Here is a 72,089-nt window from a genome sequence, read left to right as displayed (position 1 = left end):
GATCTTTAAAGTGCACTGACATCGCACAGCACACGGGCGCCTTAGCGTTTTGCCTCCATAAAAACGCAGCCGCCGCGGTCGGGTTCGAACCCGGGAACTCCGGATCAGTAGCCGAGCGCCGCCCCAACAAAAAAACCAGTTTTTGTCGCCGCTTGCGAGCCTGTAGCATGCATGCCATTTTGACGCTCATGTAAGCTGTAAGCAATCTCCGACGTTTCTAGACAGTGAAGCAACACATCTGGCCATGTAATTGTTGATTTACAACTGAATGCCCCGTTTCAACAAGCAGCAAACCAGAATTGGATCCCCTCTAGCTGGGACCAGCAGACCCCAGCTCAAAACCAGAAGGCTTCCTTTTGGGACCAGTAGGTTCAAGCAAAACACCACTGGATGCTCTACAGTGATCATTTCAACCAGCAGCAAACCATATCTACGGCTTCCTTCTGGAACCAGATGAAACCATTAGAAAGCAAATTTTCACCTGGGGGGGGGGGGGGGGGGGGGGACTTTTGCAGAATTTGATCTACAGCACACAAGGTTTCAGTGCTTTCCGTTTCTTAATTCTCGCTATCCTCATACCCTCAAGCAAGAACTGAATCCTTGTGAGACAATAAAAACGTACACCTGATGCTGTCAGCGCAACAGAATGCTCAGAACAACCAATTTTTGGCACATCTCTGCCGCAGCTTCGGCATGCAAGAGCGTTCGGCTGAACGCAAGTTTGTTTTCCAGGACGTTGACAAGATCGTAAAATGAGACTGACGAATGTAAATGGCCCCCAAGGTCCAACTCGTTATAATTGTCTCAGTTGGAAGTTTTTTGGGTATGTTGCCTTTATCACGGAGACATGCTGTTCTGCTGGGACTCCAGAAGTTTTCGAGTGGTGGGCAGGTCTTCGAGTTTTTTAGTTGTTTTCCTGTTTATTCCATTTCTTATTTAAATGTATAATTATTTTATTTCGTTTTTGTTAACATTATCATATTTCGCTGTTCAAAAGTACATTTGTAATGCATATAAAACCTGAATTGAAATGGGCAACTTTACATATATATAAAAATGTAGAGATGAGGAGTGATCGACTGCATTAAAAAAGTTTTTTCATACTTTTTCAAAGCTAGTAATCATGCTCATAAACAGAGCTCAGTCAATTAACCATTTCTGCTGGGACATGATTGGTTTAGGTTGCTGATATTAAACGTTTTCAGGCTGGGTATGAAGCGAACGAGCTCAGCCTCACTGTGCTTTACATTTATAACGTCCTGAAATTGAAGTGTTTGTCAGGAATCTGATCTGAGTGCAAGAAGTTGGAGACTTGGGGGAGGGGGGAGAAACGCTGGAGAGCAACCGCCCCCCCCCCCCCCTCCTGTTCCGGAGTCTTTGGAGCTTGTGCAGGCTTCACAATGAGTTCTCAAAGCACCCTTCTTAGCCACATAGCCTGCAATGTAATATATATGCCGCGCATCGCTGTGTCGGTCAGCATAGCTGTGATGGCCTACAGCCACTTCCACTTTTCCCGCAGCCACTTTTGCTGTTGAAGGCATCTCGCCCTTGCATAAAAAAAACGCTGCTATAGACAGTCCAATACAGGCGACGAAACCAACTGAACTCACTAAAACTGCAACGGCGTGAAAAAAGGCCGACGCGGCTGAGCGGCTGAGCTTCCCGCGCCGCTAGCTGCGGCGCCGCATCGCCCCTGGCGGCATCAGTGCGCAGAGGGGTCACGCGCGGCCGAGGGAAAGCGCCGCGATCTCCACACCTCTCCAGTGTAGCCACCCTAACAAGGGGTTGCTGAGGCTTCGGGAATGCACGAGATACGGCTGAGTATTAGCCGAGTGACCTGAAACCCACTATTCCTGTAACCGTCTTCTTCTCTTTCGGTGTGTTCTGTAAACAACTTTAGTGATCGTCTCGTCGGCATATTTGTCGCGTGTACGAAAGAGAAAACATAAGTTAGGAAAGTGGTAAAGGCTGGGCCGTGGGTGCCGTGGGACAGGGTGGTCGCGTTTGTGCTGTTTGTGTATTTGATTGGCACCTCTCCTTTCCGAAATGTTTAAACAGCGCTCTGTCGCCAATCTGTGATTAGTTGGCGGAAACCTTATCTTCCTTTCTCTGACCACTGATTGGTGAGGTGTGTCGCTTGTAATCTTATTGGTGGCTGTCCCCGCTAAGGGCGGAGACAGAGGGTTTAAAAACAAGCGCGCTGGGTTGAACGAGGGCTGAATTTGTCTGATCAGCGGTGTAGTCATGTAAATAGTTTTCTCCTTGCTTTGTTTCTTCTTGTTTTATTTATGTTGTAAATAAATAGTTAACGTTCTCCTTGCGTCGAGTAACGTGAATGTTTGCGGGTTAGAACCACCGGGTCATCAAGAAACCCCGATTTCGTCATCAGCAAGGCGTTTCCTCTCATCACCGCGTTAAAGGAGGAAACTCGGCTCCGTCCGTGCTGCTTGGTATGTCGTCGGCGTGCTCTCGGGATCATGAATAAAAAAATGAGCACGTAGAGTACATGCCACAGGGACCGGCGGTAGCAGACTGCCGGGCATAAAAGGAGCAGCGGTTGTGTCTCTGTGCTGATGGTGCATAAGGAGCACGCGATCAGTTTGCTACCGGTTTTGGGAATGAAGGTGACCCTGTGGATCACCGGTGCACGACGACGAAGAAATAGTCGAGAGCGCAAGCGTGGGCCTGAAACAGCGAATGGAGGCACTGTGTTGTGGCTGCTGCCACTGTGAAGTATCAGTAAATCACTTCTTAAACTCTCTTTAAACCACGCTACGGCAAAAAGAAAGAAAACGACCTCTTATTCGACTGCCAACTTGCCCGAAGTTGTTCAAAATGCGGAAGCAGATCATTGTTTCCTAAGAAACAACGATAGCTGACATGAAACGGCAGTGTGCGCAAGGAATTTCGTAGGACCCCTTATTTCGCCTGAATACTACGCCAGTACAATCGAGACGTTTAGAACAAGGCAACTCTCTCGGACAGCAGTACAAGGGTATAGCCCGGCGCCAGTACGCAGGTGCAGGACGACAACGCCCCTCCGGTTATTGTCCCGCGCATGCGTACTAGAGCCCCGCTATTCTCCTATGCCCCTAACCGGTAGGGTCGCCCTACTCTAAATGTCTCTAATGAAAATACGCTACTGGGCTGTCAAATGTGCCTACCGTGCAAATGACGCTGTTCCGATAGTTCAAGGTAGTGATGTACATACCACAGGTGCGCACTCAGGCTTAGGGCAAGCTTTAAGAAGTACACTGATACTGCACTAACGTGACAGCACGGCCCTTCCCCGTTCTAGTATGACTCCGAACCCTATCTTAAACACTCAGCATTCACAGGCTAGCAGAATGGATGCTTGCAACGTCACGCCTCGGCCTATCGTCGAGTACCGCACGAGGACGACTCCTTCAGCATGGAAGCCACACGGTGATTACGACTGAGGATTAGTGCACCGTAAGCTGTGCAGGCATCAAGCGTGCCTGCAAGTCACCCTTTGATTGCCTCGTGAAAGAGCTTCTCTTCCATCCAGCAAGCGTGAAGCCTCCTCCTTCATGGGGCTGCCACAAAGCATGGAAATGAACTTGGTCATCCTTAACTTCCTCAGAGTGCTTGACTCGGAGCGATATCGTACCTAAGGTGGAAGTTTAAAAGGCTGTATATGAAACGCCAGATGATAAAAGTTCAGAATAACAGAAGACACAGATGGGGAACCCTTCGTCTGCGTGAAAAGCGCGCATGCTTCAGAGCCAGCGCGACGAGATAGGGAAGCTGTTGCAAGCAGACGGAAAAACTAGACTACCTTTATTACCTCTTAATCCTAGCGCCTCAGAAAGAGTGACAGTGCCTTCAATGACATCCCAACAGATACTGCCCGTTCTATATAGGATGTGAAGTGGTTCTGTAAATTCACCGCACACTGGCCATGTCTAATCTTCTTGGCTAAATTTCTTTTCGTAGCTTCGCGTTTTAGACACCCTGACATAGCTTTTAAATGTGTAAGGTACTGGCTGTTGAGTAGTTATATAACGATTACTTACTGAGTTTCCTTTTCCCATTTCTATACAGTTCTGCAGTCTGCTTCGTTTTCATTGAATTAATTAATTTCCAAACCTTCTGAGTGTTTTTACCTGTTTTACAGCTTTATTTCTTTGGTCGTGTTGCTTGTGTACTTTCTGGACAGTCTCCTCGTCTTTTCAGGGACTAGGAGTCAACTCTTTCATTATGCTGCCCACCTCTTATCGTCTAACTTCCGGAATCCTTTTTTATATAATATTTTACTCTGAGCTTCCCGCGCTTCGAACGATGTCCAGCGCATGCCCCCCCCCCCCCCCCCCCCCCTGTGCTTCTGAATTGGTGGTGTTGATGTGTACACGTATGCGGATATTACAACAGTTTTCTGATTTATTCCTAGTTTCGTCTGGGCTTGTGCCCTTAGGCACAGAGCTGCATTCCCAAAAGTAAGCCCTGGAGCCATCATTTCGCACCAAATACTTCATACTTGTTGTAGCAAGTATGATGCAGGCTTTATGTTTCATTATAACGGCATCTCTTCGCCGTTCCGCCCAAACACTCTGTTCGTGCTTTTTCATTTATAAATCTCGTTCGCAAACTTATGCCCCGAGATACTTGTGCTTTTGAATCCTGGGTATCTCACGGCCTTGCATTGTAGCATGTGGTCAGCGGAACAGTTAAAATCATCGCACCTAACTTATTTGCGCCAAAAGTCAAGCAGTTAGCGTCTCTTTCGTCTCAACAAAAATTAACCAGAGTCTGTCAATCTTCCTGACAACCAGCTAACTGTGCAATACCGTCCACATAGATTAAACCGGGCAGCCGCTGCTCTACGACCTTTTTGCCTAGTATGTACGAGAGATTATAAAACGGATTACTTTCCTGAAGCCTTTTTTTACATGTTCTCAAAGACTAAATTCGTGTACAATCTATACGAAGCACTAGCAAGCTTTCTCAGTTAAAGCACTATTGACTCCCTCTTATCAGCAGAGCCCGCGTTCCTGTCTATATAACTCCGTGGTTGTCATCAAAATCGAAGAATACATACATTCTTCGATTTGATGACGCCACAATCGCCGCGCCGGCGCTAGCTCCAGACTGCATGGAGGGTTGTGGTCGCGTCTGAGGAGAGGCGCTGAACGTTCACCGCGTGCGAGAGAAGCGCGCGTTTGGCACCTCAGTTCTGGTTGCTTCTTTTGTCATACGGCAAGAAACGAGGCGACTCCACGTCACCGCTGCAGAGCGTCGCGTTCACAGTAGAGAGCGCTAAGCAGAGGCTACCCTAGGCGAAAACTTTTCTTCCCTGCGAAGGGACGGCCACAGGGGTGGAGTGTTCGTGACTATGTCATGCAGGCGAAGCTTGGTCGCATGGCTGTGTTAGCTAGCTTCCCGACGTGTTGTTCTTTCCGCGCACCATCACTATGTCGCTGATGTAGCTGACGCAATACATGGAAGCGTCTTGTGCCTTGTCATGCCCGGGCAACACGCCCTGATTCCAATTCTACAGGATGCAAAATTTCTCCTGCGAACGTCCTTGGACAAGCCCGGTGCTGCGCCGCAAGGCAACTGCGCCATAACGCTCCCTTGACAAGCCAAGATGCTGCGACGCAAGACAGCATCGCCCTATAGAGAAGCATCGGCGAGTGACATGCCCTGACGTGCATCAAGCTGCTAAACAGTCAGGTGCCGGTTTCCCTTTCCCCCTGGAAGTCACCGCGCGCGGCGAACCGGGTGGCCAGCGCGGTCGCTGGTTGAACCTCTCGGACGGCCGTCAAGTGCTGGCTTTGTACTGGGCTGTTTTAGTGGCAACCGTTTGAACCAGCGGTGCCGCTGGAGGATGAGACCGATCCACCGTGAGACCGACCCTTCGTGAGTCGAGTGCCGCTCACGAGAGGAGTGAGATCTGTGACGCCTTGGAGTGTCGCCGAAAGTCGCTGTGCGAGAACAGTCGCGTTTGCTGTTAGCTCTCGGCCCCCGTGCCGACTTATCCTGTATAATGCCGTGTACATAGTGTATAAAATCCATTTTGTTATTCTTACCGACGCCTGACTTGGAGTCTTCGCTACCGCCAAGAGAGCTGCCAGCGCTCTGTCACAAAACGACTGGCGAGCGCTACGGGGCCACCTCTACGGCACAACATTGGTGGCAGCCGTGGGTGCCAAGTCACAACATTGGATGGCAGCTACGGGACTGACTGGCATCAGCTACCTGAAGTTTACCTTTAACACCAGACTTTCTCTGACGCAGGTTATAATAGCTTAGAGAAGGATTTGATGTAGCAATGTGTTATCCTTGTGTATTTCAAGCCTAGTGAGAGCGTTTTGAAAACCAGGGGATGCTGAGGGGGTAAGCAGGGCAGTGTGTGGAATGCTTGCACATGTCTAACTAGTAGCGATATAGTAGCGTACGGCAAGTATATCCTAAAAGGGTAAATAGTAAGAGACCAGTGTTTGACGTTGGAGAGTTGCAAGGTCAAAGAACCTTTCCATATATGTCAGGAGTTGGGCATTGATTTGGGACCAGCAAAGAGAAAGAATGCGATCCTCAAGGTGATGAGGACTGAGGACGTAACGGCTGAGGAAGCCGAAGAGGCCTGAGCTGATATCAATGAACGGCGTGAGCGGCAGGAAATGAAACAAAGGTAACGTCGCGTGCAAGAGAAGAAAGAAAGGGAACGTCGTGAACAGGAAAAAAAACACAAGGAACTCCGCGAGGAGGAAATGCGGGAGCGTCAGGCGATTAGAGAGCACGAGCTTAAAATGAAAGAGTTGGAGCTCGATTTTGCGTCTGTGAGCGAACAGTGGTGAGGCACACGGGCCGGTCACGGTAACTTGAGTGGCGAGCCGACACGAGAGATGCAGAGCTCGGAAGCTGGCGTGGGCGAGAGTGGTTTGGACGTGACTGGAAATGTTACGTGCGTTGCTAGCCGCTATATAGGTATGTCGCCGCAGTTAGGCAACGCGGGCTCCGCACTCGCTCCGGTTTCCGCCAGCTGGCAGGAGCTGGCTGCAGTTTGAAAGGGAAACTGATTCGCGAGCAGCAGCAATATTGCTCAATAAACGATCGCTGCGAAGAGGTAGAGTGCGTAGCTGTAGAGCAGCCCTGTCAGTGCAGCACAGAGGAAGGTAGTCCGTACTTGGCAGATGTAGCTGCTGCTGTATCAGTGGGAGACGCGCTTCATTCGCCAACGGAGGAAACCTCTCTACCTTCGGATAATGTAGCCACAGCATCGGATGTCGGTGAAGTCACAGCGGTCTCGCTCACTGAGACTGCAGAGGAGATAAACGAAGCTGGATCTGATAGCGTCTCAAAAGCAGAGGGAAAAGTTTGCAGCACCGCCAACCGTAACAAAGAAACTAACGATAGTTTGGTTGTGCATGCTGGCAACAAAGAAACGTGTCAGCGGGCAATTTCAAACCCTCAGAGCCATGCCGTTTCCAAAGGGAAGGTCGAGGCTCAGGCAGCTCAGAATCAGATAGGCTGCGAAAAATATCGTCAGAACGCAGCTGGTGAGTCACCCGAGGACGGTTCTTTGAAGGCAGACGACGGCAGAGTCGCAGCGGCCCGCGACAGATCGCGAGAAAGTAAATAATCGAGCTCAAACAAAATCGCAGAGGTGTCTGAACTTTCAGAATAGCTGTTACCTGGCACTGACAGCAGGGCGCAGGGTGATTTGCAACACAACGAAATTCGCGAACGCGACGAGCCTTTGGGAAATAATGGGCTAAATTTCCGGCGCGGGCCGGCGGCATGGCAGCTTCGATAAGGTGACGGCGCGAAAATAAAACTAATTTGGACAGAGTAGATTGACACCCTAGATTGTGACTCTCCCGCACCACTAATGTATCGCGGGTAAACGTGTACCTTCTCCGAAAGGCCAGAACAAACTAATTTGCAAAGTCTCGCTAAAAAGAAGAAGGTGCGAATCAAGACGCTTGTACGTTTACGGGCCAGCCAACCACGTAACTGCCCGAAACTGACACCACGGCTCTGAAGAATTTGGAGGCGTCGTATGAAAGCCAGTTTAACTAAGCGTGCCTTTGCAGTGCGGACGCCACTTCCGTCACTGTTGGAACACGGTAGGAGTAGTCCTGGAAGAACTAACGATCACAGTGGGCTACCGAGAAGGGCGCGCGGTCGCCAGACAAAGTAGGTGCCTGGATGGACCACGCCGCTTTCAGGGGGAAGACACCGCTCTCGGCGAGGACATGTTAGGTCCCACTCTCCTGTTCAGCTGCATTCAGCGCAATGTGGCGGAGCGACGTTTCGAACAGAAAACTGCAGCTGCCGAGTGGAATTCAGTAAATTCGGTATTCTACCGAGACAGGCTGGTACCTCACATTGTTTGAATAGTGAATCAGAGGTAGTTCCTCACTAGTATAGTATCTTTCGCAGCTAATCTGCCGAGCAAGTCGGCGCCTTATGAACAGCAAGATTGGCAGATCGGGCTAGTTGGTAATTTTCGATAATGCGATACAGCGCGAATAAAGACGGGGACGAAGCGAGACAAGACACCACAGCGCTGACTTCAACTGAATTTTTATTGCGGAAAGGGGATATTTATACAGGAAATGGAAGGGAACGCATGATGCCGCTACTGCTGGAATTGATACGCGGGATAACAGTCGGTGAACTCATGCGGGTTGGTTCTCTTCTGCAGCGTTCATTTTGCTCTGTGTTCCTTCACAATAGCATTCTTACAACTTGCGTAGCATATTCTAGTGCAATATCTTTACCCGGATACTCTACAATGCAATCACTTTCCCAACAATTAGGATTACTTAATTCGATCTGCAGTGGCATATCGGGCCAAAGAATTCCATTCAGGCAGCTTCCCGTGTGTCACAAAATCAATGCGAGAAGGTGCGTTTCATGCCTCCTAATTTAAATAATTATGAGGATGCAAAGATAAGCAGTGCATTATTCCTCCGTCCCCAGCAGAAATTGTTCTGGAAAACACGCGTTTCGCAAGCGTTACCTCCACATACTTTGGGGTTAACTGTTGGTCAGGCCGTCTGGTTTGACCTGCGATTGGTAATTTTTTAGGCGTGCGCTGTCACGAGCGATGCAATAGCTGGTGCGCTTTAGTAGTGTGGGTAGAAAACCCGTGAACACAACAGTCTCTCGAAGCTTGGTCTCGGACTGCTGCATCACACACACTACGAGCTCACTTCAAGCAAAGGGGCGTGGCCCGTTCTCGCCCTTGTTCTGCAAGTTATGTGCTTTCTCCGCCGCCTTTCTTATTCAGATTTGAGGCACCTTGCTGTCGTTACGCGTCGCGGTCTTTCTTCTCCCAATTACAGCCGCCTCGGTACACATCGCACGTTCTGCCGCCACGCTGTCAGAAGTCGCATATTTTGTCCAGTAGACCAGCAGCACTTGCACTGATGACGTAGGCCACTAAGGCTGAAAGGCGAGTGTCAAAACCTACCAGGCCACATTAAAATTTGCGGAGCGGGGTCTTCACAACCTGATCACAAAGGCGTTCCCCAATAAGGCCGCCGTATTATTTAGGCGCTCTTGCTGGTAAGCGAGTATGTGAAGCTCTCGTCGCATTGTTTTGTTCACTTTATTATTTGCTTTATCTTAATGTCACGAAGGCATTATTACCCAACCCCTCTCTCTACATCTTTGTCCATATGAGTACGAATATCCTGGCGCCAATATTCGGCGCGTCAGTAAGCAAAGAAATCTTGGCTGCGGGACGCGAACGAAAGGCGGCTTTTTTCTCGATATTAATATCGATAGTACTATGGATAGTACTATCGAAACCACTATCAATAGTTCCTTTTTACCACCGATAGTTCGATAATGACAAAACTTTCGATAGTATCGATAGTACTACCGATAGTCTTGCATCACTAGTTCAAGGGCCTCGGCCGTCGGCTCCTGGCAACCTGCGGCCCGGATGCTTCGTGGACCGGGAATCCTTCGACCATCTCCTTTATCGCGGCGGCCAGCGCCTCATCCCTCACTCCTTACTTTTGAACCAGCCCCTTAAGCTCATCACCATTTCGTGCGCCTTTTCGTCAACGATCGGGACGATCGCTCATGGGCCCGGGTAGTGTTACGAAGACGACGAAGTTGGCAGCGGCGCCGTACGGATCGTTCGCGCTAGGCCAGCGGCCATGAAATCATATTTCTACCATCGCTCATCGAGCCTCATTCTTCGGCTGGCCGCCATGTAACAATATAATGATGGCTAACACTTGACAAGAGCACGAAGGAGGCGCTTTCAAGTACCTGCTTACTGAGGTTTTCGAATGTATATACTAGTTGCCAATATGAGGCAGTGGGCAGAATGCGCCGGTAGTTGAGTTGTTGAATGCTACTGGTGAGATTAGCCATGCTTAGTCTCCCGGCCATTGCTCCACCGTAGCGTCACTTGTATGTTAATAGCGACCTAAAGCCTGTCGGATCGGCCCCGCTATGCGCACGGTCACTTATAATAGTACATATTCCACTCTCGCAGTCACCATCTATGCACACTATCATTCACAGCAGAAAAAAGTCCACTCCAGAAGTCACCATCAATGCACACATTCAGTCAAAGGAGAACATAGTCCATTGCAGTTCCACCATCCATGCACACATTTACACACAGTATAACATAGTTCACTCCAGAAGACACCATCAACGCACACATTCAATCACAGTAGACCATAGTTCGTTCTTGCTGTCTCCGTGTAGAGGCAAGATCAGTGTCCTGCAGAAATGTTAAAAGAAGGTGTGCAGCCTCCCTTCTGCATGACAGGTTTCCACTCGGGTAGACAATGTCCTGAACTGTATGTACTGTGAAGGGCTGCTGTCTTTTGGAATGAAGCGAACATCACATACCTTTCCGCGTTGTAATCTGCGCAGTACATAATATCATGATGATGGATTTTTATAGCGCAAGGGCGTCTTGGCCAAGGAGCGCCATGGTACAAGGTATTTTAAGATTACTTAAGGTGGGGTCAAAGACCCATTTTCCAAGTATATCAGCTCCTACTAGCCGAGCACCAGGCCAGGGAAAAGTATTTACCCATTGTATCACCGGTGGGTACCCGGCGGCTCTGGGGATCGAGCTCCGCACTTCCCGCCAGCGAGGAGGATTCTCAACCACTAGGCCGCCGTTGCAGTATTGTACATTGTTCTATATCCCCGCACACATCACATAAAGAACGTAGCGGAGAGGATGCCGTGCTCGTCTTATGCATCCAGGCAGGAGTACGAGCAGAGCCCGTGCGATTTCGATGCAGTAGAGTGGCCTGGGATCTTATCAGTCCCTTGGTCACACATCGCTTGTAGGGCGCACTCCAAAGGGTACTAAAATGATCGAGAAACGTTTCTCTGAAGAGGCTTTTTCCACATTGGGCTACTTTTTGATGAATTTCTTGACAGAGCTTTATGGGCGAGACTGTCTGCCACTTTATTGCCTCTGACTCCTAAATAAGAGGGCATCCATTGGAAGTGTAAAGCCCCTGCTGTGCAGAGAAACGGCGCTCTAACCGCTGAAGGGAAGATTTTGAATCAGGATGACAAAAGGTTGAACCGGGCAAAACCCTAACTTCCGTTACGCCGCCTCAGTAGCAACATCTTCGGCTGTTGTGGAGGTTACGACAACAGTAAAGCGTACAGACAACGTACAGTCCAAAGAAGGACTGCAAAAAGCCGCTGCGCTAGCTTGTTCTACCTTGTCCACAGAACCATCCGTGAAAATTTGAAGATGGAGGACATACTTCGTTTGCAAAATGTTAAAGTAGAAGAGAACCCTTTCCTGCCAAAGCAGAGCTGCACTTTGCGCTCATATGGGGAATTGTGAGCTTACAGTTGAGGATCGGAAAAGACCAGGAGGTTTCGACCATTTCCTTTGCCTTCAAACATTAAGGCCTAAAGAACTAAGAGTATTAAGTGCCAGGTAGGCCTTCGACTCATATTTCGTGCAGAGCCGCTGGAGAAGGGATCGCCCCGCTACCGTCTCTTCTAGGCGGCCAAGATGCATTAGTAGTCTCTGAGAAGCGACAAGGCTAAGAGGTTTCGATAGAGACTCATGAAGTACTGCCTTGTTCGCAGCCACCTAAGGAACTCCAATGGCTCTTCTTAGGCTCTTTCTATAAAAAACTTCGAGACATTCAAGCTTTGATGCCGAGGGAGAAATTGAAGGTAACTGATACATTATTCAACTGACCACCATCGCTTCATGAAGTTTGACCATTGAAGAAGGATGGTTTTCCCAATTCTCACTTGCGGTGGCGGGGCACTTGCAATTCTACAGATCACATTGAGAGGAGAAGATACAGATGAGACAATTGCGTTGACAGCTTTTTGCCACTGTAGACTGGAGTCAATAGTGACACTCAGAACACGCGTGGAATTAAATTGGTGGATGGAAAAGCGACCAAGGTCTATCTTCAACCGCGCTTGATGTCTTCCTACACCTGGAAACAGAACAAACCCGGATTTTTCCACTGATAGAGACAAGCCCACACCTTCAAGGTAAGCTTGTGCCGAAAGTAGAGCCTATAGAGCGATCAGGGCTGATAGCTTGTGTTGGTAGCCACTAATCCAAACACAGATTTTGTCAGCATATATTGACATAGGCACTTGCCTGCAATTTTTTTCCAATCATTCGGGAAGGCCAGCCATTACGACGTTTAAAGAGCGTGGGGGAAAGAACACCTGGTTGAGGCACACCTCGTGATAGAACCGATTCGGTGCTTCATTAAGGTACTCCCTAACCGTACACGAACCGCACGATTAATGATAAACGTATAAAATAATCTTAACATATGGCCCTGTATGCCCATGCCTTGCAAAGTGTTCAGACTTGAGCTGTGTAGCACTTTGTCATGAGCTTTTGCAAGGTGACGGAAAATGGCTAAGGTGGAAAGGCTAAAAGCTCTCTGGTGTTCAGTGTGACTCACCAAGACTAAGACGCTATCTTGGGCACTAAGATGTCGGCGGAATCCTGTCATACATGCTGGCAGTGCTTTGCTGTCCTCAAGCCACCACGATTAGCGTTCATTTACCAGCTTTCCACCAACTTAGCTACACTGGAGGTCAATGATACAGGGCGATACGAGGCAAGGCCCGCCATATGTCTTTACCAGGCTTCATTACTAGGACTACATATGCCACCTTCCATGACGGAAGAACATCGCCAGTCTCCCAAACTCGATTGATGAAGTTTAGGAGCTCCTTCCTGAGTTCCAGGAGCAGATTATGCAGCATTTGGTTGGAGATGCCGTCGGGACCTGGCGCACACCGGCGCCGCCGGCCACTGAGCGCAGTCTGAAGCTACCGAAACGTGAACGTGACGTCCATGAAGACCTGGAGGAAGCAGGTGGTGTATATACATCCATTCGTGAATTAGCACGTACAAGCGCGTCAGCAAATTCCTCTTCCAAGCAGGCAATTGGTTTCTCCTTGCTTATTGCAAGAGCTTCAAAAGGCTTCCAAGGGCGAGATTCTCCTGCAAGGCTGCCAATAACTCGCCATATTTCCGTCATCAGTGAGAACAGAGTCCATGTAGCGCAGAATGAGGCCCATTGTGACCTGTAGAGCTTGTTCGTGTGCCGTCTAATGTCAGAATTCAGCCTATTGAATGCCGTCTTCAATTCCCTGTCGTCCTTCTTCCACATGAGTTGTCGCTCCGCCCTTGTCGCTACGCAAAGGTTCATTAGTTTTAAATCCAGGTTCGGAAAATGATCAGGTAACTTGACCGCAGCAGTTGCTGCCATCTTACTAGAAATCATCCTGTCAATAACATCACCAGAAACACGTTCTAGGTGCTGTCTGAGCTTGTCCCAGTTGACTGCATTGCTAATTTTAGGGTCACGCATACGAAAGTCGGCAGTGAACACAAAATTCGGACAATGATCACTTCGCATGTGGTCAGGCGCTGTTGACCACCTCACGCGGACGTTAGGTGAATGCAAAGTCAGGTATATAGCTGTCGCTGCTGCTGGAGGCCGGAAGAAAGTGGGGCTTCTGTCATTGTCAACACATAGGTCCAAACTGTCCATAACGTCTACGAGTTTGCGTCCACTGGAATCCGTGTTCTTTTGACCCCAGACGGTATGATGGACGTTGAAATCACAGCAGATGATTCGAGGAGCTGGGCAGCAGTCGCAGCGGTGCTGTAGAAACAAATTCAGTGCTACCTTCTTCCGCGGGGACACGTACACGGGTGCAATAAAAAGGGCTCGAAAGCCGAGCTGTATTTTCACAGCCGCTACCTCAATGTCATCCGTGCAAATATCGGTAACGCATAAAGAAACATGTGGAATTTGTCTTCTTAATTAATGCGCGGCACTTCGTGGGGAAAGACGATGCTGCAGTTTTTATGGGCGACATATCCAGTCAAACATCTCCCGCTGGGAAGGCCAGCTTCCGACAGGGCCAGTACTTGAACACAAGTCTCTTTCAAGAATAGTTTTAGTTCAGCTAACCGAATGAAAGCCCCAGCGCAGTTCTATTGCAATATAAGCGGCACAATTCGGATATCAGATCCATCAGGTTGAACACAATCCACATTAGACCGAAAGGAAGTTCGCTGCGAAGGTGGCAATCATGGGCTCGAAAGAAAGCACCAGCTGTAGGAAGTTCTTCAGGTTACCAGGCGGCACCGCTGGAACATGTGACCGCAGGGCCCCGAAAGGAAACCTGAAGAAGGTCAGAGACACCTTGATTTTTGAGCTCCTTATTTTGCGCAACGCACTCACAACATCGACAAAAGATGCCGACAGAGACACGCACTTGGCCGCAGTCGCTCGTTTTCTTGTCACTTGTGCATATGAGAGTTCCCCTTGCCGTCCAGTCTGGCTGTGATCCGGTCGCTCGTGAACATGGAAACTTTTTGCTGGAGGTCGAAGAACCAACTCGCACGCAATCGACCTTGCCGCATTTCTGGACTCAGGTCTCTTAGGGACATTGTTGGGTAACGCAACAACATCAGACTCCAACACTGGGAGCTCGTCAAATCCTGGCACAGGCTTTTCAGTCGGTTGGGTTTTGGGACCAGCAATACAGGATACTCGACAGTGCAGAGCGGTTACACGGAAGGGGCAGCCTCTGAAATTCGCTGGTTGATCACCACCGCAATTTGCACAAGCGAAATCGGCCTTGCAGGCTTTAAAGCCGTGCTCGCCACCGCACCGCTTACAGCGTCGCTCCTTTGTGCAAACTTTGGCCACATGCCGAAACCGTTGGCATCTGAAACACCGTGGAGGAGCTTCAGTGAAATCGGCAACTGCGTGTTTTGTGAATCCCGGATCAATTTTTATGAGGTGCTCTGTGTTGGGAGCGAATGTCAGCACGATAGAGTTGATACTCCCTAACCCATACCTTTTCTGGAGGCTCTACACGACGCACGAGTCATTTCACGGGAAGAACACCTTGTGGCTTCAAGTAATCAAGCAGATCGCTTTCTGAATACCACTTTGGTACACGCTTAATAACACAGGTGTTCTTCATGTAGGAATGGGGCAACCGTACGTTAACTTGGATTTCCCCAATCTGAGAGCACTGCAGGAGCTTGTCAACCTGCTTCCGTTCAGGCATCCAGCTGAAGAGCCCCTTGCATAGTGAACCGACTATGAATCGGAGCTTATCCCAGCTGTGCTTGAATGACCGCGATAAGGAAAATGGGATTCTTCTTTCTTGAATAAATCCTTTTCTCTGTGGGCAGAACTACTACGGTATCCCGACCGTTCGTTGCTTGCGATGACTCACCAACTTGAAGCCCTCGTTGTTCACGTCAGCTATATCGGCCACTGATTCGTCACCGTCTACGATCGTTGATTCATCCCCACTGAGCGATAAGGTCTCACTGGACGGGTGGTCGTCTCCATGTTCTGGTTTCTTCACGGCCTGGGGAGCTATGGCCGCCTCTTCCCAGCCAGCTTCATTAGATTGGCGTGGTCCCTTTAGACATGCAGGCGCCGGAGCAGCCGTACTCTTGCCATAGGGACAGTACCGCCATGAAGATACAGCCATCTCCTCGAATATTCAAATAGAACTAGGTAAATTAGGCAAAATTTGGTAAAGAACCAAAGCTGAGGCGACAGTAGGTCAAACAACGTCCTCGTCATTCTATGCGCCGGTAGCTCTGAACCCAGCAAACAACGTACCTCCTCATGTGCGCCCAGAAAGGATGGAATGTCCCAGTCCCAATACAACTTTTATCGAACATTTCCAGGCCGTGGAGACAGGACACAGAAACACAAGCAAAAGGGCACTGTGCTCATTAAGGATCTAGAGACGTTTTTTCGAGGGTGTTAAGCAGAAACAAAAACAAATCATAGCCTTTTGGTCCCAGAAAGGAAACTTGAGAGAGCGTGTTTGCGACCAATTCTTTTCAACAAAAAATACAAATTGACTTCTCGCTCCCTTTTCTCTCTCCCTCGCGCCAAAAGCTGCGGGGAGAGAAGGTTTTGATCTTGCACTCGCCGTTTTGAGAGATCAAACAGTTTCGTTCGAACAGCCGAAGGAAGCACAGGTAACCCCGCATCTCTCTCTCGTGGGCCGTCGGCTCCATGCTGCAGGCAGGCAGGCGACGGCGGTCTGCCTTTTCATCGCGCCGCCGGAAGCGGCGGACACTAACATGTCCGTCTTATATAGTGTTTCCACCTTCAACACGGTGCGGCGGTCCCTGCAGGCATCTCCAACTACAGGGAGTCCACGTTGCGCCGCTGTCTAGCAGAGGCGCAGTAATGGCCTACCGCCGCTCGCCCGGCTTCCTCGCTGGACGGAAGCCATCTTACGCACACCTATTCGCGCAGCCCTTAGCCGCTCGCGCGCAAGCCCTAGCGCGCGGCAGCTCTTGCTCTCATCACTGGGCTGTCGTGGACTTCGTAGCTACGAATTCGTGGCAGCTTTCCCGCGCACCTCGCCGTACCCACATAATCCTTTTGGAACTAATGCAGCGGCGCGCGGCGCATTGCAAGTCCTTTGCGCAGCTTCGCGGCCCTACATCATAATTGCGCTCTTACAGGCATCGTTCGCGGCTGCGGTTTTCTAGGCAATGGGCGACTCCTAGCACGCACTCTGCATTCCTCAGCGCTTCCGACGACTGTGGCGTGTTGTTGGTGGCAGCGTGGCCTTGCACTGCGGTCATAGGCGGTAGAGATCGTCGGAGGCCCACCACACTCTTGCTGAGAGTGCCCATGGATTAACCTGCTTCACCTACGTTGCCATCCTGTCGCAGCTGTATAGCTTGTGTTGTGTTCGCGTCGCTGACTCCCAACGCACTCCCACCGGATCACTTGTGCCTTGATCACCTTGATCTCGCCTCCCACGCCGTATTGTGCCGCACGCGCGGCTTGCTGTACCATGGGTGCGGCGCGCCAGGACTCCTACCTCAAGACGTTTCCCTTCCCGTCTGGCTCCAAGCAGTCTTATCTCCACACTTAGTCACAAGAGAATAAAATGGGGGTGTAACGAGGATGTAACGCGTATGTTTGAGCGTTCGCTGTGCCGTAAGAAGGCGCAGGACAGAAGGCTGCATTGAATTCATATAAACAGTAGCAGCTGTTGCAGCATTTTATTTCATGCCCGGGTTTTCGTTGGCAACGTCGTGAAGGTATGTTGGTTTATGCTCATTTTTTTATTTTCGCCTAGAAGAATAAATTTGTTTCTTGTTTTGATAACACGTCGCTGAAGCTTATTCGAGGCTTGTGCTAGAGGCACAGCGAGAGGGAGGTTTCAACCTGCAGAAAATCCGTGACCTGAAACCGCGTATCTGTATCATATACGCCGATATCGTCTTTTCTTTTGGCACCCAGGTTGCTCTTTACATACGTTTGCTTTTGCGTGTGCATATATGCTTTTCTACTTTTTAGAATGTTTGCTTAAGGTGCATCAATTTTCAGCCTGTATGATGTTTTTATTTCTTCATTTTTTCAGATATCTCAGAGCTACAGAAAAATTTGGCCAATATTATATGCTGGTGCCGTGGTGCTACGTACATTGTGTGTTAAATGGCGCATACATATGCGTCTCCTGTTTGTATTCATTTAAATGCAAAGAGCTAATCTAATAAACTAAAATTACATCTGTATTGCGCTGCTATTTCCTGTTATATAGGCGGGATCGGACGACTTTTTGAATTCATGTTTTCGTTGTGTGTAAAATTCTAGCACATTTCATGTTCTTGTGGCGGGAGGAGCGCTGCACGAAACAAATAAGAGAGAGAGGCAGGAATCGACGCTGACTAAAAAATTTTTAATGCACGTTCGTCGAATATATACATCTCGATCGTGCAAGAAGAAAACGACAGAAGCATGAAAAATGCATAAGATGTACACGTGGCAAAAGATTAGGACAACGCACGCAGATAATCAATTTCGCTGTCACAAAACGCTATCGAAGGAATGCTGACGCATAAGTCGCTCTTTTGTCGGATTTTGAAGGCTTCTTCAATATCCCTGGTCTGTTGATCAAAATATGACGTGATGACCATTGTGTTGCTATCTTGCAGGTCACATTCATGCTCTCTGCAATGTTTTGCTAATTCACTGCTGATGGCGCCCTTTAGGGATCTTTTGTGCTCACGAAGCCATTTATTCAAACAGCGCCCTGTTTGACCAATGTAGGTGCGTCCGCATGACAGAGGTGTTTCTTAAACCCTGCTATTCACACATTTCACGTGTTTTTTTCCGGTGCTTTTTCTTGCATTGATTTTTTTTTTCTCGCTGTTGACTTTGGCGCACAGCCTTCTTAACTTGTTGGGTGCTGACACGAGCACTTTTTCACCAGCTCTTGCGCCTACCTTTTTGAAACTGTGGGAAATCCCATTAATGTAAGGAATGACCGCGTACGGCTTCCTTTCTCCTGATGTGGTTGTGACATATTGTCTGCCTCTAAGTGCTTGCAATGCCTTCTGCGACACTGAATCGCAGTCTCGTCGGGTAGCCTGCTGCTTTCAGCCGACCGTTCTGGGCGTCAAAACTGCCTTGAACTGATGATGACAGGATCTCGTCAATGCGGCTCTCATTGCTGCTTTTGCTAAGGACTAGAAGGACTAGAAGAACTAGGACTAGAAATAATGAGTGAACTCCCAGAAAACAACGTTATGCGATTTCTTGACTTGACGCTAACCTTTCTAGGCACTCACGTATGCTTGCGGTACGGACCACGAATCTAGAAGGGTCTGCTGCCCTACACATCTGATCACTCCAAGGTCATCAAACGGGGGTAGAAAAAAAAACAGCAATGAGAGCCGCATTGACGAAATCCTGTCATCATGAAGTTCAAGGCAGTTTTGACACCCAGAACCGTCGGCTGAAAGCAGCAGGTTGCCCGACGAGACTGCTATCCAGTGTCGCAGAAGGGATTCTGCAAGCAACTAGAGGCAGAAAATATGTCACAACCATATCGGAATAAAGGAAGCCGTACGCGGTCATTCCTTGCATTAATGGCATTTCCCACAGTCTCAAAAGGGTAAGAGCAAGAGCTGGTGTAAAAGTGCTCATGTCAGCACCCAACAAGTTAAGCAGCCTGTGCGCCAAAGTCAACAGCGATCAAAGAAAAAAAAATTAATGCAAGCAAAACACCTGAAAAAACATGTGAAATGTGTGAAAAGCGGGGTTTATGAAATACCTCGGTCATGCGGACGAACATACATTGGTTAAACAGGGCGCTGTTTGAATAAACGGCTTCGAGAGCACGAAAGGTTCCTAAAGGGCGTCATCAGCAGTGAATTAGCAAAACATTGCAGAGAGCATGAATACGATCCGCAGCTTATCAACACAATGGTCATCCCGTCGTATTTTGATCAACGGAACAGGGAGATTGAAGAAGCCTTCAACATCCGTGAAAAGAGCGACATATCCGTCTGCATACCTTCAAGAGCGCTTCGTGAGAGAGAAATTGATTATCTGCGTGCGATGTCTTAATATTTCACCACGTGTACATCTTATGCATTTTTCATACTTCTTTCTTTTCCTTCTTATACGATCTTGATGTATATAATCGACGAACGTGCATTAAAAATCAGGTTTTTATTCAGCGTCGTGTCCCGCCTCTCTCTTTGTCTCGTGCTGCGCTGCTCCCGTCACAAGATCATGCACCAACCAGCCCAAATTTTCGCCTTGTTAAAGCGTATTTCTTGTAAACAGGTAAGTCTGAATGACCTAGCCAGCAAGCATTCACGCGAGTTGACAGATGTATTACACCACCTGTAACGTAAGCATGTGCCTGAAATTTGGCACATATGTGCGCTTAGATGCCTGAAGTCTGTATGAAAAAGAAGAAATAATTTTATTGAGCCAGAGCCGATAAATCTAGCATTAACCTTTTGGGGCTTTCCCTGGGACGCGCAACTTTTTGGACACGGCTAGTTGTGGGGACGTTTTTTGGATGCGTTCGGGAAAAATGAGCACCTACTCGGGAGATTCAAAATGTCCTGATGGGCTATTTCTGGGAGAATTTGAGGAGGTTTTGTGTTTGTTGGGAAACGGGCCGCTGTGGACGCCTTTTGAATTACCCAGTATGCTGCTACAGATTTCACCAGAGTTGAGAATCCCCTTTATGTTTTAGGTATTAAACGCTCAATTTGAATGGTTTCACAGCTGTACAAATCGTTCAACGTGGAAAGGAACGAAGTTTGAGCGTTCGAATAATGCTTACGGCATGATTATGCGTGACAATGGACACCCGTTCTTGTTTTCCAACCAGTTTTTTTCTTGGCGTATAACCTCCGAAACTTTTTTCGAGTTTCAGTATTGAAGCAACCAAAATATTCGTCGTTTAGTGCAATCAGGATGTTTCCTTCTTTATTGACGGTATGTGTACGTGCGAACAAAAAAAATTGGGGGATACTGAAGCTTAGCCTTTAAGGTGTGACGCGATATCGGTTCCTCTTGCCCACGCAGACACAGACACTGTATCCTCGTTCACAATCACAATCATTACGTGCAAGACCCGAAGACATAAATATACAGGCCTGCTTTGAAGAACCTGCCTGCGTGGCGTAGCGGCAGCGCGTCTTATTCGCAACCTGAGAGTCAGCGGTTTGCGATGCGCCACTGGTGAGGCTGGCGCCATCTATTGGAGCCTTTTGTAACACACGATTAAAAAATGGCGCTAAAGGAACATGAAGCACGGAAAAAACTACGCAGACAAGCGTTATTTCTAGTTCAGTATGCTGTTTTTCTTGTAACAATTATCGCTTGTCTGGGTCGTTCTTTCTGTTCTTCATGTGCCTTTTGCGCTAATTTTTTCATCATGAACGTTATCCAACTCGCCCAACTTTCCGCACTCTTTTTGTAACAGCGACCATTTAAAGCAGTCGGTATTTTCCCGGCACGACGACGGCAACGCCGACAGCTTCTTTTTTGCAACACGGGGCCTTTACGCTTTCGGGTAAAATTGCTAAGAGCATTTGGTGTCTTCGAGGCTGTTACGCCGGAGCGAGAGCCGCCGCCGCCGCCAGCATCGGTTTTCTGTCGATATGATATTCTGCATTTCACCGACGATCTGAGTTTTTCAAGACACTAATCTCGAAGATACCTCTACGATGAGCACGTAGGCTAAACCAGCACCCTGGCACTAAGTAACTTGCCAGCGTTGAGAAAGCCGAACGCCCCCAGTCGGAAGTTTGGTGCCACGACGACAATCTGTCCAAGGCCCGCCAGCCAGCGGCCGTCGTACGCGTTGTTGCCTCCGGTCTGGAATTCGCGAGAGGCGAGGAACACGAGCACCGTACGGCGACAGCCAGGCTCCGAGATGGCGGTGCACGGTGTCCACACATTCAGGTGCAGGCAGTCCTCGCTGGTGCCTTGCTTCTGTTCCACCTCCTGGAAGCGTCACAACGCCACAACGGTTGGAGCACATGCGTATTCCGAAGACGGCAACTGTGAAGGCGAAATGCCAATCACTTCACTTCACTTCTCTTTATTCCCTTAAAGGCCCCGGGATTGGGGGTATTACATAAGGGGTGGGTTACATGTATAAATCAGATTTAATGAACAAAGAAAACACGTAAGGTACATAAATTATTCGCTGTTAAATATAGTCTCTAAACAATTCACAAATGTTGATGGACAGGTGATTGCGGCGATGTCGTGCGGATGGCTGTTCCAGTCGGTGGCTGAACATGGAAAGAATGACGACGCAAATGTAGTAGTGCCCGTACGAGGCCGGGCAACTTGAAGGGGATGACCAATGCGGGGGGAAATGCGTGTCGGCGGATTGATGTAGGGCGGATGACGAAGTGAGCTGTAATAAAGTTTATGAAACAAGCACATACTAGTGATACGACGTCTACAAGCTAGAGATGTTAAGCCTGCCTTTGCTTTTAATGATGATAGACAAACATTATATGAATAGCACGGATATATGAATCTTGTGACTCGACTTTGTACTGATTCTAGAGAATTTGTTGGATAATTTTGGTTAGGGCTCCAAATAGCAGAGACGTATTCTAATTTAGAACGGACAAGTGATTTGTAGGCAAGTAATTTTACGTTTTGTGACGCATGGCGTAGACGTCGTTTTAAGAATCCAAGGTTTCTGTTAGCGGATGATATGACTTTGGTCACAAGCGCGTTCCAGGTTAGATCATTGGACAATGTTGCGCCGAGATATTTAAAGTCTGAGTTAATTCTACCGAGAGGTCCGAGATTTTATACGCGAAGAGGAGAGGATTACGTTTTCGGTTAAATGACACGAGTTTACATTTATTGGGGTTTAGTTCCATGAGCCATTGGTTACACCAGTCCTGTATGCTGATTAACTCATTCTGGAGGGCGAACTGATCAGAGGCGTTGTTGATTGTGCGATAGATGACACAGTCATCGGCAAATAATGCGGACGTTACAAGAGACATGCGTTGGTAGGTCATTAATGTATATTAAAAATAATAGCGGGCCAAGGACTAATCCTTGCGGGACACCAGATGTTACCGGAAGAGAACTAGAGGCTTCATTATTAACGTAAACATACTGGGTGCGGTTAGCCAGGAATTCGCTTATCCACTGTAGTATGTTAGGATGAAGGTTTAACCATGGAAGTTTTAGTAGCAAGCGTTTGTGAGGTACTCTGTCAAAAGCTTTCGCGAAGTCCAGGGATATTGCGTCAGTTTGAAGGTTACAGTCAAGGTTCACATGCAAGTCATGGAGGAAAATAGCCAGTTGTGTATCGCAAGATAGGTTCTTACGGAAGCCATGTTGAGCAGGATGAAAAAAATTAGTCAAGAAAATTCATTATGCGGGAATAAATGACATTTTCTATGATTTTACATGGCACACTTGTTAAAGAGATGAGGCGGTAGTTAAGGGGCGATTCTTTGTTACCTGACTTGAAGACAGGAACAACCTTCCCCACCTTCCAATCGCTGGGTACGCTACCTCTGGAAAGTGATTGTGAAAAAGTTTGGATAGATACGCTGCGGAAGCATGGCGAGTATATTTGAGGAACTTGGGGGTGATTCCATTAGCACCCGCAGAAGATGACATCTTGATATTTTCAATAATACATACAATGCCGTACACAGAAAACATGATTGAAGGCATATGCAAAGTCGGGTTGGCAATGGCGGTAGAAAGTGGCATATCAGTTTCGTGTGTGAAGACGGATGAGAAAGCGGTGTTAAAAATATTTGCACATTCTATGCCACTGGTCATCTCGCCAAGTGGGTTAGCTAGTGTGATTACCGGCGCCTGTTGAGGCTTTAGTACTTTCCAGAACTTCCTCGGGTTATTTGTTTGGATCTTAAGCAGGTCAGTTTGGAAAAATTCGCGTTTGGCATTACAGACATATTGCAGGTATGTGGATTCGGCTGCGTAATATTTGTTCCAGGCGCATGCGCTTGGGTTGCGTTTTGCTGCACGGAAAAGTCTCTTCTTTTTGTTTTCGAGTGTATTCAATAGCATTGAAAACCATGGTTTGTTGTGACTGGCACGAAATGTGATGGTGGGAATGAACATCGCGGTGAGTTCAGCAATTTTAGTTTTGAAAGTAAGCCAGTTTCCCTCAAGTGATCGATTATCGAAACAAGTATCAAAGTTAGGAAAGAACGCCATCAAATGATTATTAATTTCTTCGTAATTCCCTCGGTCATAAAGGCGGATTGTTTTATGGAATGTTTGGCGCGATTCCGGGATGACAGTGAAAGTATCGTGTAAAACTTTGTGGTCACTAATTTCGCGGAAGTAAGTAAGCGATGATAAACTTTTTAGATGATCAGTTAGAATAAGGTCCAGGATGTTGGAGGATTCATGTGTGACGCGTGTGGGTTCAGTTACTAACTGGGTGAGATTGAAATTCAAACAAACGTCAACAAAGTTCGTCATTTCGGTGTTGCCTGTTGGTGTTAGGTTTAGCCAGTAGATTGATGGGTAATAAAATCGCCAAAAAGAAGAATGCGCACGTTGGGATATTTGCCGGTTATTTGACTTAGACTATGGTTAAACTGTGAAGAAAAGATTGGACTACTGGAGGGGGGTCTGTAGCAGACGCCTAGTATGACAATTTGTGGTACAGAACGACAGATTACCCATAGTATTTCCAGCTCCGATTGGATATTAATAACAGAACAAGGCAACAGCTGGTTAGTGGCAATAACAACACCTCCTCCTCGTGAGTCCTTGCGGTCCTTGCAAAAAACGTTAAAATTCGGTAAATCAGCTAAAACTTCCGGGTCGGTGACGTCGTCTGTTAACCACGTTTCTGTTAGTACGAGTATATTGATGGTAGATGATGAAACAAGATTACAAATGTGTTCACGCTTTGGGAGGAAGCTACGTATGTTGGTAAATATAATAAATATTTAAAAGGAAGATTAGTAGCGCGACGATAAGTCGTATGCTATGAGATTTCATGTATCGATGGTGATGACTCGTCGAAGGCATAGCGTTTAAAACCGATGCACGAGGTTTTGTAGCGCAGGGAAAATTTAGTGGTAGTAGCTTTGGCAAACTTTACAAGGTGCTTTAGCGCTTCTCGGACAGGGCGTGAAAAGTCCTCCCCTATGCTGTAATCCGTGCCTTTTAAATTACGGCCGTTTGAAAGAATCAGCTCCTTGGTTTAAAAAAAATGTAAATTTGACTATTATGGTTCGAATGCGGTCAGGAGAATGGCGCCCGAGACGGTGAGCCCTTTCAATTTCTTTGGGGTAAGTGGATAAGTCTAAGTGATCACGGCAGAAGCAGAGGACTGTTTCTTCAGATTCGTAGTATGTTTCGGATGCATTCTCAACTTTAATGTTGTAAAAAATTAAATTGTTACGCCGCGAGCGATTGCCGGAGTCATCCAAATGGGCTTCTATACCTCGGATTTCTTTGGCTTAATAAATCAACTTCAGACACTGTTAATCATACATACTAGAGTCTCTTTACGGAACCAGAAGATCACTGCAATTTGAACAAAGAGAGTACAAAGTGCTCAATAAATGTGATGGAAGTACACTTCAATTACTTCAGAAAAAGTAATGAAGTAATATTAAATTTCTTTCTTTTTGTCGATGTATAGAAATCAGTACACGGGTCAAAACGATTACAACCAATTCAGGGTCTTTGATGTTTTGTATCGCAGGAGAAAATGACATAAATACTGCTCTGATTTTTAGAGACAAAGGTAAGTGATAAATTTTTTAACATAATGTCTAAAATATATGATAATATGCAGCAACAGAGTAAAAACTCTATAGCTAAATTATTAGGTGAGAAAAGTAATTGGCTGCACCTTTCTGGGAAGCAAATAATACACTTTAGCTTCAGTACAGTAGTTTATTAGAGTCAATATTTTATTAAATTCAAGTCATTTATTTACTGCCATATCCGCTGTTAACCTTCGAACTGCGCATGCGGAAATGCATGCATGCTTAAGATTCTCTTCGTTGGAACAAAGCATTGAACAAGGTTTCCTTTTCTGTACAGGGAATTGGGGCACCGCTGTATTGGAGATGTTACCAGCAATTAAGAGTGGGTAGACCTCAACGGAATGAGAGGCCGAGATATTTCATTAAAGAACTGGTATTTAGACCTCACATTTGGCCTGTGAAATTTAATCCACTGGTATCCCGCAACGCAAGACGTGTGTTAAATGCTCATTACCTTGGTAGTCAAAACGTGTTCATAAATTATGCTTTCATATGTTGATGGAAAAGAGGGTGATGTAAGAGTAATATAAAAATTTTTGTTCCATTCTTTAGGTGCCACAAATAGTATTGCCTGCAATGCTGTGCGCCGTGATACATGACAAGCAACATGAACGGAGAGTAAAAGAGCACTCTACATACACATGAGTGTATAGAATATATACATGCGCACATATGTAGGTGGGTATGTGTCACCTTTGAAGTGAGACAGTAAAAATGGCGAAAAAGAAATAGCAGGAGAGGCTCAGGTGGTCGGGTCGTTTTGTGAACAACCATTTCAAGGAAAACAGCGGCGCTCGTCGGTTCAGCGGAGAAACCGCCTTAGTTGTTGGCCTGTCCAGAAAATGCGGTTTGGTCGAGAAGATCGCGACGTCACAACCACTCACCGGTGTAATTCGGTTGAGGTTTAGGGAGGTTTGACGTCCCAAAGCTACTCAGGCTTTGAGAGACACCGTAGTGGAGGTCTCCGGATAATTTACACCACCTGGGGTTCTTTAACGTGCACTGACGCCGAACAGTGCATGGGCCTCCAGCAGAATTTCGTCTCTATCGAAATGCGATCACCGTGGCCTGGATCGAACCCGCGCCTTTCAGGTCAGTAGCCGAGCGCCATAACAACCATAGCACCCCACAATAACCCTGTAGTACAAGCATGATAAAGTCGCTACAACGTTTCTCAGTAGTCTACGGGGTTGTGGCGTTATTCCAAAACCATTGCCTCTGAAGAGAGAAAAGCAACTGTGCTGAAAAGAAAAATGGTCCAGCCGGGACTCGAACCGCTGCCCGTCGGGACGCCGGGTGCGCTGGCCCTCGACAACTAAAGAACGTTGTTACGATTTGGTTGAAGGGAGGCAGTGCGATATGCAAAGAGGACCCAGGCCATAGAAACTTTAACGCTATGGAGCTTAAATCTCCCCCGAATTTTATTCTTTTCTTTTATGTTCGACGTGTTTTGCGCATACTTCTTTGAGAATGGAGACTGCTAGCTTTCCAGAGTGATTATTCGATCGATCAGAAAAAGTATTTTGCACGAAAATGACACCCGTAGACTGCTGGAAGGAGTATAGACACCAAATATTCGCTTGCGTATTTTATTCTTTCAAACGATGCGCTAGACATTCGTATACACTGAGCACCCCGTGGCATTGGTTCATGAGCGCTAAGTAATTTATAATTGAATTTCTTCTTGAAGCTGTTTTGGTTTCGGTTTCATCACTCGAACGATGACTGTTACGCGTAGTTGGTGTTTGGTTCACATGACGTATTAAAAATTGGCTACATAATTGCTGACAGGACGTTTTTTCTCGTTCCAGGTGTTGGAAGAGGCTGGCTTAAATGTCGCAGTTAATTAAAGTAGCATATCAACTATTATATTAGAGCTTTTCTAGAGGATCACGTGAGAAAAACATCAACTTCACCGCAGTAGTTCGGACGATGAAAACGAAACTGCTTGGGAGAGGGAATTCAAAGACATTATTTATCGGTTGGAGGCAAATACCGCCCCGTAATCCATGTGTTCTCATGTGTCACGCATTGTTTGACAGAAGAAGACGCGCAATAAAATTAGGTGTCTATAGTCCTTTAAGCGAAGCCGAATCTATTCTGTACACTAATACGCTGCTTACATTTCTTTAAGTAACAGCTCTCGAAGTATTCGCATAACAATATTTGAATACGACGGTATCACTTAAGACTCAGGTGACAAAGCAGCTTGCTTAATGATGCCAAGAACCATTCTAAGGTGGCAACGCAGACACCACCTTACTGGAGGAATAACGTCAGCGGTCGATTGTTGGAAGGGCAAGACAGTGTAGGCCACACGCAACAAGACTGCTCGCGGAACGGATAGCAACTAGAGCTGCGCCGGGAGTTGAGCCATTGCTTCCGCGCATTCTCGTGAGACTTTAAGGCAATGCGCTGGTTGTGAAATGTAGCCATAAGCGCTGTGTTCACGACGACACGCGCACGAGTTTCGTCGGACAGCAGCCACCATGACGACCAGATGCTGCAGTGAAACAAAGGCGCGAAAATTAAAGAATGCCTTTAGATTTCCTCGTTGTATGCGGAGCGTTTGAGCTGGCTGCCTCGAGCCCCATTGTTATATTGCAGCATGTACAGTCGGGGACAAAAGTATCTGGACCACGCATTCCTCAAACGCACCCTAGAGTTCCACTGTTAGCCGGCGGCTGGAGATCATACTTGTCCAATAAGGTGGCGGTTTGGGCTTGTTGGTAGTGCACGACATATAAAATAGCGCAACAGCAGACAAGGACATCGCTCGTGTGTGTTCTTTCATGTCATTGTATGCTGTTGCGCTATTTTATACGTCATCACACTTGTGAAGATGAAAGTACAAAATTTTTCCTTTCACCTGCACCAGTGTGGGCTGCAGCCGCCGACTGCTGCCAGAGCTATTGGATTCGTTTGAATAACACGTGGTCCAGATACATTTGACCCTGACTGTACATACCGTTTCATTTAGAGTGGAGCCCTTTCCCAGGTTGTGCGGCGCCGTCGCCGTTGGCCTTGTCACCATGAAAGCGTACTAGCACAGCGAAGCATGAAAGAGAGCGAACGAAAAGCACAGCAGAAAACGTAGCTACGGCGATAGCGAAGAAAGCGCAGGGAGGAAGTAGAAGGAGAAGGGCACAGAGGAGGCAGGCGAGAGCTGTTCTATGGTCTGTCAGAGTCTCTCTGCATCAGCTGCTGCTCTGTCAGAGCGGAGGCGCGCCTCTGCGCACCGCAGAAGTTGAGGCTTAGCTGAGGTCAACAGCCGCCGCAGTTTCGCACTGAATTTTCTGTGGGCGATCGGCTAAGGTTAAAATTCCTCAGTAACTATGCTCAACTTTCGCATTATGCAGTATAGTAATCGTTGGCCATGTTTTTTACTCAGGAAATGACGCACTTTCTTGATTCTGACGAAAATTGAGAACGCTCAAAGGGATCAGCGTGAAGCAACCATAGCTGCGCCGGCCGGTCGGAACTTCCGTTCCCTTATCCTCCTCAAGCCGAGTCGATTCGACGCTTACCGCGTCATACCGCAGTGACCTAAAACGAAACTAAAGCTCCTATAGCGACCAAGTAGAGAAACCAGCGCGACACGACACGTACACAACAAAACGAAATCACAGGAACGAAGCATAAGCGTCGGTCTTGTGATTTTATTTTCTTGTGTACGCGTCCTGTTCCGCTCGTTTCTTTACCTGCATGTTGCCATGCACTAACTAGCCCAACAAGCTACGGTTCTCCTATATAAAAATTCGCAGCCAGTTTTCGACTGCACATTGGCACGACACCATGATGCGTGCGTTGCATTTCGATTTCCGGCTGCGAGTGTCAGCAGCCGCGATGTGGCGGCTCTCGATGGCCCTGAACGCATAATTTTATTCAAAGCCATTATTCCTTGCGGCTTTTTGCCGCGGGCTCGCGGTCAGTTGTAGAGGATTCGACTTCCGGCCGCAGATAGCGAAGAACGCGTTTGCGAGCGCGCTCCTGCCAAACCGAACTGCTATCTACCGCTTGCTATCTGGGACACTGCTATCTGAGCCCGTCACCGCCTCCACAGTCCGGCCTGCTGCCGGCGGCGGCCTAGGGGCTACCCCGTCAGTTTTTCGTTTTTATTCTGGCATGGCCTCGCCGGACTACTCCGAACCAATAAGCGTCGCTCCCGAGGAAATGAACCTGCAGGCACCAGGAAACTCGGCCGCCCCATCAACGCCGGGGACTTCAACGGGCAATGCGGCCGCCGCTGGCATGCATCAAAAGATGCTGCTTCTGCCGTGCACCAACCCCTTCGCCTCACTCATGAATCTCGAGGACCATAACGGCACTGAAGGGAAGTGTGAAAATTCTTTTCATCAAGTTCTATTCATTTCTACTGCGCCAAATGGACAGAAATGAGCACGAGGCTCGTTAGCGTTGACGACAGACTGGCAGCGCATGCACTACCCGCAACATGCTCAAGAAATATCCTCAGGCGACAGGCGCAAGTCCAATGCGCTCTACTCCCGTTGCCTCTCAGGGCGAAGCGGGCCTCTGGAAAGAAGTTACTTATCAAAGGAAACAACAGAACTCCACGAAAGACACGCCGACGCTGATCGACAGGGCCCCGCAGCAAATACCAGCACACAATAATTCTTCATCCTAAGCAACCGTGCCGAATCATGCATGAGCACTTTATACGGATAGACAGACTCATAAAGCGCCATGTTGCGGCTCATCTCCGTCTCTCTGAGAAAGATGCGTTACCGGAGTTTTTCGCTCGCTACTTAAGCCAGAGCAACCAGCTCGCTGTTTACGCGGTGGAACCCGAGGCGCGAAATGCACTTCTTGCTATAGAGTCCCTGACATTCATTGGAAGCTAGGGACGTGCTATTTCAAGCATACGAAACCGCTGGTCATAATCAGATCTGAGGAATCATAGAAACGCTGGTGATATTACTTCTGAGAACTAATCAACTATTTGCATCGACGCAAGTGCAAAATCCTGCAGGCGCGCCCAATTGGAGACAAACGCACCGACATGATCACTTTTGAAGGTACAGCCTACCTTACAAAGTCGGACTGCGGCCATTAAGGTGCATGTTTTTTCGTACCGTCCGCGAGTTTCGATTTGTGATATATGTGACAAGACTGGGAATCGCAAGGTGCAATGCCCCTACGAGGGGGGAGCAAGATGCTACACCTACGGTTTGCGGCAACACGGAGAGGGCACGCTATGCCCTAACGCAGAACCGAACTGCCGGAACCGCGGTGTTTCTCATTTGGCCATTGCGAAAACTTCCCAAAAGGGCGACTACTCAACGAAGAAAATGCGCAGAAACGCAACACGGTTACAAAGCAACGCAAGAAAAGGCAGGCACAGGCACGTCAGCAGAGCCAGCTCGAGAACGGAAAGGAAGAAAACTCGACCAAATCGGTCGCCAAGGTAACAGGCGCAGTTTTGACACCGACCCAAAGGTAGCCCTCACACACTTAGAAAACAACCAAAACACCCACGCTAAAGTTGGTGAACAGAGTTCTCCTCGAGTACTCGCCTAGCAAGTTTGTCTAAAATTCGCCTCGTGCGCTCGCCAAGCAGTCTGCTTCTGAAGGACCGTCTCGAAAGGAAGTAGCTCAGCTAGCGACAGCGTTCTCGAAGATCCGCGAGAATTCATATCTTCCCGTTCCAATGACACCCAAAGATTACGAGCGGCGTATTGATCAACGAATGGCACAATTAGAGCAGTCTGTCCTTCAAAGGGTCCAAGAACTTATTAGCCGGGCCATAGAAACAAGCGTCCACGCCATCATGAAGCGTCTTATGCTTTCGGGCACGTTCCCTTTCGGCACTACTCATTCGACAATCGCGGCAGCACCCGCTCTACCTACTCCTCGGGCAGTACCAAACTTGACTGCCTCTACGCAACACAGCTCACCTTGACTAGCTATTCAGGACCACTGCCATGGGCAACCAACCGTCCTGCAGTGGAACTGTCGTTCGCTTCGTAGCAAAAGGGCGGACATGATCGCCCGGTTGTTCAGCAATCAAGACGATAAGTGTCCATTAGTTATCGCCCTTCCGAAAGTCAACGGCCCAGTGCTGCGAATAGTGGGCTATGACGGATACGCTCTGTCTCAAGGTCTCGCTGCACTCGCAAAAGAGCACTGTACGTGAGGAGTGCAGCAGTGCATGTGCAGCTAGACGCGCAATCATGGTGCAACGCGTTCCAAGACGTCGTTAGTCGCCGGGTACAAGTATCACTACAGCGCGCAATCCTCGGCTTCTCCGTTTACACCGCTCCCAAAAATACGAAGAATAAGGCTAATCAGGAGGCATCATTTGATCTCAGCTTCATCGCCCTTTTTAAAACGATTTATCCGCAAGACATCATATATACTCTTATGCGTAGACATCAACTCTCAGCATATCGCATAGGGATACAACACATGCAGCTGGTGAGGCAGACGTGTCATGCGAGAAGCCTCGGAGTACGGGCTGACACTTCACAACACACCCCAAAACAAATACTCGTCTGGGATAGACATGTCACCAAGCAGACACGTCACTTGACCTTACCTGGTGCATTCGTCCACAACTGTTTCGATGGGAAGCGTTAGACGACAGCATGGAAAGTGACCATTTTCCGAGACACACGTTTTCACACACGCCACGCGAACACGAAGATGAAGCCAGATGCCACTACGAGGCTAAGCCATATCACACAATGGTACAAATACCGTGATATACTGGCGCAGCAGCCTCCAGCCAGGCACATTAACCAGCTGGTGTCACAGCGGTGTGAAGCCAAGCGGAGAGCCACCAAGAGCCTACGGGTTTCTTCTGACCACCCTGTACCTGGTCGACATTTGCTCACCTTATAGAAGGCGCCGGATTCTCGGACAATTCAGTGGTCTGGCCATACTGCGTACTACAAAAGAATATTACGTAATATAAAACGCTCCATAGAAAATTATACTAATAGGCTCGCATCACACCGCTGGATGGAAGTTTGTGACTCCATCGACGGGCAAAATCAGACGTCTAAAGTCTGGGCCATCCTGCGTTCCATCCTCGGCCAGCGCAAGACTAACGAGGGGGCGGTGCGCGTTGCCCTTTGAGAAGGAATCAGCGCTAAGGAACCCGCCGAAGAGGCCGCTCAGGTGTTCTTCCCGCAGCTGTCGTGCCCCTCGGACACCACGTACGAGAAGGAGGAGCCTTCCGAGGAGAGCGACCTACTTAACAAGCCTCGCACCATGCCCAAGCTGGAGCATGTCCTGCAGCATGATAATGCACGTAGTACTCCGGGAGGCGATCAGGTGTGCGTGACCCATCTACGTAATTTACCCCCCGAGTACAGGCAAGCTCTCCTCGCAGAGTTCAACCGCGAGTCTGGGATGACGGGGGATGCCCTCCACTTGGAAGTTCTCCGTGGTCAAACTCATTGCGAAGACTGGCAAGCCACCACATGCCTTATCCAACCTCCGTTCTATCTCCTTAACCTCTTGCGTCTGTAAAATTATGGAGAGCATGGTCAACGTACAATTAATGTGATACCTTGCAGATCACGACCTTTTGACCTCTACATGGTATGGATTCCACCCTGGACTATCTACACAAGATGTACTGCTACGCCTCAACGAGGACGTCCTCGACCCTAACTCGGTTCACTTACGGGCTGCTGTCGGAGTGGGCATATGCAAGGCCTTTGATGGCGTCCCACACAGCACCATCATGACAAAAGCTTGCGACCGCTGACTGAGAGGAAAAGTATACAACTCCATAGCTCGCTTTCCAGAGGGGCGGAGCTACAAAGTTCAACTTGGTCAGCACTCCAGTTAATTCACCCCAACTTAGTAGGTGTCCGTCAGGGTTTGGTGATCTCCACAACACTGTTTAATATAGCTATGCACCAGCTACCGAGGCATCTTGCGGACGTACCAGGCCTGAAGCACACGGTTTATGCTGGTGACATCACCGTGTGAACACATGAGGGGTCAGCCATACATAACCAAACAGGAAGAGAAGCGGTCTTTTAAACTTTTCATCAGCTGCCAGCCCATCCGATGTAAGCCGACTATCCGAATACTTGTCATGCACTTGGGCGAGAACTGCAAAGCTAACACTTGGGCCCAACGCGTCACAAAGACTACAAAACAAATTCTGCACGTTTTACAAAAGATCAGTAACCACACCAGCGGAGTACACGAACGTGAAATGCGGCAATTTATAGAAGCTTTTCTCGCCGCCCGCCTCTTGAACGGACTGGTGTATCAGCCTGTTAACTGTACGCAGTTGCTTTCGCTTGACCCTTACTTAAAGAGCCCAGACGCATCGCCACAGGACATCCGAGGTACACACGCCTTGATGCGCTAAAGAGCTCCAGCAAGCTCAATAACCTCTCAGTGCTCCTCGACATGTACACCCACGCGCAGCAGAAAAGACTTCGCGGCACAAACGCCGGGCGGCGCACACTATTACTCCTCGGGCACGATGTACACACATTGCTCGTTTTTCACATCAAGACACGGTGGGAAACTACGCCACTCAGAGAGGGAGGGGAAGCCACTTCCACTACATATGGATGCGCATTGTATCCGCCGTGCACTATCTGCCTTATCGTTACAGCGCACTCACTGCCTTATCATGTCGCGCCCGTAAGATTAATTGATCAGGGATCAGTTCGTCTGGCACGAACGGCTAAAAGCTACGCGGGAAAATGCTTCGAGAAAAGCCTGACGAGGCTGAAAGCTGAAGAACTTCGCAAGGTGGCACAATCTCTGGCACAACGAAACAAGGTCTGGAAAGCTGCGGACGACCGCGTCGACGAGGTTTCAAGGCACGCGCCACCATCGCGAAGCAAAGGTACGGATGAGTGCAGTAAGCAGTACCATTGCAAAAAGTCTAATCGACAGCACAGACCCAGGCAGTGTCCAGCGTATGGGAAAAGGTGCAATTAATGTCGCAAGCTGCGCCGCTTCACGTTGTGCTGTCAAGAAACGTCTAAAGTTGGTCATGTGAGCGAAGACAGCAGTGACGATGACTGACATTCTAGAAGTTGGAACTGACAAAAGACGCACCAAAGACTGGGTAGTGGAAGCTAAAGTTGCTGGAAGAAATATGCGTTTCAAAGTAGACACTGGGTCGCAGGCCTGCCTGCTACCGTTCTCTGTACCGCAAGCTTCGAGAGACTGAAAAGTTACAGCTTACAAGTGCGGTGCGGCCAGCTTACACCCGAGGCGTCATAACTCACTTCGGGACGATGACACAGGATGTAGCTATTGGTAACGCTTCCACCACCGTGAAGGTTTTCGTCGTAAAGAATGACCGTCAGGCATACTTGGACTGGATGCAAGCTAAGCCTTAGGACTTGTCCAGCGCACGGTGGCCACTGTAACTGCTTCGTAGTACGAAGCAATTAAGGATTTCCGACTTGTCTTCCAGGGGTTAGTCTGCCTGAAGCGACCCTGCTGCATGGTCATGCAACCGTCACCTGTGCTAGTCGTCCAACCAGCCCGGCGGGTTCCGATGTCCCCGCGACAGCCACTTCAGGAGAAGATGCGAAGAATGGAGCGTCAGGAATCATCGTAAAAGAGGATGGCCCTATAGACTGAGTAACATCCTTGGTCTTTGTCAAGAAACAGGATTTGAAACTTAGGGTTTTCATGGACCCAAGAAAAATAAACGAGCACGTAAAAAGACGACATTACCAGCTCCTAAAGCGTGAGGACATGGAAGAGAATTGGCCGACGCAGCGTACTTTAGCTGTTTGGACGCTAATTATCGTTTTCACTAGATGCCACTTGACGAGAAGACGTTCAAAATATGGACCTTTTCTATCCCCTTTGGAAGATACCGTTATCTCCGGTTGCTGTTCGGCATTTCATCGGCTCCCGAAGTGTTTCAAAAACAGATGAGCGAAATCATCGATGGCCTTCCAGGCGTACATGTGTACGTCGCCTATATTTTGGTCTGGGGCGCAACCAAACAAGAACATAATCAAAGACTAGTGGCAGTCATGAAAGCCGCTGGGAAAGGTTGAATAACGTTCAATGCAGAAAAATGCAAGTTTGGCGTCACTGATGCGCAGTTCTTAGGTGATATCATCCCGTACAGGGGCATCTAGCCAAACCCAAAACTTGTTAAGCTTGCTGCAAATGCCCGTGCCTAAGACCAAATCCGATGTTAAACGCATGCTCGGTGTGCTGAACTATTTTGGTAAATACGTTCCGCGCCTGTCTGAGAGCGGCGTCTCTGCGAGCGCTTATCAAACCGCATTCCGAGTTCTAGTGGACTGAAAACCACATGAGGGAGTGGAAAAGTGTCGTACAGATTCTAAGCACGATGCCCGTGTTAGCCATCTTTGATCCCCGAAAAGAATCGAAGATCACGTGCGTTGCTTGAAAAGACGGCATAGGTTCAGCGTTGTTGCAGTGTCCCAACGGCCAATGGCGGCCCGTGGCATATGCATCTCGTGGGCTAACGCAAGCTGAGCAGCGTGATGCACAAATTGAAAAAGAGCCGCTCAGCATTTCATTTGGCTGCGACAAGTTTTATCCGTTTGTTCACATACAAAAGATTCTCATCGAGACAGACCACAAACCTCTCATGTCCATAGCTGCAAAAGGAGTATGTGACATGCCTCCCCGCCTAAGGTTTCTTTTTAAAACTTCTCAAGTACGGCATTGTGTTGCAGTATGTCCCGGGAAAGCACCTCATCTTGGCACACATGGCTGTCAAGATCGTCTGTGGTTGCTCAAACAAGACGAGACCATTGGCGCCACGGACGACGTGGAACTACACGCAGGTGCTGTTCTGAGCTCTATGGTAACGGATGGAACACGTCAAAAGCTGGTAAATGCAACAGCTCAGGACGACTGCCTACAGGCAGTCATCTCTTGCCTGTTAACCGGCGAGAACATCGAGGGGGAACTAAAGCAATTTTCTTGTGAGTTCTCTGTCGAAGATGGTATTTTGTTGAAAGGCATGAAAGTGGTCATACGAAAAGCATGCGGCGTGGTATTTTAGCAAGAATTCATGCTTGGCATCTAGGACTGGAGAAATGCAAAGAAAGGGCTCGTCGTCTCGTTTTTTGGCCCGGTCTCAGCAGTGATCACGGTTTTGATCCTGAGATGCCCCGGTTGTAGCGAATTTGCATACAAGCAACCGCAAAAACCACTGCTGATGCACCCAGTCCCTGGATGTGCGTGCATGGTATCGAGATGGCGTAGATATTTATTTCTTTTTGAGGAAGGATCTCGGCCGCAGCGGTTGAATTTCGATGGAGATGAAATTCTAGAGGCCCGTGTACTGTGCGACGTCAGTGCACGTTAAAGAACCCCAGGTGGTCGGAATTTTGCGGAGGTCTTCACTACGGCGTCCCTCATAGCCTGAGTCGCTTTGGGACGTTAAAACCCCATAAACCAAACCATCGTTTTTAGGAAGTTCTTACATCGTGGCGTTTGATGCGCTTTCGAACTTCCCAGAAATCGAAAAACTTGCGGACACTACGGCAAGGACAGCAATCGCGGCACTGAGTGCTATGTTCGCGGGGTAAGGCGTACCGCTTGTGGTGTGCAGCGATAATGGCCCCAGTTTGCAAGCCACGAGTTCGCAGTGTTTGCAAGAGAACACGACTTCGCTCACATCACATCCAGTCCTCACTATTCACGGTCCAATGGACTGGCAGAGAAGGGTGTCCAGGTTGTGAAGTGTATCCTGAAACAAAAGTGAACGCTCACGGGAAGACTTCTGGCTAGGTCTGCTGGCCTACTGCTGTGCGCCGCTGGAAGACAGCCGGTCAACTGGGGAACTTCTTCAAGGCAGATGCCTGAGAACTAATCTTCCAGATTTTGCTGCTCTTCCGACAACTGCGGTGAAGAAGTGCCTTCAGAAAAGAAGCGAAAATGCTCTACCGCCTCTGGCTAAAGGTTCGGGGACAAATCGTGGTCAAAAAAAGGTGCAGCCTTCGACACTATTGCTCCCAGGTCCTACGAAGTGCAAGTCGAGGATCGTCGGGTCTTTAGGCGCAACAGACGGCATCTTCTGCAAATCCGTGAGAGGTGTGCAAAATACATTAGTGACGACGATGGTGATTCGCTCGAGCGTGAGCCAGTCGAACGCGCCCAACTGCTGCAGACATTTCGCCTGCTGCCACAAAACTATCACCTGCTCACTCACTCAGGCAACAGCCCGCCATCGACAGCGCCGCGTCCGCAAGTGCTGTGCGCCACATGCCAACACCTCCTGAGCCAAAACCGGCCCTAAGAAGGTCAGCTCGTACAGTCAAGCCACCGCAACGACTTCATTACGATTCTGAATTTAATCAAGTACTCTGAACTTTGTTTTCATTAAATCTCAGAGAATGTATTGGACGTGCACTATCTGCCTTATCGTTACAGCGAACTGGCTGCCTTATCATGTCGCTCCCGTAAGCTGTCCGCTTAGCATTGCTATTGCCCCGCCCCATCACCTACATAAAGGCGTACCAATGAACCCTACTCGTTGTTGTTGTTCCTGCCACCATGTAGTTGCCTCCGTTCTCAGTTTGACACACAACACGTTACATTCATCAGTGAATGTGGCGCCGGGCTTATACCAAGAGGCATGCGAAGGCTACGAGCTCACTCCCCTCAACTGAACGTATTGTGTACACGGACGCTGCACTTCCTGCAGACGGCAGCAGCCACACTTGTTATGCCAGTGCGTGGTACGACCAGACAGCCGAGAATAAGGGCCGATACCACCATACATAGGTAGGTAAGTGATTTTGATTAAAATATTAATACAAAAGAGGCGAGGAGACAGGAAGAGAGAATAGAGAGAGGTAATATCAGCAGAAGCGCCATTCTGTACCCGAGCCACTTTAGACTATTTGGATTCGGGTCTCACAGTTTCTTCTGAACCTAATCCAATTCTCCACCGTGTGTACACGGACTCTCAGACGGCCTACCGGGCATGCACCAGCGTTCTTTACACAGACCCTGTAATGCAGAAGATAAGGCATAACGCACGCCTGCTTCGCGAACGTGGTCAGCCCGGTATACCATCCATTGGGTCCCCACACTTTGCGGTACTTCTGGAAACGAGAAGGCTCATAGACTAGTGCGCGCTCATCTCTCTGCCGTGCTAGCTAGAGCTTCCGATACTCTTTCTCCTTCCGTCGCTACCACACCTTAGGTTGCAGATACGATCGCGGAAAAGCTTGTGGTGAAACTACATCTCGCCGCATACCTCACGGCGGTGGGCAACCCCCTCTCTATACCTTCACTTTCCCCGATGGTACTCGCGTGACGAGAATCGGTCCTGCTGCGGCGGATTCAAACAGGCACCATTCTTACTCCTTTCTCGTTGCACCATTTTCATCAGGGTGGCACGACGCCACCTTTATCTGGTTCCTGCTCCAGGTGAAACTGCCGTACGGACCTGAACCACATTTTATGGGAATGTCCTCTCTGCACACCACCTCGTCTTCGAGCTCTTGCCACCGTTAAGCGTGGACTATGGCCTTCTTCTATTTGGACCTGGGCGTGCCCAGACACCTCGTCTCCAGATCGTGGCATCGAGCTCTGGCGGGCACTCCTCGTGTTCTTCCAGGCATCGGTGGCGCCGCTGGTCAGCGATCGGCTCCGCAACGTTCACGATGGGCACGCAGCCTCCACTTAGCTGCCTCTAGGAAGTTTTATTAAAACTGAGGCATCCTTACCCCTTCTCCTTTACAGTGCCCCCTCCCCTTCCACCGTAACGCCTACTGCGCATTCTATTGTGCAACAAACGTGGTTTCTGTGGTGTCCGGAATTATTACCGCAGTCGTTAATGTGCAGGCGCGGAAAAGAACAAAAGGCGTGCGCCGCAACCGACGCGCGGGCTTATCTCGACCAGCCACGCATCGGCGAGCATGTGGCAATAAACGTCGCTTCGCCCCTGGAAACTTGTCTGCTCCTTCGCATGAGCCGCGCAACACAACAGTTTCAATCAATCACTCCTCTGTATGTAGAAAGTATAAGTGAACCCACGCTACAACGGCAAGGTACTTCCGTGTCGAAATGTCCGAACTTTCACTGCGAGTTTAGATGAACAGTAATTTCTGAATGTTTAATAGGTTTGTATAGTTTGAATGGTAAAGTGTGGTGTATATCGATTGAACATTAATACTCTTCGCAGACTATTCCAATTGCTCAATATTCACGCATCCACGATTTATAGGTTCATATATTTGTACAAGGATGTTCCGTACTTGAGCGAATTGAGTAGATATACTTAACAATTATGCGCGTGTTACTCTGCCTTATGTTTGCTTGTGAAGTACCTCCTCGTGGTGCTTGCACACTTTGCTCAAGAAATGCTTTAGGCGGGCCTTGGTAGCTATTAAAAATAAAAACCTATCGGTGACCCCAGTGAACAGACTTCCTGTAGAAGTGAGCTTACGCGCCACTTGCGATATCACCGAACTGAGCAAGTGGCGCAAGGAAACTTAGCACTAGCAGCGATCGCAACTCAGCACACAGAACCCGCAATCGCGTGCATGTCTACGAATCGTGTTCTTATTCATCATTAATAAGTCATGCTCTTATGACCCTGCTTTTGAGGCATTGTTGCTATGGGCACATTTAAATTATGTCCAGTATTTTCTTACTTGCAACGCCTGAGACAGCCTCCAAAACTAGAATCATGCAGCTGCAAACACTGATGATTATAAAACACACAAAAGGGACAAAGCCACAACTGATGAACCAAAATATGCACCAAAATTCCGCTTTTCCAAGCCGTCTTAGAAGCATGGAAAAGTAAGTTTAAAATCAATTTAGTCCAAAACTTGACCACAGAATAGCTGCGTTCTACCTCTACCGTGACTTTTGAGCCTTCAGAGATGTAGGTAATCTTTCAAGAGACCATAATTCAGGATTTATGGTCCTCTAGGCTGAACTAACTTCCTGTCTCATTATTTATGAAGGTAAGCCCAAGAATGCAGACAAGCTCACCGGTTCACGGGTCACTTCCAAGCAGCGATAAGGAGAGTGAGCTGCCTGCATCGATACAGGTGTGATGCAACCCTTGTGTGAATAAACTGAGAAAAATCTCCAGAAATCGGTTGCCACGGAAGAGATCGCAGCTTGTATGATCGTATAAATATGCCCTCGGCTAGTTGCCAAATCATTACAAGGACTCGGTTATGCACTTTCTCCGCTGAGTACACCCTTTTCGGAAGAATTTGCATTCAAGCTCCAAATTTCTCGGCATTCATGAACTTATACTCTGTCTCACAAGTAGTTTGCAGCACTGTGAAAGTAGAGCTCTCTCGTCCAATAAGGGCCAAGTAAGAAAACAAATAATCCCTCAAATACTGGCGAACTGTTGTGACTATCTTTTAGATATTTATTGAACCAATTGAAAAGGTAGTTCAGGATGGGGTCCTGAACTTACATTTAGTTCTCTGATTAAATGAGCCACAAACTCCCCACGAACACAGCACTGCGGATGCCTGCTGCTAAGTGGCGCGGCGCCAATCGTAATTTTCGCGTCCACTGAGTCGGACAAATTTTCTGCGCGCAGTAGTTCAAAACTGGTGCTTTTTCCTTCCAAGGTATGGAGCCACCATTCGCGTGGGGAGGGGCTAGATGGAGCACATCTATGCAGCGCGCGCCGTTCTGATTGAACTAGTTCTCCGTAGCCTTCACAGTGCTGCAAAGGTGTTGTAGGATGGAGTATATTTTGGATATCAAGTCCCTTTTATTTTGAATGGCCTTTTTTACAGTGTTTAGCAGTTTGGGAAACGTTTGTCAGTTTTGCGGCAGTGATGTTTGGCGAAACAGTACGCCAAGGTGATTGGTCAGTATGCAGCGATGTCATGCATGACGTCAGTGCGATGTGCTACGCTGAGTAGCACCAGCTAAGTAACATCGTGACTGAAAGCAACTGACTTGCCACGCATTCTACCAGAAAAGAATGCAAATAATAGTAAGTATACAATGTTACAATTATGAACAAGTCAGCTGCAACTGATTATCAATTTACAGTTCAGTGCTAACAACTGTGCTACGTGTGTTTTTTCTTTCACGAAAGAGCCTAAAGAAAATTTATTCTGCTTTAACATTAATCAGAAGGAAGGGACCCTATCTTGTTTCCAGGGCTAATGCACTGCCGCTCTTTTGCTCGCAGAGATGAGCTGGTCAATATTAAATACGAAAGGGATGTGTACAGTTTACTCCGAAACACTCAAAACATGTGACGCGACGTATCAACAAACCTGCTGTCCTTCTCTGGACGCCATCTGTACGCAACCAGGTTTTGGTTCTCGTGCTTCGAAGAGGATGCCATCCTCTTCCGCCACGGGGAGAGGCCGGCTGCGAAGAAAGGCTTGCATTTATACGGTTGTCAGTCTACTCCAGCGCTCCATCTACTGCGCCTACAATTCTGGGCGCTGGAAGGATTTTCTCCCACCAAGTAAAAGTGTAAATTGTGCAACAGTGAATGATCGCCGACCGTATATGGTTATCCAAAAGTCCGCTACGGCCGACTGTGGTCATCATGCAATCGCTTGTTTGTAGACTATTACCAGTACCTGCACAAGATCGTGGCTCCTCTAGCAGAGAATACCACCCAAAACGTGATAAATGCACAAGACTTTAGCGCGTATATGATGGGTGTGGCCCTGAAGGAAAACGACGTGCAGCGTTTCATTCGTCGTGTTTGCCGTTCGCCACTGTTCTCATGAAGCTAGCAGTGGACACCTGAAGGCGGGTTCTGAAAAAAGACGAGGCGTTTCAAGATCAACAGAATATGCACCAAGCGAACTGTGCAAACTGTCCCGATAATGTTTGGAATTCACAGACCACGGAAGCGCAGCAAGTCTTCAGAACTGCAGTGCGAGTCTCTATTTCTGTCACCTCAACCAATTTAACGGTTAAAGCAACTGAGTCCTGAGTCTTTCAAACCATTCTGCAGAAATCCAAGGGGTTTCTAAGATACGTTCACTGCTCTTGCATCTTGGACAAGTGTCATGTTCAACTATACTTGAAGCACATCAATGACGTGTAACCTTCAGTTGAGCGCACCGTTGAAAAAGAGACTGACGGAAGCATCGTTTTCTTGGACGTGCTTGTGAAGCCCTCCACGACCAGTTAATCTTTCTGCTTGTAGAGGAAGCTCTTGCATTCGGGAAGGTACCTGGACTTCGATTTAGCACATCCGATTGCACACAAGCGATCTGTGGTGACATCTTGGCTGAATCGAGCTACATTCATGTGACGATACCTGATGTCAGATCGTGGTAGCTGGTCACGTACTTAAAGGGAGCGAATACTAAACCATAAGGACCAAAATATTTTCCACACAGCGGAAAGCTAAGGTGCTGTATTATTCGACAGTTTTATTGTAGAGGCTGTAGGAAATTTTTATCGCGAATTTTTAAATCAATGCATGCGCTCGTTTTTATGCATCACGATGTTGGAAGCCATGATCACCGAAAGCGATGGCGATTGCATGTCAGAAAAAGTGCTTTACCAAAAGATAATTTAAATAACACCAGGCAGACAGTAGTAAAATATATTTAGTCTTTAGGGTAGCATCAATTTCAGTTTCCACACTTAAAGCTGTTACGGCACAGCGATTTACATTTCGTCGACGAAGGCTTTGGTAGACCGTGGTGTCCGCTCTATCCAAGAAATTCAAAACACTGTGGCACCATCTAGCTACAGAAGCTCAGAGTGCATGGCGAACAATGCGAAGGGAGCATTGGTTTTAATCGAAGGGCGAACTGGAGAGAGTGTAGACTATAATAAAAAAACATGTTGAACAATCCAGAAAGAAAAAAAAACACTGTGTTGAAAAAATAAGCAATATTTTACCGAAATGTGGTCACATGATGGGCCGCACTGATAATGGGGGGTTTCACTGGAACATGAATTTTATGCGATTTTCAGTGCCGAATTAAAATTATAAGTCCTCATTTCCTTTTTATTTGCAGTGCTCAATTGTTACAAATTGAGTCATGATCTTTTTATTCCAATATAACCTTAAAACACATTTTGGTGAGTGTTCTGTTTTTTCATACGTATTGAATCAATGGAAAGCCTCCGCTTGCCTGAGGGATCGCAGCTGATAGCAACGTCGTCATCACAGGCTACGCGAAAAGTTAGATGAAGAAACCGGTACCGTGTGAACGGCGTGGTGAAAGGGCAGATCCCGGTTGTTCACAGCGCTAGCTCTTAATGTGAAGATTTCCGGGAAAGTCGTAGTAGTCCCGCAGTTAGAAAGTACCCGCTGCGACACGTTTCGTCTTCGGCACCACCATGTTGCACTGAAAAAATGGCTGTGGTTTAGCTGGAGTTACGCGATAGCTACAGCTGGCCGAGTGGTACTCGCTCAGCCGAATTGCAAAGTCAGTCTTTCGCCGCTGCGTTTCGCTGGTCGTTCCTTCTTCATCTTCGTCCCTGGACGTGGATTCACTCTCTCTCCCCGTCACACCCTCTCCACTCCTCCCCAACTGAGTTTCGCCGGCGCGCCGCACCACCGGCAGCTGCCACGTTGGCCACGGCGTCGCCACGCTGAAGGCTCGAAATGCTAGCGTAATGTTGGCGCGCGGTGTGCACACCAGCTGCGTACTGCGAAGTCACTCCGCGCATGCGCACAGCTGGCGGAGCGGTGGTGCCACGGCTCAGCGCGCAGCCACGCTGACCTCACGAAGCGGCTGGCGTAGTGTAGCTATCGCTACAAAAATATATATAGAAGAGTGGCGTGAAAAGACCACAGGCTAGATCGAATGCAAAGGAATAACGCATGAAGGAACAGAGAACAGGTGGGAACAAGCGGCATAAAACATTGTTGGCGCTTTCTGAGAAGGGGTGCCGACAAAACCCACGACCGTCTTAATGATAAACGACTGAGTCAGCAGAGGGCTTCCGGTCCATCACCAAGCGCCCTGGCCCTGCTCTTCGATGTGGCCACCAGTGAAGAGGGCATCGAAAGAAGACATTCGTAGCCTCGTCTCTAGAACAAAGCTGCTTGCAATGTTGCCCTGTTATCTTCCTTCAGACCTCTCGTGTGGGCTGTCGCGGGGTTCGAATGGGCCTAGGACGGGAAACTTGCAGGAAGGCCGGAGCAGGCACGAACTTTGACGGAGGCCATAATACCTTTCTTCTTCGAAGGCGGGAAGCACTTACATGGGCGGCCAGTTTCGCCGTTGGCTCTGGCAGAAGACCGTGTGTCAATACCATGGACGAACAACGTCGGGGAGAAGCTCTCACCAGAGAGGCAGCGCGTAAGCGAGCTGCCTGACCCCGCAAGCGTGAAGAGGTCGCACCAACAACGCCACCGCCCAACCGTTCAAGGAAAGAGGCGGTCCGAGGCTACTCGTCTCAAGCGCGAAGACCTCGGGATCGGTCAACGAGAAGCAGAAGTCAGCCGGTAGAAAATTCAAGGCCCAGCTCTTGATAACAAGGCTAGGATTCAGCTGTGTGCAAGAGGCAGAAGCCGCCCCCGGCGACGCTTGGGTTCAGAGGTTCGTGATTGAGACGCGGGTGCCGATCAGTCCCGACACGTTCCAGGCTGCTTGATGGCGACTCGGTCCTTTGAAAGCGACTTGATCGAAAACCCCTTCATCTTTGCGTGTGCTGTTAGCGATCAGTGATGGTTTGAACAAGAACCTGCGCCGTTAAAGGCAAATAAGTTTGAGGGGATTATACCCGTTTTCCTGGTAGCGGATGTAACATCCTTTCCGGTTGTCTCCATATACAACGCTCTTCATCTGCACTACTTTGCGTGTATCAAGAACAGTGTTTTCATTTAGATGGATCTGGTGAAAACCATCATTAGCCTCCAGGCGTGAGAAGACGCGTTCATTAGCAACCTCCACCTCGATTTCTTCCTGCTTTAGCAGTTCAAAGCGTTCGCGTTGAAGTGGCTTGTCGCGGACACATGCATACTCTGATGTGTCCGTACCTTGCACAGAGAAATTTATCCAGGTTTTAATTCTTTCCTCGCACGGTAATTGAGTGCAATGATTCTTTAGTGCCTTCCGCCACATCCTGATGTTCTAATAATTTACTTTATATTCGTTGTGTTTGCGTTTCCTCCTACTCTGTATTAGCCTGTCAGTTCTGCAGTATTGAAATAAATAAATAGATAAATCCAGGTGGGCTGCGAAAAGTATCTTTTGGAAATGCGCTATTCCCGGAGCCATGGGTCAAGGAAGCTTGGGCGCTCAAGTGGAGAGAGGTGCTGCGTATACAGTTACTGTTGCGCCGTGTCTTCGTCCCTGACTGAGCAACACACTTGTGTCGTCAGGTGCAATATTCGTTGCGGCAATTATGGTGGTTTCGGAGTCTCTAATTCGACTCCAACCTTCTGGTTGATTATCTTGGGTCGTGGAAGACTTCACAAAACAAATTTAACACATAATTCGTGAGATCAAAGTGTAGAAAGAATAACTTCTACAACTAAATGATCACTGACGGGAAGCAATTCCAGCTGCTTCAGTATCAAGCCGAGAGCACGTACTAAAAGATTTCTCGACTTACGTCTCCCGTTGCTTAAGGCACCAAATTTTCAAGAAGTCAGCAATGACACGTAATGAAATACCGGCAATCATTGGGATCACGCTTAGGCAGAGTTATCACGATGGTCGGTTTTGGGGTGTGAACAAATTTTTCGACACTTGTTAATTATGCGCCCAAAACTGGCTTCTTCTTGAGGTACGTTATCTGCAGTTCATAACTTATTAGGACATGCTCGCACTTATGACTGAAATTCAATGCAGAACGAGTTGCGTTGAAATTTTTGTTTTAGGTCGCACTTTTGCTTTTGTGTCTTTCCATTGTCCCTAAACACACACACTGTGAACATCAGTGTTGAAAGAATTATCCCCAGCAGTGAGCTAGTGCAGGAATCGGGGCCTTCTGTTTTCTATTTTTATAGCGCGACTGATGATTAATAAATCGGAGGAAACGAGGCTAACAGAATTAAGCATAAAATTTGGCCTGTGGCTTGTAAAGCCCTAACGAGCCGTTATTGATTCGCTGCAAGGCTTCCCTACTTTAAGGAATTCGTTTATATTGTCACGTGCTGCGCATGGGCTCTGAGGAATAAAGAAGACGTGCGGCGGCTGAAAGTAGAAGAGAAAGTCAAGTATCCTGCCGCCGGCGCACCAGGCTCCTCTCGACCTGCCTTGTAAATATTATTTGTAAATAGAACCTGTAACAGTGTGGTGCAGGTGCTGGGTCGATCACCACGGACCTCTCTCGCAACCGCTGCAGCCGAAGAATCGCCTGATTGCCACCGTTGCCCGTGCAAATGCCCAAGGAAGCCGAGGCACGTCCGACCGGCGCCGCAACGCCCGCTTGGCAGCACTACCGTGAGCCGCGGACGTTTTCCGGGAAGGCTGGCGAAGACGTGGATGATTGGCTCAGCAATTACAAGCGGGTGAGCAAATACAACGGCTGGGATGCCACTCTTCAGCTGGCCAATGTCGTCTTCTTTCTCGATGGCACCGCGCTAACTTGGTTCGAAAACCATGAGGCATCAATAACAAGTTGGGACCGCTTCATGGAAGAGCTCCGCAGCTGCTTCGGGGATACTGTTGCCAAACGAAAATGCGCTGAGCAGTCTTTGCTTCAGAGAGCGCAAGTGCCTGGAGAGACCTGCACGACTTACATAGAAGAGGTCTTGAAGCTGTGCAAAGTCGTTAATCCCAGTATGTCCGACGAAGATCGCGTTGGTCATCTCCTCAAGGGCATAGGACGTCTACAGCTTTCTTATTAGTAAAGAAAATTTAGACTCGCCCACGGATATCATCAAGCATTGCCACACCTTTGAAGCTCTAAAACTGCGTCGAATTACTCCCAAGTTCGGTTGCCTGCCTAACGTCACCACCGTCGCCAGCGTGGATTTCCACGAGCCTGTGAATGCGGCGACTCTCCCTGACGTCATTCGTCAAATCGTGCGTGACGAACTCTCCCGGCATCAAGATCTTGCGCGCCGCAGTGAGGTCCCGTATGGGAGCTGTTCTCTGCAGGCGGCTCCCGCCTACCGCTCCTCCCCTTGGAGTTTGTCTGCCCAGGCCCCTACCAGTGCTACTCGCATTGATTACAGCGACGCTCCCCGGATTACCCGCCCCGGCCCCAGGGCGCCAGCTCATCCGCACCGCCACCTGCGGCAGCCGGAGTACGATGGTCGTTTTGACACTGGCTACGAGGAGTGTTATCCCGAGTGCCCCCCCGACCCACCACTTTGTTACCGCTGTGGTATGATCGGTCACATCTCTAGATTCTGCCGTCGCCGGGGCCAGTTTTCCCGCTCCCAGCGCCAATGGTCGAACCCTCGCCTGAGTTTCAATGCGCCTGTTCATGACCGTGTCTTCACATCGTCTCAGCGCCCATCCAGTTACGCGCCACCACGGAACGACTCCCCTGCCTCTGATCGAAGTCTGACTCCACCTCCGCACCACTCTCGCCGCTCGCCTTCCCCCCAACGTCGTTCCCCACCGTCCCCGGGAAACTAGCGTGTGCGGCCGATGGAGGTGCGGTCGCCGGATCATCGATAGTGCCAATTCCTCTGCCCATTGTTATGTTAAGGAACCGCCTTGAAGTTTTAGTGGACGGTATTTGCGTCATGGCCTTAGTGGACACTGGTGCCACGGTGTCAGTGATGAGTTCAACTTTCAAGAACCGTCTGGGTCGTAAAATAATGTTCGCTTGGGATCGTGCTGTTATATTCCGGGGTGTAGGGGGAGAATCATTGGTTCCGATTGGTATTTGTTTTGTGAATGTAGTGATCGCTGGCCACATGTTCCGAACTGAATTCACGGTGCTCCCTCGTTCTACGCATGACATCATCCTCGGTATTGACTTTTTGCACCAGTGCGGCGCTACTCTCGACTTCCGCAGTGGTGGCATATCGTTAAGTCCTGGCCTTCGGTCAGCTCTCATAGAAGACTCGCCAGTGGTTGCCCAAGTGTTTTCTGTCTCTGAAGATACCGTCGTTCCAGCAATGTCTGCCATATTCGTTCCCGTTGTGTCCTCGAGCACGATTTCTGATGCCTTCGATGCTGTGGTGGAACCTTGTTCCCTTAACTGTGCAAAGAAAAGTGTGCTAGTACCCCGCAGCGTCGTCCATGTGACCAAGGGCCATGCCACTCTTTGGACTGTCAATCATTCCAACGAACCTGCAGTATTGCCATGTGGTTTAAAACTTGCTGGCTTTGAAGAACGTTTTTCTGTACCAGTTGCCGCGATCACTGACAACGTGTCTCGTCCAACTAGACGCCGCGATCTGAGCGACTCTCAATTTCTAGCCATGGTCAACAAATCCCTACCCACTAGCGACCGCCAGGTACTAGTGGCCGTTCTTATGAAGCATGCGGACGTGTTTGACTTTGGTCGCGACCAACCACCGCCGATTCCAGCTTCCCGTACCCATCACATGATCAATACTGGATCTGCACAGCCGATTCGCCAGAAGCCATACCGCGTCTCGCCTTCCGAACGTCAGATAATCGATGAACAAGTCCGTGACATGTTGCACCGCGGCATCATTCAGGAATCTTCAAGCCCGTGGGCTGCTCCAGTGATCCTTGTCAAAAAGAAAGATGGCACTTGGCGATTTTGTGTCGACAACCGCCGGCTTAACACTGTCACAAAGAAGGATGTTTACCCGCTCCCGCGCGTTGATGATGCCATTGACTGCCTCCACTCAGTCTCCTACTTTTCCTCGGTGGATCTACGGTCCGGGTACTGGCAGATCCCGATGCACCCGCAAGACAAAGACAAGACAGCATTCGTGACACCTGACGGGTTGTATGAATTTAATGTTATGCCTTTCGGCATTTGCAACGCTCCTGCCACTTTTGAACGATTTATGGATACGCTTTTACGTGGCCTGAAGTGGCAAGTTTGCATGTGTTATCTGGACGATGTTGTTATTTTTGGTAGGACCTTCGCCGAACATAACAGCCGCTTAGCCATTGTCCTAGACTGCATAGAGAGAGCGGGCCTCGTGCTGAACTCGAAGAAGTGTCGCTTCGGTGAACGCCAAATTACTGTGCATGGTCATCTCGTTGACAAGGATGGCCTCAGACCCGACCCGCAGAAGGTTGAAGCTGTAAGCAGTGTCAAAGAACCCAAATCAGTGAAAGAGCTCAGGAGTTTCCTAGGACTTTGCTCATATTCTCGGCGTTTCGTTCCCAAGTTTTCTGATTTAGCCTACCCGCTTACAAGTCTCCTGCAGAAAGACACCCCTTTCCACTGGACTCCCGAATGCGACTCCGCGTTTCGGCAGCTCAAGTTTCTCCTCACCTCGCGGCCAATATTGCGTCATTTCTGCCCGACAGCACCGACTGAACTCCACACTGACGCCAGCGGCATCGGCGTGGGTGCTGTGCTTATCCAACGCCATGAGGGCAATCAACACGTTGTCGCTTATGCAAGTCGCACCCTCAGCAAGTCGGAACGCAATTACACTGTAACAGAGCAAGAGTGTCTCGCCGTTGTTTTCGGCGTACAACGGTTTCGTTCGAACCTTTATGGACGTGCTTTTACAGTCGTCACAGGCCATCACTCTCTGTGCTGGCTGGTCAATCTACGCGACCGCTGCGGTCGGTTGGCCCGCTGGGCGTTATGCCTTCAAGAGTTTAACTTCAAAGTGTCTTACAAAAGTGGCCGCCAACACGCCGACGCAGATTGCCTCTCGCGGCTGCCGCTCACGGTTACTACTTCCGATGATGAAAACTTCGATGACTATCTCGCTGCCGTTTCCCAAGAGTTTCCAGATCTTGGCACTTTCCAGATGGAACAACGCAAGGATCAGCACTTGGCGCCGCTTTTTGCCGAAGCCCGTGACCCGACATCCGCAAGCCCTTTCTGCGTTCGCGACGGTTTACTCTACAGAACGAATTACTCGCCTGGAGGTGCGCGCTTTCTCCTCGTCGTTCCGGCTACTCTGTACTCCTCTGTTCTGCAGGCAATGCACGATGACGTCACGGCTGGGCACTTGGGGTTTGCCAGGACCCTTAACCGCATCAAAGAACGTTTTTACTGGCCAAAAATGCGTCACATGGTTCAGCGCTACGTGGCCACCTGCGTGCAGTGTTAGCGGTTCAAGCTTCCCACGACTTCTCCGCCTGGACGCCTGCATCCTTTGCCACCTCCAAGCACGCCATATGAACAAGTTGGACTCGATCTGCTCGGCCCGTTTCCCCGCTCGTCCAACGGTAACCGCTGGATTATAGTGTGCGTTGATCACCACACCCGTTACTGTGAGACCGCCGCCCTACCTTGCGCCACCGCTGCTGAGGTCTCGCTCTTCCTTCTTCGTGCTGTCATCCTCCGGCATGGACCTCCTCGAGTTGTTATCAGTGACCGCGGTCGCCAGTTTACGGCAGACGTAGTGGAAGAGCTTCTGCGTCTTAGTTCATGCCATTTTCGCCACTCGACGCCGTACCACCCCCAGACTAATGGACTGGTTGAACGTACCAATCGGACACTCACGACCATGCTGGCCATGTATGTCGATTCCCGCCATAAGAACTGGGACGACGTGCTTCCCTTCATTACATACGCCTATAACACAGATTGGAATCTGAACCTGGCAACGTTTAACGCTAGAACTTTAGCTAGTGAGGCTAGCCTAGCAGTGCTGTAAGAGGAACTAGCGGGAATTAAATGGGATGTGATAGGGCTTAGCGAAGTTAGGAGGACAGGTGAGGCGTATACAGTACTAAAGGACGGACACATACTGTGCTATCGCGGGTTAGAGGATAGACGAGAACTAGGTGTGGGTTTCCTCATTAATAAGGATATAGCTGGCAACGTAGAGGAGTTCTACAGTATTAACGAGAGGGTAGCAGCTATAGTAATTAGGCTGAATAGGAGGTACAAGCTGAAAGTGGTGCAGGCCTACGCACCCACATCCAGCCATGATGACCAGACCGTTGAAAGCTTCTATGAGGACGTAGAATCAGCAATGAATAAAGTAAAATCGCAGTACACTGTACTGATGGGTGACTTCAATGCGAAGGTGGGCAAGAAGCAGGCTGACGACCACGCGGTAGGTGACTATGGGATAGGCTCTAGAAATAGCAGGGGAGAGTTATTAGTCGAATTCGCGGATAGAAATAATTTACGGATCATGAATACCTTCTTCCACAAACGAGAAAACAGGAAGTGGACCTGGAAGAGCCCCAATGGTGAGATTAAAAATGAAATCGACTTCATACTATGCACTAAACCTGGCATCATTAAGGATGTGGCCGTCCTCGGAAGGGTGCGTTGCAGCGACCATAGAATGGTAAGGTCTAGAATTAGCTTAGACTTGAAGAGGGAACGGAAGAAGCTAGCGAAGAAGAAGACCATTAACGAGTTAGCCGTAAGAGGGAAAGCACAGGAGTTTAGGATAGCGCTGCAAAACAGATACTCGGCTTTAACTGAGGAAGATGATCTTGTTGTTCATTCAATGCACGATAACCTGACATCAATAATTACTGAGTGCGCAGTAGAAGTAGGCGGTAGGACAGTTCGAAAAGATACCGGGAAGCTATCTCAGGTGACGAAAGATCTGATTAAGAAGCGCCAAAACATGAACGCATCTAACACTACCGATAGAATAGAACTAACGGAGCTATCAAAGTTAATAAATAAGCGCAAGGTAGCCGACATAAGGAAGTTTAATATGGAGAGAATCGAGCATGCTATAAAGAACGGAGGTAGCCTAAAAACAGTGAAGAGGAAACTAGGCATAGGTAAAAACCAGATGTATGCATTAGGAGACAAGGAGAGCAATGTCATTAGCAATATGGATAAGATAGTTAACGTAGCCGAAGAGTTCTACACAGACCTGTACAGTACCCAATGTAATCAGAGCGCTAATGAGAAAGACAGCAGTGCACAGCAATACGTCATCCCGCCAGTTACGAAAGATGAAGTAAAGAAAGCCTTAGAAGCAATGAAAAGGGGAAAAGCAGCTGGGGAGGATCAGGTAACAGCAGATCTGTTGAAGGATGGAGGGGACATCGTGCTAGAGAAACTAGCCACCCTGTATACGCAATGCCTTATGACCTCGACTGTACCAGAAGCTTGGAAGAATGCAAACATTATCTTAATTCATAAGAAGGGAGACGCCAAGGACTTGAAAAATTACAGGCCGATCAGCTTACTATCCGTTGCCTACAAAGTATTTACTAAGGTGATCACTAATAGAGTCAGGGCAACGTTAGACTTTAATCAACCAAATGATCAGGCAGGCTTTCGTAAAGTATATTCTACAATAGATCATATTCACACTATCAATCAGGTGATAGAGAAATGCGCAGAATATAACCAACCTCTATATATAGCTATCATTGATTACGAGAAAGCATTCGACTAAGTGGAAACCTCAGCAGTCATACAGGCATTGCGTAATCAGGGGGTAGAAGAGCCTTATGTCAAAATACTGGAAGATATATATAGCAACTGCACAGCTACTATAGTCCTCCATAAAGTCAGCAATAAAATTCCAATAAGGAAGGGCGTCAGGCAAGGAGACACGATCTCGCCAATGCTGTTCACCGCATGTTTGCAGGAGGTATTTCGAGGACTGAATTGGGAAGAGTTGGGAATAAGAATAAATGGAGAATACCTAAATAATCTGAGATTTGCTGATGACATTGCCTTGCTGAGTCACTCAGGAGGTGAACTGCAAATCATGATCAACGAGTTAGACAGGCAGAGCAGATCGATGGGTCTAAAAATTAACATGCAGAAAACCAAGGTAATGTTCAACAGCCTAGCAAGGGAACAACAGTTCACAAATGGCAGCGAGAGCCTAGAAATGGGGCCGGAATACGTCTACTTAGGGCAGGTAGTGACAGCTGATCCGGATCATGAGAGGGAGATAACTAGAAGGATAAGAATGGGGTGGAGCGCATATGGCAAATTCTCGCAGATCATGAGTGGCAGTTTACCAATTTCCCTCAAGAGGAAAGTGTACAACAGCATAATCTTACCGGTACTCACCTACGGGGCAGAAACGTGGAGGCTAACGAAAAGAGTTCAGCTTAAGTTAAGGACAACGCAGCGAGCCATGGAAAGAAAAATGATAGGTGTAACGTTAAGAGATCGGAAGCGGGCAGAGTGGGTGAGGGAACAAACACGGGTTAATGACATCCTAGTCGAAATCAAGAGAAAGAAATGGGCTTGGGCAGGGCATGTAATGCGAAGGCAAGATAACCGCTGGTCTTTAAGGGTAACGGAGTGGGTTCCAAGAGAAAGTAAGCGTAGCAGGGGGCGGCAGAAGGTTAGATGGGCGGATGAGATTAAGAAGTTTGCAGGCAAAGGGTGGATGCAGCTGGCAAAGGATAGGGTTAATTGGAGAGACATGGGAGAGGCCTTTGCCCTGCAGTGGGTGTAGTAGGGCTGATGATGATGATGATGATGATGATAACACGTCGAGGCATGAAATAACTGGTTACAGCCCATTCTTCCTTCTTTATGCCCGTCCGCCTCGAAGCTCCCTCGACAGCATCTTACCTTTCTCTCTCGACACCGAGCCTTCTATTGCCAACACTCTATGTCGCGCTGAAGAAGCCCGTCGGATTGCCCGGATACGCACCTTGGCATCACAGCATCGCTCTAAGCAGCGTTATGACCGCCGGCGCAAGGATGTCTCCTACCTGCCCGGTGACGTTGTATGGTTGTGGACGCCCCTACGCAAGCGTGGCTTATCAGAAAAGCTGCTATCCCACTACACAGGCCCGTTCATCGTTGTTGCTCGCCTCAATGACCTCAACTATGTCATCTCTCCCCAATCAACGCAAGTACGCCGCTCAAGGACAACCCAGGTCGTGCATGTCGCACGGCTGAAGCCATTCCACTCTCGGGACCCCGATTGATTGACTGGCCCAGAGGGCTTCGTCTGCGAACGGGGAAATGTCACGTGCTGCGCATGGGCTCTGAGGAATAAAGAAGACGTGCGGCGGCTGGAAGTAGAAGAGAAAGTCAAGTATCCTGCCGCCGGCGCACCAGGCTCCTCTCGACCTGCCTTGTAAATATTATTTGTAAATAGAACCTGTAACAATATTTAAAATATACAAGGCTACTCTCACCGCAGAGCGTGTCATAGAGAGAAGTTAACGTTAGTAATGAAGAGGAATGAAACAAATAACTGTGTGAAACGCGAAGAATGTCAATGTGATACGCGACAACATATACCATAGTCATAAAGCAATGAAAGTAAATAAAAGATAGAATAAAAACAGAATTCAATCAGGATTAAGGCATAAATTATGTCAAGTGAGAGCATCTAATTAGCCTAAATAGAGACCAGTGGCTAAGTAAGGCTATTTCCGGAGCTTTTAACTTTAATAAAGGGTTGGTGGTCTGTGCCGGAAAGTAAATGATCTAGTTTTTAATGGTGTTCTATGCACCGTGACGTCACTTCTGGGTAGTTGACCTTCGATGGCAATAAATAAAAGTACGCCTCAAGGGCCACGCTGCGCGGAAGGCCATATTTGAAGGCTTTGGGAGGGATAAAGCCGTACAAAACCTTCAGTTTTGTTCGCTTTCAACGTACTCTCAAGATGTAAAGAAACGCAAGCTTGAAACACCAAGGTACGGATGACGAAGCGAGGACGGGGGCAGCGTGAAAGGCAGCCCAATTTTATTTGCACAAGCCTAATTTACGCTCCACTCTCTAGTTCTTGTAATATACGTGCTTCAAGTTTCAAGATTACTTCACTCTGTAGCCCAAAAACGAGCAACCAGGGGGACATGGCATTTACCTGAATCGCCTTTCTCCGGACATGTCCAGGCCAAAGGGAATGCCACGGAACACGTGCACGACGTGGTCGTCCACTTTGACCAGGGCGCCCCGAAAGCCGCCGAGGCCCGGTACGCGTAGGACCTCCTCGCTCTCGCCTTCCTTGAAAAGCGCTAGCAGCAGAGCGCCGCTCGCCAAGGTGCACCCAGTGATGAAAACGGCAGAGAACAGGCTCATGAACAAGCTGCTGTCGCTGCAAGGTGGTGACTCAATTATGTTCTTTGCGCACTTTTCCTAAGGGGAGCAGCGATATGTACATAGACTTTACAGGTTACGCGCACTTAGTAAAAAACAAACAGACAGACAGAGAGCGAGAGAAAGAGAGCAAGAGAGAGGAGACAGACAGACAGACCAGATAGAGAGCAAGGCCGACAGACAGAGCCCACAGGCAGAGACAGACTACCGTGCATCTGTTGAGGTTGATTGAAGAAGACCCAATGAAAAAACTTGAGCCCTTCTTAACCACATTCTTAAAGAGGAATATGGGACAACATTTGAAACTTGGCCCACCCCTAAATATTCTGAAAAACACCTAGATTAATGAAGTAGGTCCGCCGAAGAAAATGAATTAAGGCGGAAGAGTGGGTCAGGTTAGTACAATCCGATATGATAATCCAGTGGAAGGTGCCCGAACATTACAGTCCTCAGATTTTAAAATTTGGCGGCACTCATGAAGTTCCGGCTCTCTACACCAATCAGGAAATTTCGTTACGGATAAATCGGGCGGTTTTGCCAGGCGGTAACCTAAATGCTACCGCATTAGTTTCAGAGGTGATGTGGTGTGAAATAGCGAATAGCAGTGGCGGTCAGAGTGTGTGTCCCTCGTTCCAGCTGTCGTTTTTGTTAGTGTGTAGCGCGTTATTCACACCAAATGTACAACCAACTAGCCCACATTGCTGCCTTGCTTACGTCACAGATGTCATTTTTGTGTTATATATGGTCTACAACTGGCATTCTGCCAACCGTTCCGACACGATGCACCTGGTGTACATGTCTCAATAAGGGTGCTGCATAAACAGGAAACGTGTCATTAATAGCTGTCGCTGTGCAACGGCGCTGCGCTCCATGTAGAACATTTAGACAATCACAATCGAATACCTGGCCAAGTAATAGCTGCAAAATAGTTTATTCGGCCATAATAATTGTCGTCATTGTCAGCCTGACTAGGCCTTTGCCGTACAAAGGCCTCTCCAGTATCTCTCCAATTAGTCGCGACCTGTGATAGCTGCGGCCACCTTGTCCCCGCAAACTTCTTTATCTCATGCGCCCACCTAACTTTCTGCCGCCTCTGCTAAGATTGCCTTCGCTTAGAATCCACTCGTTACCCTTAAGAACCATCATATGGAGCAAGCTACATATTTAAAACTTCCCGGAATGAATATCTAGGAATCGCCAATTAAGAACGCTGTAATGTTTATTTATTTTATTTAGAGTACACCCTGCAGCGCCGAAGCATTTTAGCAGGGGAGTCGGTACAGCATAAAGTGACGAGTACATGAATATAATAATCCCAAAAAGGATTGTTATAATCCCAAAAGGGATTCGCCAAACACCACTTGGGCGCAGCTCGAACAATCCCTGCGCCGATCCTAACCACACAAGCCCGGCCTCGTTTTTTGGGAACTTGTTGGAAGCCGGTTTTCCGCACGCCAGCTAGCGAACCGCTCTGAGCCGTTATCATGCCTAACCTTTTACCACTGTTCATTAGAGGCAATGCATAGAGGGTGAGCTAACCTTAGAGTGAACACGTGAGTGTGCGGCCGCGTTCGTTGGAGCGCCAATGCATCCGTGAGGGCCGCGCTTCAAAGCGAAGCGGCAGACGACTCGAATTACCACCTCCTGGCCGTTCTGCGTGTATGACAACTTGCTTCGATGCGAGCCCATGTCCAACACAAGGGCGCTCCGAGGCGAATGGTCCCACACTCGCGTGTTCGCCCTAAGAGTGGATCACGTGGCGAGGTCTGTCCAAAGGCGTCCAGAGTTTTTCTGTCTGTTCGTTTCAAAAAACACAGTTTAGGCACAATGCAGGAAAGGCCTTAAAAACACATGGGGTGCAGTGAAGGGACCGCATCTGAAGTAACCGCCCCCGCAGGACAGGGTTACGGTTATCATACGGGCCGCTTGGTTCAGAAGAGCGTACCGGATGACGCATGGTCCGAAGCCCCGGTCATGCATTGGCGAGGTCAATTCGTCACTAGACGTTACCTTTTTTTTACAGCGACAGCTGCCAAGCGCCCGTTCCTGGGTTATGCGTCGTAGTCGTCGGCGTAACCGGTGGGTGCGTTTCTATGGCAACCACTCCGAAGGTGTTTACCTTGGAAGGCGGAAGGTATGAAGTGAACGGAGAAATTCATAGCCGGGATGTGGTTACCACAGTAACCATACGGAGAATAGTTGCCGTGAAAGGAAGAAGGTATCGATATAGTGTAGGAATCCCTAACCGGAGGATGGGTACTGGGAAAGGAGGAGGGTATGGCCAGATGATAAGGCGCAACCGGTCGGTGGTTGCCACGTAAACCACCTGGATGTTAGTTACTATAGAAGGACAAGGACAGTTACCATGGAAGGGGGCTTTATGTTGAGCACGTAGGAAGGCGTAACCGGAAAATGGTTGTCACGGGAACAGACCAGAATGTGGGTTCCGTGGAAGGAAGGGGAGAGATACCATGGAAGAAGTCTTTATGGCAAGAGTGTAGGAAGGCCTAGCAGAAGGGTGGTTGCCTTAGGAACCATGCGGGAGTGGTTACCGGGAAAGGAGGATGGTGTAGCGACAGCGAACGAGTCTCCAACCGGACGATGGTTACCCTAGGGAGAGGGATGGTATGACTAAAGTATAAGGAGGCGCAATCGGTCCGTCATTTTCACGGAAACCATTCGCAGGACACTTTCCTTGCAAGGACGAGGAGGGTTACCATAGAAGGAGGAGAGTAGGGCGAGAAAATGGGAAGGAGTAAACAGAGGGTGGTTACAACGGTAACATTCCGGAAGGTGGTTACCAGGAATATGAAGAGGGTGTGGCGAGAGCAGAGAAGTCCTAAACCGGAAGATGATTGCCGTGCGAGGAACGTGGTTACCGTGGAAGGAGGAGAGATCCTACGGCATCGAGACTGGTGGAATGTAGCACGGTCCATATGCGGCAGCTGCTGCGAAACGCACTGCCAGAGGAGAGGATCATCGGCGCTACTGCTCTTCTAAAGCGGCGGACTGGAGACGCCTAGAATAAAAACGACTGTATGCGGAAAACTAAAGAGCTCTCTGGAACAATACAGATGTGAGGTCGCTCTCATATTCTCCACCAGAATGTATCTTAACGAATCAATAGCTTAAGAGCTGCCGCTTTATCTCGCGTTAACCAGTGGTAACCAACGTATAAATTTCGTCAACCGCACTCACGTTGAGCAAGAAAGTGAGAGATGATTACGATAGTCGGTAATGCGAAATTCGAGTGTATCTCTTCACACGCTACTTGACGCTACCACAGCCGTCAGGTGGCATGTTACGCCGACGCAGACGACTACGACGCGGAACGGACGAACGTGCCGTTATAAAAATGATTGATAGAGACTTTATGTAGACTCTATAGTCTTTCACAGACCCTGTAGACAGCCTATAGACAGTCAATAGACTATTTATAATCAGTAAATGTGTTTATTCAAAGCGCCGGTCGGTGGGCGTTCGTCGAAGAGCGTCAGGACGGGCACACAGGCATCACTAAGGGTCCCGGCTGCAGTTCGTCTACCTCTTTGCTGCTTGAATTGCTGACGGTCAGTCTCATTACAATTACTTCCCTGACGAAAAAGGTGCTATACTAGTAAATTACGGGGAGGAAAGAATAAGCAGATCATATTAGGGCTTGAGACACTGTACGTAGAAAATTTCCCGCCCCCGCCGATGGTGGTCCGTATAAGGGGCGAGTTACTGGACTATGTATTTCCCGGAAGTTTGTTGCACAATGCGGTAAGGTCGGTGATAGCGAGAAAGCAGTTTCGTGGCGAGGGTGGTAGTGAAGGAAGGAACCCAGAGCCAAACGAGTGCGCCGGAGGGATATGACGCGGGAGGGTTCGATGAATTTCAACTGTGCTTCTGGTGCGACTGGAGGTGTGTGGTGAAAGGGCGTGCAAGTCGTCGACATTCTTCGGGACACAGGTGAGCTTCGGAAATTGATGTGGTTTCAGAAGTGTCGGGCGAAAGGGAAGAATGAGTTGAGGTGAGTTGAGTTGTTGATTGCTAGAGGAGGCGTTAGCCTTGCTTTATCTGCCGGCAATTGCTCCACCGCAGCGTCCCTTCTATATTAACAATGTCGCATCTACCCCGCTATGCGCACAGTCTCTTATAAAAGCACACATTCTCTCCCGCAGTCACCATCTATGCAGACAATCAATCAACACAGTCCACATCACAGTCCACTCCTGAAGTCACCATCTATGCACGTATTCAGTCACAGTAGAACATAGGCCATTGTAGTGCCTCAATCCATACACACATTCACTCACAGTATAACGTAGTACACTCCGGAAGACACCATCTACGCACGCATTCAATCACAGCAGGCCATAGTCCGTTCCTGCTGTCACCATTTAGAAACAAGATCCGTGTCCTGCAGAAATGTGAAAAGAAGGCGTGCAGCCTCCCTTCTGCATGTCTGGTTTCCACTCGGGTAAACAATGTCCTGCACTGTGCTGTGACGGGTTCCTGTCTTCTGAAGGAAACGAACATCAAATGCCTTTCCGCGTTGTGCTCTGGGCAGTACATAATACAATGTTCGATATCCCCGCACACACCACATGAAGAGCAGAGCGGAGACGATGCTATGCCGGTCTTATGCATCCATGCAGGAGTGCGAGCAGAGGCCGTGCGAATTCGATGTAGAAGGGTCGCCTGAGATCTTCTCAGTCCCTTGGTCACACATGGCTTGTGGGACACACTCCACAGGGTACTGAAGTGATGGAGCGCCGTTTTCCTGCAGAGACGTTTTCAATCATGAGGTACTTTTTTGATGGAATCCTTGAGAGAGCTTCATGGGCGAAACTGTCGGCCACCTCATTACCGTTGACTCCTATGTGAGAGGGCACCCATTCGAAATGTAGACTAAAGCCTCTGCTGTGCAGATTATGCACCAAGCGGAGAGAGCTTATAGACAAGGCGTCAGCAGGGAATCCGCGCTCTAGCCTCTGAAGGGCAGATTTTGAATCAGTTAGGATGACAACAGATTGAGCTGGACAAGACCCTAACTTCCGTAAAGCCACCTTAATAGCAACACTTTAAGCCGTTGTGGAGGATACGACAGCAGTACAGCATACGGACCACTTACAGTCTAAAGAAGGAATGTAAAAAGCCGCTGCGCTAGCTTGTTTGACCTTGTCCACAGAACCATCCGTGGAAATTTGAAGATGGCGGGCATACTCTGTTTCCAAGTGTTCCAGTACAAGGGAACGCGTTGCTGCTAAAGGAGAGCGGCGCTTTGCGCTCACATGAAGAATTGTGACCTTACAGTCGATGGTCGGAAAAGACCAGGGGGGTTTCAACCGTTTCCTTTGACTTCGGACATAAATGCCTAAAGAACTAAGAGTATTGAGTGCCAAGCAAGCCTTCGACTCATATCTCTTGCAGAGCCGCTGGAGAAGAGATCGCCCAGCTACCGTCTCTCCTAGGCGGTCAAGATGCATTAGTAGTCTCTGAAAAGCGATAAGGCTAAGAGGTTTCGATAAGGACTCATGAAGTACTGCCTTATTCGCAGCCGCCTGGGGAACTCCAATGGTTCTTCTTACGCTCTTTCAGTGGACAACTTCGAGACGTTCAAGTAGTGATGCCGAGGGGGAAATTAAAGGTAATTGATACATTATGCGGCTGACCACCAGCGCTTCATGAAGTTTGGCCATTGAAGAAGGATGGTTTCCCCATTGCTCACGTGCAATTCTACTGATCACATTGAGACGAGAAGATATAGATGAAACAATCGCGTCTACAGCTTTTCGCCACTGTAGATGGGAGTCAATAATGACGCCCAGGAAACGCGTGTGGTTGAATTGACGGATGCACGCGTGACCGAGGTCTATCTTCAACCGCGCTTGACGTCTTTCTACACCCGGAAACAGAACAAAGCCGGATTTTTTCACTGACAGAGACAACCCCACTCCTTGAAGGTAAGCGTGTGCCGAAAGTAGAGCCTGTCGAGCTATCAGGGCTAATCGCTTGTGTCGGTAGCCAGTAATCCTAATACAGATGTCGTCACCATAAAGTGACATATATACTTGCCTGTAACTTTTTTCAACGAATCGGGAAGGCCAGCCATTACGGCGTTAAAGAGCGTGGGGGAAAGAACACTTCCTTGAGGCCCACCTCGTGATAGAACCCTTTCGATGCTTAACGTACTCCCTAACCGTACACGAACCGCGCGATCACTTATAAACTTGTAAATGAGTCTTAACATATGGCCCTGTACGCACTTGTTTTGCAAACTGTTTAGAATTGAGCTCTGAAGCACGCTGTCGTAAGCTTTCGCAATGTCAAGAAAAATGGCTAAGGTGGAAAGGCCGAAAGCTCTCTGGTGTTCAGTGTGACTGACCAAGTCTAAGACGCTATCTTGGGCACTAAGACCTCGGCGGAATCCTGTCATATATGTTGGCAGTGCCTTGCGGTCCTCAAGCCACCACAATATGCGTTCATTTACCAGCTTCTCCATCAACTTAGCTACACAGGAGGTCAATGACACAGGGCGATACGAGGCAAGGTCTATCATGTCTTTGCCAGGCTTCAGTACTGGAACTGCATGTGCCACCTTCCATGATGGAGGAACATCGCCAGTCTCCCAAACTCGATTGATGAAGTTGAGGAGCTCCTTTCTAAGTTGCAAAGGGCAGATTATTCTGCATTTTTGGTGATGCCGTCGGCACCTGGTGCACACCGGCGCCGCAGGCCACTGAGCGCAGTCTGAAGCTCACGAAGCGTGAACGGGACGTCCATGATTGACCTGGAGGAAGCAGGTGGTGTATATATATCTATTCCAGAATCAGCGCGTTCGAGTGTGTCTGCAAATTCCCCTGCCAAGCACGCAATAGGTTTTTCCTTGCGTATTGCAAGCGCTTCAAAAGGCTTCGAAGGGCGAGATTCTCCAGCAAGGCTGCCAATAACTCGCCATGTTCTCGTCATTGGTGAGAACACAGTCAAACTAGCCCAAAATGAGGCCCATTGCGCGCTGTACAGCTTGTTCGTGTGCCGTCTAATAGCAGAAGTCAGCTGATTGAAGGTCGTCTTCAGTTGCCGGTCGTCCTTCTTCCGCACGAGTTGGCGCTCCGCCCTTCTCGCTGCGCAAAGGTTCCTGAGTTTTAAATCCGGGGCCGGAAAATGTTCAGGTAACTTGACCGCCGTAGTTGCTGCTAGCTTACTAGAAATTATTTTGTCAACAACATCACCAGAAACACATTCTAGGTGCTCTCTGTACTTGTCCCAGTTGACCACATTGCTAATTTTAGGAGCATGCATACGAAAGTTGGCAGCAAACACAAAAATCGGCTAGTGATCACTTCCCATGCGGTCAGGCGCTGTTGACCAACTCACGCGGACGTCAGGTGAATGCAGTGCCAGGTCTATAGCTGTCGCTGCTGCTGGAGGCCGGAAGAAAGTGGGCTTCCGTCATTGGAAACACACAGGTCCAAACTGTCAATAACTTCTACGAGTTTGCGTCCACGGGAATCCGTGTTCCTGTCACTCCAAACGGCATGATGGGCGTTGAAATCACCGCAGATGATTCTAGGAGCTGGGCAACGGTTGCAGAGCTGCTGTAGAAACAAATCCAATGCTACCTTCTTCCGCGGAGACACGTACACGGACGCAATAGAAAGGGTTAGAGAGCCGAGCTCTATTCTCACAGCCGCTACCTCAATGTCATCCGTGCAAAGATCGGCAACGCTTAAAGAAACATGTGGAAGTTCCCTTCTTATGTAAAGCGCAGCACTTCCTGCAGGAAATGACATGCTGCAGTTTTTATGGGCGACATATCCAGTCAAACATCTCCTGCTTGGCAGGCCAGCTTCTGACAGGGCCAATACTGAAACAGAGGTCTCTTTCAAGAATAGGTTTAGTTCAGCTAACCGACTTAAAATCCAAGCGCAGTTCCACTGCAATATAAACGGCACTTTTCGGTGCATATGAGATCCACGAGGTATAACCCCATCCATTTTAGTTCGCAAGGGAGTTTGCTGCGAAGGTCTTAATTAGGGACTCAAAAGAAAGTACCTGCAGTAGGAAGTTCTTCAGGTTACCAGGCGCCATCGCTGGAACATGTGAACGCAGGGCCCCAAACAAAACATGAAGAAGGTCAGACATACCTGGATTTTTGAGCTCTTTATTTTGCGCAACGCCCTCACAACATCGACAAGAGATGCCGACGGGGACAGACTCTTGGCAGCAGTAGCTGCTTTTTTTGTCACTTGTGCACATTAGGGTACCCCTTGCCGTGGAGTGTGGCTGTTATTCGGCCGCACAGGAACATGGACACTTCTTGCTGGAGGTCGAACAGCCGACTCGTCTTGGGGCCTTGGCGTCTTGCTGGACTCAGGGCTCTTAGGGACAGTGTTGGGCAACGCAACAACCTCAGACTCCAACACTGGGAACTCGTCTAATCCTGGGACAGGCGTCTAAGTCGGTGGGGTTTTTGGACCAGCAATAAAGGATATCTGACGGTGCAGAGCGCTCACACGGAAGGGGCAGCCTCCGAAACTCGCTGGATGATCGCCACCGCAATTGGCGCAAGCCAAATCTGCCTTGCAGGTTTTAAAGTCGTGGTCGCCTCCGCTCCGCTTACAGCGTCGATCCTTTGTGCAAACATTGGCCACGTGCCCAAACCGTTGGCATCTAAAACACCGTGGAGGAGCTTCAGTGAAATCTGCAACTGCGTGTTTTTTGTGAATCCCAGATCAATCTTTTCGGGGCGCTCTGAGTTGGGAGCGAATGTCAACACGATAGAGTTGGTAGGTTTCGCAGCCCATTCTTTTCCTGGAGACCCCACATGACGCACAAGTCGTTTCACGTGCAGTACACCTTGTGGTTTCAGATAATCAAGTAGGCCGCGTTCTGAATACCACTTTGGTACACCCTTAATAACACGAGTGCTTTTTATGTAGGAATGGGGCAACCGCACGTTAACGTTGATGCCAAAAATCTGAGAGCTCTGCAGGAGCTTGTCAACCTGCTCTTCCGTCGAGATATCCAGCTGAAGAGCCCCGTGCATGGTGAACCGACTTCGAATCGGAGCTGATCCCAGCAGTGATTGAATGGCCGCGAAAAGTAAGATGGGATTCTTCTCTCTTAAATCAACCCCTTTTTCTGTGGGCTCAACCACTACCGGGATCCCTACGGTTCGTTGCTTGCGATGACTCACCAACTTGAAGCCCTCGTTGTCCACGTCAGCCATATCGGCCACTGACTCGTCACCGTCCACGATCGTTGACTCAGCCCCACTAAGCGATGAGGTCTCGCTGGACGGGTGGTCGTTTCCATGTTCTGGTCGCTCCACAGCCTGGGAAGCCATGGCCGCCTCTTCCGAGCCAGCCTACTTTGAATGGCGTGGTCCCTTCAGGCTTGCCGGCGCCGGAGCAGCCGTACTCTTCCAGTAGGGACAGTACCTCTTTGAAGAAGCTGCCGTCCTCGAATATTCAAATAAAGCTACGCAAATTAGGGAAAATTAGGTAAATAAATAGAGCGGAGGCGACAGGCGATCGAACAACGTCTTCGTCTTCCTCTTCCAGGGAAGAGTGGTTTCCGTGGTGAATGTGAGCTCCCGGCCATATAAGAGAAAGAAAGGAGAAAACCCCGTCTCTGTCTGCGTAGTCGTATTGTACGCGTACGTGACAATAGGGAGCACTTGGTCCCAGTGTGTGTGAGTGGTGTCAACGTACATGGCGAGCATGTCACTGAGTGTGTGGTTGAACAGCTCAGTCATGCCGTTGGTTTGAGAGTGTTAGGCGCTGGTGCAGTGATGAACGATTTGGCATTGATTTAGCAGGGCCTCGACGGCGTCCGAGAGAAAAACACGACCGCGGTCACTTAGCACTTATTTCGGGGCGCCGTGACGAAGAACAACACTGTGTAGAATGAAGGAAGCCACATCGTTTGCGGCAGCAGATTTTAGAGCCGACGTTTCTGTGTACTGTGAGACACGTGCGGAAGGGTCAACGGCCATGATGACCCAACGGTTTTTAGCCGAAGTGGTTGGAAGCGGGCCATAAAAATCAATGCCGACGCCGTCAAAGGGCTAGCCAGGGTAGAGTAACTGCTGCACGGAGCGGCGTCGTGGTGGCGAGAGGTCTTGCGATGTTAGGAGGCTCTACATGACCGAGTGTATTGACGTATGAAGTGGTACATACCTCGCCAGTAACATCGCGAAAAAGGCGAGCATACGTTTTCAGTACACGAGCCTGGCCGCATTGTGGATCTGCGCGGACAGAGGGGCAGAAGGCAGCACGGAGGTGTCAAGGGATCACCAAGATCCATTTCCGCCCTTCGGACAGGTTGTTACGGTGGTATAGGAGGCCATCACGAACAGCAAAATGGCGGGTTTGGCGGCAAAAGGTCCGGGACGAAGAATGCGGAGAGGGATTAGACAACAAGGTGAGGAGCGAGGTGAACCAAAGTACCTTCAGTTGCTCAGAGAGCATATCAGGGACGTCGAACGACGAAGAATCGTAGGCATAGAGTAAGGCAGAAGTTGAATCGCATGGGAGTGGTAATCGGGAAGGGCGTCGGACTCAGATTGCTTCCGCCCGAAGCGATAAATGACGTGAATATCAAACTCCTAGAGATGTAAAGCCTAGCGGGCGAGTCGGCCAGAAGGATCTTTGAGGGCGAGCATAGGGCAAGTTGGTCGGTGACGACATTGAATCCGCTGGCCGCAGATGTAGGGGCGGAACTTGGCAATCGCCCAAATAGTAGCCAGGCGTTCTTTGTAGTGACAGAATAGTTGGATTTCGCCTTTGTGACGGTGCGGTTGGCGCAAGCGACAACATATTCCGGATACCAAGACTTTCATTTGGGCAAGAACTGCGCCTAAGCCCACACCGCTCGCGTCAGTGTGAAAATCACTACAATCTATAAAGTCATCTGGAAGGCTTCAGGAGCCGATCATCGATTACTTAAACAGATTTCACTCCAAGGCCTGTGAGCTTGGCCACCGTGTTGTGTTGAAGTGGTTACCCGCTCCCTGCGGCGTTGTAGGCAACGATCAGGCTGACGGTGCAGCGAGGTCGACGCATGGCGACACCACCTTGCTCCTACCTATACCGTTTTCTCGCAGTGATGGCGCGAGGCTTCTAACTACAAAATCCTGGCAACGCGCTTTGTGGTGTGATCCGCTACATCAATATAGACCCCTTCTACGTATCGACCCCACTTGTGACTTCTACATGCCACGCAATATAGATAGACGTGATCAAAATTTCCTCCACCGCATTCGCCTGGACGTCGCCTTCACTAAATCCTATTTACATAAAATTGGTGCATCAATTAGCCCTCTGTGACTCACATGTGGTGTACCTGAGGGTCTTCGACATTTGATTTCCCGCTGCCAACTCTTCAACAATCATCGCAAGGCACTTTTAAGTGCTTTAGGACTCCTACAGGATGGCCCCGTGCACCTGGTGCATGTCCTAAGACCCTGAGGGGCGCGGCTTTGGGTTTTCGCGGGACAAATGCATTTTTAGTGTTTTTAAGAGACACAGGTTTGGTGGATATTCTTTGACAATTATGCGTGTTTGTGTGTGTGTGAGTGCGTGAGTGTGCTTGATTTCACCATTCACCCCTTCTTTTCTCTTTCTTTTTTCACCATCCGCTTCTCTACTCTTCTATTGTTTCACCCTCACCTGGAGTAGCATGCCAGGCCGACAACCAGATAGACTTCTCGTATTCTATTAAAGCCCTTCTCCTCCTACTCCTGTCACTAAGGCGGGATCAAAATGCCGGACTTTGGCCTGTGACATGGACTGCTCCACCGCCTCCGTGCCCGTGACACTTCCTCTAGAAACTGTGCCCGTCGCGCCGGTTCATTATTCCCACCAAGGGCCGTCACCAGCGTCTGAGCCTCCTCCACAGATGCCTCCCGTGAGTCAAGGCTCTCTTCCGCCTGCTGCGAACTCGTTCCGCGTTACCATCAAGCCTACATTGCGCTTTTATATGACTGCCATCCCTGCCCGGAATGTTCAAGCCACAATTGACCACGCTCTTGGCTCTTCGAGCTACTGCGGGTTTGTCGTCCATCACCCATCGAACACCATTACGGTAAACTTGTCATCCTTGATGGACGCCCAGAAAATGTGCGCAGTTACGCGGATCCCCCTGGATGACAGCAAGCATGTCCCGGTGCAAATATATTTTGCATCTGGTCCTGACACCATCCGCTGCATGGTTTATCATGTCGACAGCACGAGTCCTCCCGAGGAGGTGCACGCAAACAATCGCTGCTCAACTCAAGTAGTACTGCAAGCACGGCATATGGGCGCCGGTGCTCACACCTGCTCATCCTGCAAGGCCCATTGACTCTCCCAAAGTACCTTACGTACTACGGTGCGATCGTCAAACCACAGCCCTTCCGACCTCGTCGTATTTTTTGTCATCACTGCCACAAAGAAGGACATATGAAAAATACCTGCTGTAATCCAGCACCTGTGGCCGACATGAATGAATAAGCAGCTCCTTGTGCCCTGTGCAAATCGCCGGACCATGACATTCGCTCCCCCGCTTGTTCAAAGAAGCAAGCGAAGAAATTTCACAAGTCGGCTGCAAAAATGGATGTTCCTACAAGTAATCGCTTTGCAGCTCTCGAATGTGACAACTTCTTCCCTGAACTTCCTTTATCTGAGCCCGCTGCTCACCATACGTCTCATCGCCAGCGTACATATGCACAAGCGGCTCACCTTCCCGGATCAAATCGTACGCCAAAACGTCCAGTGCATCCATCACATGTGGATACCACAGATGAAGACACAGTTTTAGACAAAGCAATCGCGGAGGCTCGCCGCCGACTAGACGAACTCACCCAGCGCCGCGAACAGCGTCGTTCTCAATCCTCTGGAAGAATTCAAATAACTCGGGAGCAATCATCACAGGAATCACCTCGAGTAAGCACTGGGCCACAATTAGGTGCCGACCACCTGTTAGCCGTGACTACCCCGACAGTGGATACGATATTAGCGCTGATGAAGCAGGTGACATCCCTCATCGTGGAAGCTCTTCGGCCTCGTCATGGATAGCGCATCATCATCTATGGTGGTGCAGTGGAACTGTCGAAGATTCGCTAATGAGGCCTCCGAAGTGAACATCCGCCTTCGCGACGGAAAGCTGAAGGCATGGGCGTTCCTACTGCAAGAGCATAATTCGCTTCCACGCCTTTCAGGTTTCTGCGCATACCGTTCACCCTCTTTCCCTGATCGCCGTTGCACCGCCTACTCCCTCAGCACAGGTAAATCTGTAATTTATATTCACAGTTCAGTTCCGCACACACCGCTCAACCTTTCACGGTGGTGCAACACACGTCAGGAGGTTGTTGCCCTTCTAGGAAAACGTGCACGCACACCCCTTGTCCAAGTTTCTTTTTATAGTCGTCCTGGCTCCGCATCTGCCAATCTCGGATGGGTTCATTTTCTACGTTCTACCAACTCGGGTATTCCTATTCTAAGTTGATGGTGACTTAAACGGCGCACACACTGCGTGGGATTTCATATAGAATTTCTTAAGAGGTGCACAAATCCAAGGGAGCTTTTCGGACCATTCCTCTCAACTTTTAAACCACCCGAATACTTCTACCCGCCCACGAGGTGGCCCGTATTCACCTGATTTGACTTGATGGTTAGGCCCCGGTAATCCTCGTTGGGCTGTTGATTCTGATATTTCGGGTAGCGATCACAGCCCCATTTTTATCTTCCTCACGCCTACGCGTCTACGGAAAATACGCCGCACTGTACGAATAACATCATGGGACTCTGTACGCGCAGACAATCATTTATCTACATTCAATCCCTCTTCAGCACAGTCTACTCTCTCTGCCGCTCTCGCTACTCACCGTATTACCAGTACTGTAAATGAAGATGCCCAAAACCCGGACATACATCTCTTGAATCTGTGGGCTCTTCGTCGTCAGGCGGATCTTTACGCTTCTCGTCACCCACATGACCCATCGGCTCTTCATACTCTTCACCGCGCTACCGCACGGGCGCGCCGCTATGCAAAGCGGCTAGGCAGGCAACGCTGGGCTGCATGGTGTGCCCGCCTGTCCTCGACGCAGGGCATTCGACATCTCTGGAGAATGTTTCACACCATGGAGCGCCCTTCTCAGGTTGCAGATTACACAGAGAGCATTCGCATCGTGCTAAATGTGGATGAGGATACATTTTCACAACAAGCAGCCCGTCAATGTTTTCCAAACCATGACTACACCGCTACGTCTCCACCTGAATTATCGGTTACAGAGCCCTCCGATGGGATTGTTTCTGATCTCACCATGGCAGAGCTGCTGGCCTCCATTGAACGTATAAAACTACTACTCCCGGGCATGACGGCATACCTAACTCCTTATTCCGTAACTTGGAAGGGAACGCTTTGCAAACCCTGCCTGATACTTTAAGCGAAGTGTGGCTTTCTGGCGTCTTGCCGGGAGACAGGAAGCATTCTATTGTGGTTCCAATACCCAAGTCAGGTCAGCCTCCAGTATCTCTCCCGGCCCTTCGTCCAAATTCCCTCACGCCTACCATCTGCAAGCTTTATGAAAACATTCTAGCCGCACGCTTGTCGTGGTGGCTGGAGTACCATGATTGTTACCCACATTCCCAAATTGGTTTCCGCCCACAAATTGGAACGGAAGACGGCCTTGCTACTTTGGCTGCTGACGTGCTTGACCACTCTCCGCAGAGTCACCTTGTACGAACCATAACCGCTACAAACATAACAAAGGCATATGATAACATCCTTCCCTCTGCCATTTTTGCCTCCCTTCAAACTCTTGGTCTCCCTCACGGGTTCCTCCTCTCCATTCACGCCTTTTTAGCAAATCGAACCTTGGACGTGCGTGTCCACGGAAAACCCTTTGGTAACTTCACTTCCAACAGAGGAGTGCCGCAGGGCTACGTTCTCGACCCCACATTATTTCATCATCATCATCATCATAATCATCATCAGCCTTACTACACCCACTGCAGGGCAAAGGCCCCTCCCATGTCTCTCCAATTAACCCTATCCTTTGCCAGCTGCATCCACCCTTTGCCTGCAAACTTCTTAATCTCATCCGCCCAACTAATCTTCTGCCGCCCCCTGCTAGGCTTACTTTCTCTTGGAATCAACTCCGTTACCTTTAAAGACCAGCGGTTATCTTGCCTTCGCATTACATGCCCTGTCCAAGCCCATTTCTTTCTCTTGATTTCGACTAGGATGTCATTAACCCGTGTTTGTTCCCTCACCCACTCTGCCCGCTTCCGGTCTCTTAACGTTACACCTATCATTTTTCTTTCCATGGCTCGCTGCGTTGTCCTTAACTTAAGCTGAACTCTTTTCGTCAGCCTCCACGTTTCTGCCCCGTAGGTGAGTACCGGTAAGATTAATCTGTTGTACACTTTCCTCTTGATTGAAATTGGTAAACTGCCACTCATGATCTGCGAGAATTTGCCATATGCGCTCCACCCCATTCTTATCCTTCTAGTTATCTCCTTCTCATGATCCGGATCAGCTGTCACTACCTGCCCTAAGTAGAGGTATTCCGTCACAACTTCTAGGCTCTCGCTGCCAATTGTGAACTGTTGTTCCCTTGCTAGGCTGTTGAACATTACCTTGGTTTTATGCATGTTAATTTTTAGACCCATCGATCTGCTCTGCCTGTCTAACTCATTGATCTGATTTGCAGCTCACCTCCTGGGTGACTCAGCAAGGCAATGTCATCAGCAAATCGCAGATTATTTAGGCATTCTTCATTTATTCTTATTCCCAACTGTTCCCAATTCAGGCCTCGAAATACCTCCTGTAAACATGCGGTGAACAGCATTTTCGAGATCGTGTCTCCTTGCCTGACGCCCTTCCTTATTGGAATTTTATTGCTGACTTTATGAAGGACTATAGTAGCTGTGCAGTTGCTATATATATCTTCTAGTATTTTGACATAAGGTTCTTCTACCGCCTGATTACGCAATGCCTGTATGACTGCTGAGGTATCCACTGAGTCGAATGCTTTCTCGTAATCAATGAAAGCTATGTAGAGAGGTTGGTTATACTCTGCGCATTTCTCTATCACCTGATTGATAGTGTGAATATGATATATTGTGGAATATCCTTTACGAAAGCCTGCCTGATCATTTGATTGATTAAAGTCTAACGTTGCCCTGACTCTATTAGAGATTACCTTAGTAAATAATTTGTAGGCAACGGATAGTAAACTGATCGGCCTGTAAATTTTCAAGTCCTTGGCGTCTCCCTTTTTATGAATTAAGATAACGTTTGCGTTCTTCCAAGCTCCTGGTACAGTCGAGGTCATAAGGCATTGCGTATACAGGGTGGCTAGTTTTTTTAGCACGATGTCCTCTCCATCCTTCAACAGATCTGCTGTTACCTGATCCTCCCCAGCGGCTTTTCCCCTTTTCATTGCTTCTAAGGCATTCTTTACTTCATCTTTCGTTACTGGCGGGATGACGCATTGCTGTGCACTGCTGTCTTTCTCATTAACGCTCTGATTACATTGGCTCCTGTACAGGTCTGTGTAGAACT

At 48.8% G+C, this 72,089-nt stretch overlaps 1 protein-coding gene and 1 pseudogene across 1 annotated transcript; one reads left to right on the top strand and one right to left on the bottom strand.

Moving 5' to 3' along the window:
* Nucleotides 1–21,104: 21,104 nt before the first annotated feature.
* On the bottom strand, nt 21,105–55,542 carry LOC144105346 (acetylcholinesterase-1-like). The gene is made up of 3 exons (XM_077638490.1): nt 55,318–55,542; nt 41,818–41,914; nt 21,105–21,791 (listed from the first exon to the last, which is right to left on the bottom strand). The coding sequence occupies exons 1-3, from the start codon at nt 55,530–55,532 to the stop codon at nt 21,525–21,527; spliced, it is 579 nt and encodes a 192-aa protein (XP_077494616.1). The 5' UTR covers nt 55,533–55,542; the 3' UTR covers nt 21,105–21,524.
* Nucleotides 33,789–39,236, top strand: LOC144105062 (uncharacterized; annotated as a pseudogene).
* Nucleotides 55,543–72,089: the final 16,547 nt, after the last annotated feature.

This window comes from Amblyomma americanum, chromosome 9, assembly GCF_052857255.1.
Source record: "Amblyomma americanum isolate KBUSLIRL-KWMA chromosome 9, ASM5285725v1, whole genome shotgun sequence".
NCBI lineage: Eukaryota > Metazoa > Arthropoda > Arachnida > Ixodida > Ixodidae > Amblyomma > Amblyomma americanum.
Note: the sequence above shows the minus strand (reverse complement) of the source record. Positions and strands in the feature narration are given on the sequence as shown.

Bases quoted from the DNA above. Each gene is read 5' to 3' on its own strand.
- LOC144105346 (XM_077638490.1), bottom strand. From the start codon at position 55,532: ATGAGCCTGTTCTCTGCCGTTTTCATCACTGGGTGCACCTTGGCGAGC. The intron at 41,915-55,317 runs GTAAATGCCATG...CTTTCTTCGCAG, and splicing joins TCCGGAGAAAGGCGATTCAG to CCGGCCTCTCCCCGTGGCGG. The intron at 21,792-41,817 runs GTTTGTTGATAC...TGACGCTTCCAG, and splicing joins CGTCCAGAGAAGGACAGCAG to GAGGTGGAACAGAAGCAAGG.